This window comes from Hyperoodon ampullatus (genome assembly GCF_949752795.1).
Source record: "Hyperoodon ampullatus genome assembly, chromosome: 1".
NCBI classification, from domain to species: domain Eukaryota; kingdom Metazoa; phylum Chordata; class Mammalia; order Artiodactyla; family Ziphiidae; genus Hyperoodon; species Hyperoodon ampullatus.
Genome location: NC_136914.1, coordinates 63940653 through 64012741, shown reverse-complemented (window position 1 = coordinate 64012741; position 72089 = coordinate 63940653). Strand labels below are relative to the sequence as shown.

The window sequence follows — 72089 nt, the reverse complement described above, 5'->3', positions numbered from 1 at the left end:
GCATTGCCTGGAAACCTGTTAGAAATGAAAATTCTTCCCACCAATGGAATCAAACTCAGGAGGTAGGATCTAATGAATTTTAACAAGCCAGGTGATTCTGATACCCACACTATACTTTGTTCAAAACAGCAACTTCCGTAGTTCATTCTGTGCCTAAGTGACAAAGGCACACAGGCTGCTGGAAGTTTGTAGCACCCTCTGCTGGTGCCCATCTGCAAAGGTCGACCTCTAAACTAAAAACAAGACACTCATAACTCTAGTTTGACAGCCTGTGAATTTTTTATTCAAGTGAAGAAAAGAAAACTCCAGTTTCCTATTACATCCACTGCTGCTTCAATCCACTGTAGCTCATGGTGCATTCTGCTATGGCTCTGCTGCAGCTTTCATTTCCTTGTGCAACCTCATTCTTCCGGGCTCCTAATAAAGGACCCAAAAGAGCTTGTTGAAACTGCCTCCAAGGCCAGGCAAGTCGCCCCACACAGAAAGAGGTGGGTGAATGAGGCCTTCTCTTTCTTGGCCCAAGGGCAGTGTCACTTTGGCTACAATGGCGATGTGGTACGTGAGTCACTCCCCTACACAAAACCAAAATTTCTCAATGGCTTCCTATAACACTAGAAGCAAAATCTAGTCTTTACCAGGACCTTTGAAGCCTGCAGGATTAGAGCCCTGGCTAATTCTCTAAATTCATTTCCAATCACCCTTTCCCTTCTCACTCTTAAGCCAAATTGGCCTCATAATTGTTTGGAGAACATGCCAAGCCTGCTCCAGAGGCCAGCACAGTTGCTATTCCTTCCACCCCTAGATATCCACATGGGTCCTTCCTCATTTCATTCAGGCCTCTGCATAAAAGTCACCTCTGCAGGCCTTTTAGCGCTGTCAGGCAGCAAATGCTCCTGTCTCTTTCATCCTGTTTTCTAGTGTGCGTCTGTGTGTGTCTGTGTGTGTCTGTGTGTGTGTGTGTGTGCGTGTTACAAAGACAGCACTTTTGCTACCTAAAGAGTCAATTCCCACCAGCCAAAGATCACCAGGAACACACATTAGTCAAAGTTAGTTTTTAAAATTAAACTCCCTGTAGCAAGAGAGACTGAACACCACGGAGAAGAGTGGGGAATCTCAGAGGGTTTTAGGAGGGACTTGTACAGGATTTGGGCTTGTGTTAGGTGATGTTACAGAGTGTTCAAGAAAACAAGTGGGGTGCTATTCCAGATTGAGTGTTTTCAGAAAACTTGGGCAATTCAGTATCTTAGTTACTAGTATTTTTTTTCCTGGCTGTGCCACGCAGCATGCAGAATCTTAGTTCCCCCCACCAGGGACTGAACCCATGTACCCTACAGTGGGAGTGCGGACTCTTAACCAATGGACCACCAGGGAAGTCCCTCTTAGTTACCAGTATTAATCGGGGGGGTGTATTGTCATTTTTGTGTTGCATGGTGTTCATTCAGGCTTAATTATGACTGAAGATGGCCTTTCACAATCACGCAGAGTACTCATCTGCTGTTGATATTCGGTAACATTATGTTCAGTAGGGGAACACCACTGTAACTACACTAGTTGACAGCTATCAGGGATGCTTTTTTTCTTTCTCATATATTTGTTTATTGTCTAGAAAGTAAGCTTCCTGAGGGCAGGGACTTTGTCACCAGTGCTTGGCATATAGTAGGTGTTCAATAAATGTTTGATAATTATTTTTTCAAAACATCTTCTATACCTCAGGTCCTACACATCTACAATACAGCCCTGTATCTGGGACAGGTAAATTTGAGTCCTTGGAATGTCTCATAAGTGATGTCAGAGCCAATAGTAGCTGCTGGTAGGCAGACAGGTATTAACAGTTACATCTTATAGAACTTTAAAACAAGGAGAGCAACTAGGTCCTCTGGACGCTCCCTTAGACTAGATGGCACTTAGCTTTCATCAGTGTTCAGGGAAGATAATTATCATGAAAAAACACTACTCTCCAATGAAAAAAGATGGCCAAGTTGAAAGACTATGCTACAAATAAAATAGGAGAAACACTCCTCAATCTAATAATCATCTTCCTTTTCCCATTCAACATCTTATAGCCATATGGGTTTTTAACAAAATATACGACATAGTCTGTGATTCAGTTAGTCTTCCAGAAAGATTCGCATGCTAATAAAGTTGTCACCATTCCACCATTCCCTTACTGCAATTTAAAAATAATTCTGCAGCTTACTTATGCAGAAAAGGAATTAAGATACCATTTTTAAACCTATCAAGTTGGCAAAAATACAAAAGTTCAGTAATACCTTATTTTGGCAATGATGTGGATCAACAGGCAAACTCATACATTGCTAGTGGAAAAATAAATTGGTACAACTTCTATTGAAGTCCATCTGACAATATCTAATGAAATTTAAAATGCACAAGGCCTCTGACCCAACAACTTTCCTCTTAGCAATTTATTCTACAGATAAACTTGCACACAGGCAAAGTAACATATGTTATTTATTGCAGTACTGTTTGAATAGTAAACAATCTAAATGTCCATCTCTCTGGGAATGCGTAATAAATTAGGACATCTGTGCAGTGGAGACAACACTAACAGAAAAGCTCCCCTTGACACTGGGCAGATGGCCTGGTACCATCATCTAGAATTCGATGTTGCTAGAAGCTGGCCTGGCACTCACAGCTAGGCCTTATTGTTTTCCTGTTGAACATAAAAAATTTCCCGAAACACCCCAACATCAGACAAGGAGATCTGTGACCATGACAGATCAGGACAAAAACAAGAATATTTAGTAATGATGTCTGAACACAGATAAAAACATGAACATTACTGTAACTACAAACATGACCAAACATCCCTCTATCCTGTCTGATATGAGTGACTGCTGTAACAGCAGCACTTATGAATTGTAACATTAGCCTCAATTCATTCCTCCTGCCTTATTAAGATTTATTAAAATATGCAATCATAGAATTGCTCCAGCAACCTGAAAGCATCCAATCCACAGCAAATATGAGCTTCCTTAAAACATTCCCCCCCGCCAGGCTTCCCTGGTGGCGCAGTGGTTGAGGGTCCGCCTGCCCATGCAGGGGACGTGGGTTCGTGCCCCGGTCCAGGAAGATCCCACATGCTGCAGAGCGGCTGGGCCCATGAGCCATGGCCGCTGAGCCTGCGCATCCGGAGCCTGTGCTTCGCAACGGGAGAGGCCACAACAGTGAGAGGCCCGTGTACCGCAAAAAAAAAAAAAAAAAAAAACTTTCCCCCAAAACCAACTAATCCAAACCCCAATCCGGTAAGTCCTTTCCAACACACTGCAACTGAGATGCCCTATAATTCCCCATGGTGTGTGTTCTCCCTCACTGCAATGAGCAATAAACTCAACTCATTCAACTAAGGTGTGTCCCTAGAGGGGAAGGGATTGGCACGTTAAGCAAAATAATCAAGGTGCAAAACCATGTTTATATGTGCACATATGTGTATATGCTACAATTTGTGTAAAATAACGTAAAAATAAACTTTAAAAAATATATTTGTATATGCATAGAATAGCTCTGGAAAAACATACTCGTTAAAAATGGTTGTCTCACTTAGGCAGCTGTAACGACTCTAAACTGGAGTTTGGGACTTTCTGGGAGCTGACTGGAGAAGCAGCCAAGAGTGTGAAGCTGGAGAGCCCTGTCCGGGGGAGTTGAAAACCTTCCCCTGAATTCTGCAGTGGGGGGATATTGGGGAAAGGGGGCCTCCAGAGCCTGGGGGGCCTGGAAATAAAACTCCTCTCTCCACCACCCCCGCACTATTCCCCAGCCCCACCTGTCTCACCTCTGCAAGGTTCAGGTTCATAATGGCCCTTCCTGGGGCCTCTGTGTACTTCATCCCTGGGAGCTCCGTGGGGCTAATGGGTCCAGGGGTCCCCACCTGGGGGAGGCTCAGGGGGTGGCTGGGGCAGGGATGTATTGGAGGGCTGCTGGAGGGTTGAAGATGCTGTAAGGGCCAAGTCATTTAGTAGTGGGGGAAGGGCAGAGAGGAGCTGAGCTATGGGAACTGATTTGAAGGGGGTGGAAGTAGGAATGGATATTCGGTTCTAAAAAGGGTCTCTACGAGCCTACTCCTCCTAACCTCTTCCCCAACCCAAACTGTCTGTCCAGTGCTGTCCCTCCCTGCCCCCAGCTCTGCCCCAGCCTCCTCTCAGGACCCTGTCTCCCAGGCTTAGGGCAGGGGAAGAGAGAGCAGGGTGGGGGAGAGGCTGAGGAGGGTGAGTTTTGGGAGTGAGAGGACCAGGTGGGTGCTTGGGCATTTACAGAATGATGGTTGTTTTGTATCATTTGATTAATAAAGAAGATGGAAAAAATGAAAAAAAAAAAGGTTGTCTCTTGGAAGGAGAGCTAAAGGCTGGGGCACAGAGGTGGGAGAAGACTCTTCAGTATGTACAGTTTGTTACCATGTTCATGATTCATTTACTTGAAATTAGTAACTTTTAAAAAAGAGAGTAAGAATCACAGGCACCACTGTGGAATCAATAGTGAAGAAAGTTCAGAATCTTGCCTAGACAGTTAGGCTTATCACATTTCTACATGTCTACATGTGAGATTTCAACCATGTTGAAGTCCTCAAATTACATCCTTACTGCCAAAATGCTCTCCAGCTAAGTCTCCAAAATCAGTCTTTGTGGAAACATAGGATCAAATTTCATGTACTCTGACGTCTTATTAAAGGCAGCTGATTAGTCTGTATCAAAGAACCATTAGGTAGGCTCCCTGACTTCAGACTATACTACAAAGCTACAGTAATCAAAACAGTATGGTACTGGTGTAAGAACAGATATATAGATCAATGAAACAAGACAGAAAGCCCAGAAATAAACTCATGCACTTATGGTCAATTAATCTATGACAACGGAGGCAAGACTATACAATGGAGAAAAGACAGTCTCTTCAATAAGTGGTGCTGGGAAAACTGGACAGCTACATGTAAAAGAATGAAATTAGAACACTCCCTAACAACATACACAAAAATAAACTCAAAATGGATCAAAGACCTAAATGCAAGGCCAGACACCATAAAACTCTCTTAGACAAAAACATAGGCAGAACACTCTTTGACATAAATGAGAGCAATATCTTTTTGGATCCATCTCCTAGAGTAATGAAAATAAAAACAAAAATAAACAAATGGGACCTAATAAAACTTAAAAGCTTTTGCACAGCAAAGGAAACCATAAACAAAATGAAAAGACAACCCACAGAATGGGAGAAAATATTTGCAAATGACGTGACCAACAAGGGTTTAATCTCCAAAATATATATACAAACAGCTCAAGCAGCTCTATGCCACAATAACAAACAACCCAATCAAAAAATGGGCAGAAGATCTAAATAGACATTTCTCCAAAGAAAACACACAGGTGGCCAAAAAACACATGGAAAGATGCTCAACGTCACGAATTATTAGAGAAATGAAAATCAAAACCAAAATGAGGTACCACCTCACACTGGTCAAAATGGCCATCATCAAAAAGTCTACAAACAATAAATGCTGGAGAGGGTGGAGAAAAGGGAACCCTCTTGCACTGTTGGTGGGAATGTAAATTGATACAGCCACTATGGAGAACAGTATAGAGGTTCCTTAAAAAACTAAAAATAGGACTACCATATGACCCAGCAATCCCACTCCTGGGAATATACCCAGAGAAAACCATACTTAGAAAAGATACATGTACCCCAATGTTCACTGCAGCACTATTTACAGTAGCCAAGACATCGACACAACCTAAATGTCCACTGACAGAGGAATGGATAAAGAAGATGTGGTACATATATACAATGGAATATTAGCCATAAAAAAGAATGAAATAATGCCATTTGCAGCAACATGGATGGACCTACAGATTGTCATACTAAGTAAGACAGAGAAAGATAAATACCATATGATATCACTCATATGTGGAATCGAATTTAAAAAATGATACAAATTAACTTATTTAGAAAAGAGAAACAGACTCACAGATTTCGAAAACAAACTTATGGTTACCAAAGGGGAAACATCAGGGGGAGGGATGAACTGGGAGCTTGGGATTCACATACACACACTACTATATGTGGAATAGATAACCAACCAATATTCTGTAATAACATATATGGGTAAAGAATCTGAAAAAGAATGAATATATGTATACGTATAACTGACTCACTTTGCTGTACACCTGAAACTAAGACAATAGTATAAATCAACTATACTCCAATTAAAAAAAAACAAAAACATTACGTACAGGTATTCTCTTCATAGTGTGATCCAGGGCTCTTAAGGCTGGAATATGAACAGGTAGGTCATGGTGGTTTTGTATTTCTGGCTCTCATGGGGAGCTCTGTGAGGTGAGAACATACAGCATTTAAATATCATGCTACTCCAGCAGAGGTCTTAGAGCTGTCATCTGCCCTTTTTCTAAGTTACAGCTGAGGGTGATCACTGAGATCCTCTGAGGCATTCTCTTACCACAGCATCTCCTCACGTCTTCACCAGAGTCAGCTTCCATTCCACTTAATGCCTGGCAGGTCAGCATTTCAACAGGTTAGGTGCATGAGCACAACAGAGACAATTTTGGATACAAGGTATATCATAACCTAGATTAATATGGCACCAGCCAGTAGCAGTTGGCAGCTCATTTGTTTGGTGTCTTGATCTTCCTCGGCTGGGGACAAAGGCCTCCTACAAACTGTGCCCAGTCCTGGTGCCCTGACCTACTATCTTGGGGTCGCTAGCCTTCCTTTCATCTCCAGTGATCTTTTGTGTACTTTCCATCATCTTTCCTCTCTCTTTTAGACTTAAACTTCTGCCCTTTACCAATTCCTGTTATATAGAATTACTTATACCTGTCCCCACAATTTAGACCCTGGCAACAGGCATTCCCAATGCTTCCATTTAAAATAAAATCAAACACATACCCTGTCAACAGTTCCCTAACACATACACAAATAAACCCAATTTTTTCACATCACAGAGCTCTCTAAGCCTTTCATCACAGCCTAGTGAATTTATCCGTCAGGGAGGGCTAGGTTCAAGTTTCACATGCTTAGTGAATTCTTCTTGGACCCTCAGTCCCCAGTGAGCCCTTCCTCTCCCAAGCTACTATTAAATGAAGAGAGTGAATTTGTCTGTTGCCTCAGTGGTTTCCAAACATTTACTTCCCCTAACCTCAACCCAGTTTTCAAAGGGAAAGCCTACTAGGAAAGCCAAATATGTAAAACACCAACTCTGGATGAAAATGGTACAAGCTCCAACTCTCTTCCCCAACCCCACAAGATGTTCACCCAGGCGGCTTTAAAACTACTGCTCTATTCTGCCAATGAATGTTGTCATTTCCATTTTTAGGTCATCTTCCCTGCTAGATTATTAACTCCCTGGAAGTACAGGCCCTGTGTTACTGACCTAAATTCAACTAATATTTCAGGATTATATACCAGGTACTGAGCCATTAAGTCCACAGTACTTTCATAATCTGGCCCTTAACACAGCTTATGAGGTAGGCATTTACCCCTACATTTTACACATAAGGTTAAGTGGAGCTGGAAGAAAAGACCCAATTTAATCAGCAACAGAGCTGCAACCCATACCTAGGTCCTCAGAGTCTAAATCCACCACATTTTCTATTCCAACCAAGCAGCCTCAGTCTGTTTTGGACTATTCTTTCCGGGGTTGCTGAGACAGACCAGCTGGTGCCAGGACCAGAGAGGCTACAATTAGTAGTGATCATGAAGACAAATTCAGTTATGAATTAATAAACTCATAGGGCCCTGTGACAATACTTAGTGTTCTCACTATTTCATGGCTCTGGGCTGCTGGGCTACCCCTAACAACTGTTTTCTTTTCCTGTTTATCATTATCTCCAACGCTAACCTGACAGGATGATGGCATCTTTCTACAAAATTTACAATTAAAATAAACCCAAAACCAATAAACAAAAACTTTAATGTGCCCAGGAATAAGTAGCTATTTGCTTTGCTTCCCTTTCCTCCTTCTCGACTTCATCTATAATTATTCTTATACCATCATGAAGATTACTTTTCTCTCCTAGTTAACAGAAAAGAAAGGAGAAAAGACAAATCGCTTATCAATAGACAACCAAGAATTAGTAAATGCCAGGGACCAGGTATACATTAGGATTTAAAGTTGCAGGGCCCAATCATTTGCAAATGATAAAAATTCACTGCATAAAAAATAAACCAGCTGTATTAATAATGGAAAGGCATTTAAATAAGAGACTGCAATCCAACTTTCAAATGTTTTATTTTTAGTGTTTTTAAACATTTTAATACAACAAAGATATAAAATAATATATATTAGTTAAATCTGGATTTAATTTAGAATCAAGATATTTACTTATATACAACACTGTGCTTCAAGGTATGGCTACCACAGGAACTTTCACATCTTCAAGTAATACTAGTATCTCTGCAGATTGGGTGACATTTAGGTAGCATTCTTAAAACAAAACATGCCCACTTTAGCCCAAGCTAATTTTGCTTCCCCCATTAAGTACCAGTTTCCACTCCCTTTGTTTCATATCAGAAATACTTCAACTGTCTTAACAATCTATAGATTCTTTGAATAAAAAATTATTAAAATTAAGCATTTTAAAGATGATATTACTAACTGGTAACATTGCTTGGCTAGTTCAGACAACCCAGTAGTTCAGATTGAAACAGACCTGAAATAACAACAAAATTAACATAGTATTCCTTCTCCTTCCATATTAGGCACAAAGCTTCCTTATGCTTAAACATGGAGTACACTGAATAAAAGTCCTTTGATCAATTTAGGGTAGAACATACTCTAAAAAAACAACTTTTGGGGAGCTGGATTATAGATTTCACAGATGTTTTCATTGAACTTGATGCAAAATAATTGGCCATATTTTAGTTACTTGAAATTGGTGGCATTTGCTGGGGGTGAGGGATAGGTGAAAGGCGAAACAAAACCTACTTCCATACTAATTTCAGTCATTCAAAGCTACTCAAAGACAGAGAAAGAAAAACCCTCAACCTCTTTCCTTTCTCATTGCTCACCTGTAGCAGTCTGACTTTTGGTGTTATTAACAATTTTCCTCTACAGCAGTGTGGGGTAATTCAGATTAAAACATTTTACAAATGCAAACTGTCTTAACTGCCAAAGTAAAGATGGCATTAAAGCTGACATACTTTGTTGGCTCTGAAACTATCTGAATGAAACCAACACTGTTTAAGAAAGCCATGGGACTATTGTAAAAAAAGAGTTTTCCTGTCTCAAATGCCTGAATACCGTAAAGAACTGACAAATGACTATTACCATAATTACTTTTAGTAAGGGGTAACTTAAGTCTACAAGAAGACTATCACAGAATTAAATTTATTAGAGAGTTTAAAAAAAGAATATGGTTAATGTTCTCAAACATTATGAACAAGAATCCTTAAAAAAAGTTTACTATGAAACTGATGATGAAATTGCTTTTTACTAATACCATCAAAGCAGGTTAGTGTTATGATTATGACTTTGAGTATATAAATAACATTTTCCAAACAGGTTTCCTTAAAACACATGGTTTCATATCAGCTACAAAAGGATATGATGCCTCTGTCCTTATGATTTACAAAATTATAAGATTTTTAGAATTCTAAGTATCAACACTCAGGCAGGTACAGGGCAGGGAAGAATGCCACGTGCAGTGTCAGAGTTACACTATCAGCAGGTCTCTAGCATGGGGTTCTTCCTGTGAACAGTCCACACTTATTTAACTGACTGGTTCTGTTGCTAAGCTCATTGCTTTCTGATTTAAAGGGATACTAATAAATAGATCTAGCATATGGAAGTTGTATTTTTACTCTAGCAATTCTAGCCACAGAGAACTATGGAGAAAATAGGCATGTTGAGAATTCTGCAGCCAAAAAAGGTTTCTCCCAAATTATCTGGTGATAATAGCAAACTTGCCTTCTTCTAAACCTGATTAGAAACTTCAATTACCCTTCAGTAACGCTGCTCTTCATGGGATTAAAAAAAAAAAAAAGAAAGGAAAAAAAAAAAACCAGGTAACGCTGCCCCTAGGAAGACAGAAATTGCATGGAGGACTTTCAATATAACCTCCAGTTTGCATCCCCAAACAAAAAACCTTGGTTCCTTCTATACTGAAATCTCAGTGTTTAATGATGTAAGCCTCTCACACGTTTCCAACTGTAGACAAGGTAAAAAATATGTAGATCTAAGGCATGTAGCTTCTCTACCTAGCCATATTCACACCCAAAATGTATATCCTACCTTCACTATGGTTTTAACAAGAAAAAAAAGACAAAATCTGGAAATTTCTGGACAAAACAAAAAGCAACAAAACTATAGGTTTTGTATTAAAAAAGAAATGGAAAAGAATTTTGTCTCAAAGTTTTCCAAGGAAGAGACCTGGAGATGATTAATATATGTAAACAATGCCCTGTAATAGTTATAACAATAAATTATAAATCTAGCTTACCTTTTCCTCAAAACAGATATGATAAATGTGAGTGTGCGAAGTTATTTTACAATCCTCATTGCAGTCTGCTATTAGGCACTCTCAGTATCAATAGATCTGCAAAGTTAGTTGCAATTTTTTTTTCTATTTTGTTCTAGAATAAAATCCATACGAAGGAAAGAAGATCGATGTTAGGAAATTTACCATTAAGTAGCTATTCAACATTCTTGACTTAATGTTGCCATGGATTTTTTTTCAAACATTTTCCCAAAAGCCAATGCCAGTCCCTCCCTAGCTAAATTCAGTCCTCTTCTGTCATCTGGAAAAAAATGGGAGTTACATATCTTTTGACCTCAAGGGTCAAAGTACTCTAACTGCATAGGAAACATCCTTCACCCTTCATGATTATGCAATTTCCTTAGATGAAATGTTGGCATTTTCATTCCCAACATGTAACAGAATCAACAATTTAAGATGTTACCAGATTCTAAAGTATGAGATTTAAAAGCATAATAAAACTTAAATTGCCTCGTGCCATTTTCTCAAGTGAAAAATAATGTTCAGAGTACACCCAAATTGGGATCACTCAGCACTAGCTGCAACTTGTTTGCATTATATTTGTTTCCTGCCCAATCCATTCAGGCTCCTCTGTAGCTTATATGGGGTAGGAATATGACTCAAAGTGCAAAAATAAAATATTTCACCATTTAAGGAGCAGGTTTCTGCTAAGTGGCCTAATTTTAGACCTCAATATGCCAGCACCTTTTTAACTCCTTGTTTTAAAACAGAATGTAAAAGCTATACAGTTAATATTCCAAGTGGCTAAGCTCATCAGCTGCGGTTCAAAGTCTAATTCTAGAACCAAACTACTCTCAAAACTACTGTACAAAATCATTAAAAGTAAAGTGACAAATGTAATCACAGAGGTCAAATTACTTAAGGTACTAAATTTCTAGTGTTGTAAACAGCAACTAAGTTATATCACTCCTGACTGCCAAATTAAAACTAAATAGAAAGAATGTATGTACACAATTGTTTTAAAAATAAAAAACAACAAAACCTTTTCATATCCAAATATGTCTGAAATGGCTTAGTTGTGATGGCCAAGAATGAGAAATTTCAAAAACCAAAAAGTAATGCCTGCAACCTGTTATAAACTTCAGAAAGAGAAAAATTTGCATGCATACCTCCCTACTTAAGGACACAGAACTTTAACATCTGATAAAACACTCCATTATTTTGCTCATTAAATAACACCATTAAAAAGCATAAAATTGGGCTGTCATCTGTCTAGCTAATAGTCACAGTACAAAGTTATTCCAGGTACTTTCATCACTAAAATTAAGCAAATTTTATTTTTATGGATGCAGCCATTTTCCCCTCATGCATACTTACTGATGATCATACTGAACCCTCAGAACAAAATAGGAACTGCACCTTTTGTTGATTTTGGTGAAAAATACCAGCACTATATTTGCACTGTCACCTTATGTTGGCCCCTTTCATTCTCTTCTTGTTTCAGGGATCCTGGTATATTCAGTATACTTTTCTTAAGGATGGTTCAGAAGGCAAAAATTAATTTGCTAGTAAAAAGGATCACTTTCCAGAGTTGCGTTTTTTAGAAAGACACAGAGATTAGTTCAAAGAACAAGTACTGCTCACTTGGTAGGGGTTTTTCGTTTGAAGAAAGTAACGAGCTTAAAAAATTATTATTATTATTATTTCTTGACTAGAGTCCTACTGGAAATTAAAAAATAAAATCTTTCAACCAGCAAATTGCTTAAGCTGATTTGCTTAAGCTCAATAGGTAAAGGTAAGAGACTGACTTCAATCATAACATTAAGTCTGCCTAAAGAGAAGGGGCGGAAGACATCTACTTAAGCTTTCTGTTCAAACAGATACCTAAGGACTCTTAATTATTCCTTCTTGCTTGCTATAATCACAGCCTTGATCAGGACAGGGAAATTTACTTTGTCAACATACAGGCCAAAAAGCAAGACATCCAGGAACAACCTACGGGGAGAAAGCAAAGTTACTCACTTTCAACGACGACTGTATATTTAATCACGAACACATTACAAAGACAGTCTTCATCCAATTAGTCTTTTCATTATTGCTGGTTTTGAAAATGGCCAACAATATTCATTTGGGACTGTACCATTAACATTGCATTCAAAAAAAGAAAACATGGGAAACCAAATTCTTGCTCTCCTACTCTGCTGATATGCTCTGGTATTGGCTAGAGTATGGTAGTACAAAAAGAGTCTCGTTGTGATATAAAAGGCAATAAACACATCAATGGAATAATGTTCATGGGCAGCCAAAATGAAGAAGATTCCAAAGAGGTTGAGAACCCAGGATAAAGTGTGCAAGAAATTCCAGCTTCTTGGTGTATCTGGGAAAAGGACAGAAAGATCATTTTAAAACCACACTTCTTCCAGTGTTTCTCAGTCATATGTTTCTTACATCAGTCTGTTTCTCCCATTCTTCACAGAATTTGATGCCCTTCCCACAGCCTCCTCTGCAGCTAGTCAGCTGATATGCATAGAAGCACTAAAGATACTTACATTCAGTGACAAAGAAATTCAGCATAGTTAGGACGACTGTGTGGCCACTGAACATGTAATCTCCACAAGTGTGAACACCAGTTAGGGTCATACCAAAGCCACTCCAAATGGCAAAGGCCCGGTGTAATTTCTCCCATACGCTGCCATATACCTATAAAGAAAGCTAAGAATTAGTGCTTCAAATGCTTAGGGCAGTAGAGGCTCCTACCACTCCCATTCAAATTCAAAGGCTGAATGACTTAGAAATAAGATCTAAGCAAAAGCAACCAGACTCCCAGTCTAATTAATTCCAGACACCAAGAATGGGTGGTCAAAGCTTGGCTGTACTCAGAACTATTTTGGTAATTTAATGAAATCAATGCAATTCAAACTTCTCTACTTGGAGTTCCTTTATAATGAAAAGGTTACTACAACACAAAACTATTTCCATGTTTTATACTCTATAATACAGTAGTATTTGCTTGGCTGTTCTTGTCAATAAGAAACAGGCTATGACAGCAACAATGGCTACCATTCAATATCCACTCTCCCTTCTTCACTGGTAATAGGATCTAAAATTTATGTGAAGAGGCAATGAACTCAACTAAAACACTGCATTTCCGTGGGCTTCCCTGGTGGTGTAGTGGTTGAGAGTTTGCCTGCCGATGCAGGCAAGGGACACGGGTTCGTGCCCTGGTCCGGCAGGATCCCACATGCCGCGGAGAGGCTGGGCCTGTGAGCCATGGCCACTGAGCCTGCGCGTCCGGAGCCTGTGCTCCGCAACGGGAGAGGCTACAACAGTGAGAGGCCCGCGTACCACAAACAAAACAAAACAAACAAACAAAAAAAACATTGCATTTTCCACCCTCCCTTGCAGCTAGGTGTCGCTACGTGACTAAGTTCTGTACAGTAAGATGTAAGTGGAAGTGTAAAAGATTTCTGGGAATGCTACTTATAAACGAAAGAGACAACAGCTTGGAGGAAGTCTTTTCTGCCTCTCCTTCTTCTAGCCTACAACTCAGACATGATAGCTAAAGTTCTAGCAGTCATCTGGGACCACAAAGTGGCTTTGAGGATGCAAGCCAAGTGTTAGGACAGGAGAGCAGAAAGACAGAAGAATCATGGATTTTTGATGACTCCATAAATTTATCACACTTGACCTGGATGGAGTACCTACTTTCAGACTTATGAGAGAGAATAAATCATTGCTTGTTTATTAAACTATAGCCATCGCGAAGTTCCTGTTATTAGTAGCCAAACCTAATCCCAACTCCCACGCATAAACTTAAAAAAGCAATCCATTTTGAGGAAGAGTTTGAGCAATGGTCACTTTTTTTAAAAAGGCATTTAACACATAATAATATAAAAAACTGCTGCAATTTTATGTGCATTTACTATGTGCAGCATGTTGCTATATGCTTTTGTCATTGCATTTAATTTCCACAAAAATCCTATGAGCTGATTCAACTGTGCAGATGAGGGAACTGGCTTCAGAGAGGTCACACAGCTAGTAAGTAACGTAATAAGGATGTGAACACAGGGTGTCCAATTCCAAAGCCCTATGTCTTAAAGAACAAAAGAAACAATCTTATTAGAATCACCATTTCATTAGAAATCTCACCTGATTATACACTACCCAGGCTTTCCCTTTCTGCCTCAGTTGATGGTAGGGAGAGAAATTCATTATTAGAGAAAAGGAAAGGGAAGGTACTAAAATATACATGGTTTGGTTCTTTCCATGACCTCTAATGAGAATAGGGTTAGAGATGTTATGCTCGTGAAAGTAAAAAATCAGGCAGTGAAGAACAGAGATTGCTAGGAAAATATCTCAGCCAAGGACAGGAAACAAGTGATGCCATGCAAAAGAAAGCAATAATTACACAACACTGTAAATCAACTATACTCCAATAAAAAAATTTTTTAAAATACTGTATCACAAAAAAAGGAAAGCAATTATTGCCCAATTACTCAAGTCTCCCCATCCTTTCCAATCTTAAAATGTCCCAAATATCCTTCCAGAAAAATAAAAATAAAAACTGAAACACAGCACAACAGAATGAATTTAGACACTCTGATGAGAAATTTGCTTTAAATGTTTCTTTTCTTAAGGTGGTTCCATTGTCTAATTTCAAAAACAGGCATATTCTTGGTTCTGTCTCCAAACCTACTACTTCTGGGAGTGAGATTTCAAGCAATTACTTTATTACAATGAAAATGCCCTACGGAGTTCACTGTAAGGGATGTGATTGCTAGTTAATATCACCTTAACTATCTAATTTTAATGACTGCTGCAAATACAGGTCAGTAAGTAGGTTATATTATAATTCAAAGCAATTAACAGTATTTAGGGCAGATTTGAATAAATATGTCCACATAAAACTAACTGATAATAAAAAACCATCATTAGAGACAGAAAAAGGGCTGTCCATACTGTAGCGGGATGGTATCTAATTTATTTATTTATTTATTTTATATAAATTTGTTTATTTTATTTATTATTTTTGGCTGTGATGGGTCTTCGTTGCTGCGCGCGGGCTTTCTCTAGTTGCAGGGAGTGGGGGCTACTCTTCGTTGCGGTGCGCGGGCTTCTCATTGCAGTGGCTTCTCTTGTTGCGGAGCACGGGCTCTAGGCACGTGGGCTCAGTAGTTGCAGCACGCGGGCTCAGTAGTTGTGGCGCATGAACTTAGTTGCTCTGCAGCATGTGGGATCTTCCCAGATCAGGGCTCGAACCCATGTCCCCTGCATTGGCAGGCGGGTTCTTAACCACTGCACCACCAGGAAAGTCCCTAATTTATTTTTGTAGCACATGTTGCAGCCCTATGTACATATATTTTTCTCTTTAGTGGCTGATCCACAATCAAATCCCTCAGCTACAGGAAATTCTCTTTTCATTATAATAAGCTTACGTATTTCTTCTTTTAAATCTCTTCTAATCAATTAGCATACTACAATAATTGGGGGTAATAACTGTTCTATCCCTCCTTCACACCATGCACAGAAATTCAATAGATTTGCTAACTAAAGAATGTCACTTGCCACCTGGTTCTACAAGAATTAAGTCATTAGCCACTGCAGTCGCTGACCTTCAACATACTCTGAAAAGACTTCAGGACACAGTCAGGAATGAGGCACTCTATGCTCTGGGAAAACTGACAGAAAAGGCCTTCAGGATAGTTAGATTTTTTCAGGAGAAAATTTTATGAACCCAATTTCTTGCATCTTCCCATACTTAGAAAAGCACTAAAATCATTAACTAAGACATTTGTTCCTCATGACTAGCAGCAACCTTCTACCAAGATGTGTGGCTTGACTGCATGTACACCTTCCCCAAGATCACATATATGCTAACCTTCCCCCTTACATCTTCAGCGTACTTCCTCAGAGCTAACTGAGAAGCTGTCTCCTGGGCTATAGTCCTCAGTAAGTCTCGAAATAAACTCACAGCTCTCACATTGTGCATTTTAATTAAATTTAAAATATAAGACCATAAAAGTCTCAGATATCATCTTTCATTCATCAGAATGGCAATGACTCCAAAAATTGTGCTGGCATGGTGATGGGAAAACTGACATGCACATAGTGGTGATAGTAGTGAAAAACTAGTCTTTCCTAGTGAAAATGTGAGCAATATGTATCACAATTTTCAGTGTGTATGTTCTTTAATTTCCTAACTCCACTTCCAGGAATTTATCCTAAGACGATTAAATAAGTGAAAAACCATAAATGTACAAGGATGTTTATGACAGCATTGTTTATAAATAGTAAGATTTGAAAATAACTTAAATGTACATCATTTGGAGACTGGTAAATTGTACAATGGAATACTCTGCAGCTATTAAAAAGGATGAGGTATAGCTATATGTATCTCTTCAGAAGAAAGTAAACAACACACTATTAAATGAAATATAAGCTAAAGTACAATGTCTGCAATATAATCCTATCTTCTGTTTAAAAAGTATCTATCTATATAAACTTGTATGAATAGGTAAGCATGGTTAAAAATAGTCCATGTGGTATATACACAACTATTAACAGTATTATTTATGGGGTGGGGTGAAAGAAGTGGGAATTTTGTGAGATTTTACTTTTTTAATTTATATATTTCTATAAAATTTGAATTTTTACAATAAGTTTATATAACTTTGTAACTAGAAAGAAGTACTTTCCCTTTTTGGAAAAAAAAAGAAGAAGAAACAAAAACAGCTTTTATCTTAAAAATAAAACATTTCCTTTACACTAAATCCTAAATGTCATTAACCCTTCCTCCTTTCTTACTGGTCAGTCTCCTTATACCTGGAGAAAGTTTGGTCACTCTGCAGCTCAGGACTATATTTTTAGTTCCTGATCTCCTTTGGCTGCTTAATCTTCCCTTGAAGGTATTTCAGCTATTTATATTGCAGTAGAAGAACAGACACTTAATTTTGTTTTACACTTTACAAACAACATTAAAATAACAAAGGTGTTAATACATCATTTGAATATTTGGGAACACATAACTAAAGCATGGAGGCTTAGAAAAGTAGGCTAATAAATTCTCTTGTCCAAATTTAATGGGTCACAACAGCCAATTTTATATATAAAGCACAGGTGATCTTCAGGGTTTTTAAACATTTTCTTATTTTTTACAGTAATTCATTACCCTGTTTTTTTTGTTCCCATCTGCATAATCTATCTTCTCTCAATTTAACCAGAAGAGAAGGTATGTCTACAGTATACCAAAACAAGCAACAAAGTATAAAACAAAAACAAAAAAGGTTAGCCATTATTTAAATATATCTCAGAAAGAGTAAAGTTTAGAGTAGTGGGTACTACATTTTAAACGGAATATGGTCCAACTGCAACATTTTTTAAAGAGGAGTGATGAGGACAGTGAAGGGGCCAGAGTCACGTCATATGAGGAACTAAAGATGTTGAGGATGGTGAGAAAGGGAAAATGATAATCGAAAGTTACTTTTTTTCTATAGCTCTACAGCATTGAACTAGTTAGTATCAATGGATAGAAGTAACAGGAAGGTAGATTCTGGCTTAAGATTTTTACCAAATTATTTCTAGAGGTTTATTACAGATATTGAAAATGCTGAAAAGCACATTTTAATGTTAAAAGCAAAGCCTTAGCCTTAGTTCGTATATGGTGCCATCAACACCAGGAGTAAGAGGAAAGAATGATAAAGAAGACAGTAGGCTACCTTTCCAGTACACTGTAGGTGCTGTCCTGGCACGGAGAGGGAGGTCACAAACATGGTAAAGCAGCGAAGCAAGAATACAGTGCCCATCAGACTACAAAGCCTTCGGAGAAGTATTGACCTGTGAACAGTGACCAAAAAGGGAGAAAGATCAGAAGAAAACAAACCAAAATACCTCAGGCATCTAGTGTTTACTTAAAGGGAGGACAAGCAGGAAAACCATTAGATTCTTTGAAGAGGGCAGAAATCTTAAGAGACCATCTAAAGCACTGTCCAATAGGATGATGGAAATGGACTATAACTGCACTGTCCAATAAGCTATATACATGTGGCTCCTGAGCATTTGAAATGTACAAGTGAGGAACTGAATTTTAATTTTATTTCATTTTCACTAAATTAAATTTAAATAGCCACATGTGGCTAGCACCTGCCATGCTGGACAGTGCAGACCTAAGAGCATCATTTCACTGTTAAGAAAATATGGCTAAGAGAAAGTAAGAGTTATGCAAGAGAGAAGTAAGATAGTACCTAGACTGACTCTAGCTTAGTGTTAGTTTTATTACTCATATATTGTCATAACTTATTTAATGAGAAGATTCTAGGGATTTTTTTTGCTCATTAATGACACTGTAAATTGGTTGACAGTAATTATATAATAAACATTCTTTAATTTCTCTTAAATTTAAGCTATAAAATACTAAGGTTTTTTTTTAAAACTAAGTTTTACATTAAGTATATCTCTAACAATTTTTTTAATGTCTTCAACCAAAACAGACTATATGATTCTTAAGTACAGAGACTTTACTTAAACATTTTTGAAATGCTCCTCCCACCCTCAAAAAAAAGTACTCAACATAAGGTTAGGTAAGTTTCAAACTTCAGTGTGTACACCTGGGATGGAGCTCAGGAATCTGCATTTTATTTTTTAATTTTTTTCACTTCAAATATACTTCTGTTTTATTTTCTTTCTCCTCTCCTCAAGGAACTCTAATTATCTATATGGTAAACCTTCTTCAGGCTATCCCCTCAGTGTCCCCAAATATTTCATCTATTTTCTATCTTTAAAAAATTTTTTTCTTCAAATTATCTTCTGATTCATTAATTCTCTCTTCTGCTGGATTCAACCTGATGTCATACTCATTACTGAATTCTCAATTTCAGGGATTTAAAAAAATGTGTTTACTTCTAGAGTTTCCATTTCATTCTCTGTTAAAATTATCTTGAACACAGTCAGCAGAATTACTTTAAAATCTGTATCTGGTACCTCCATTTTCTGGATCCACAGTGGGTCTATTCCATTATTTATTGTTTCTCTTAAATTTTGATCATTTTCTCTTACATACTTATGTACCCCTTTATAAGTTATTTACTTGAGTGCCAGATATTGTATATAAAAAATTTTAGGAATAGGGCTTCCCTGGTGGCGCAGTGGTTGAGAGTCCGCCTGCCGATGCAGGGGGAGCGGGTTCATGCCCCGGTCTGGGAGGACCCCATGTGCCGCGGAGCGGCTGGGCCCGTGAGCCATGGCCGCTGAGCCTGCGCGTCCGGAGCCTGTGCTCCGCGACGGGAGAGGCCACAGCAGTGACAGGCCCCCGTACCGCAAAAAAAATAAAAAGAAAATTTTAGAATTAAATTTAGGCCTATATTATCTTCCCAAAGAGAGATTTGATATCTCTTTTGGCAAGTGGTTATGGGCTTTAACAATCTGGGGTCACCTTAATGCAATTTTTGAAACTGAAATTATTTCAAGCTAGGTTTCAGTCCCTGCAGGGTTTGCTTCATTTCTGGTTCACTACTACTTCTAGAGTGTAGCAGTGGTAATGTAAAAAAAGAAGAAAAGAAGGTAAGAAAGAGAAAAAGTAACACTGAATGGAGAGGGTACCAACTCAAAGCAGGAGGATTCTACCACTTCTCACCTTTCTTAATAGCCCTGCTCTCCAATATTTTGGGAAAACACAGGAGCCTAAATTGAATATACTGTCATCCAGAGAAGAATTAAATTCGTTTCTTCTGAGACCCAGTTAGCACTACTGACTTGAGAACACTCTAGCCCATTCCAAAATCCACAGCTTAATCTGGGAGTCTTGGTATCAGCCACTCAACTTTGTTACATACCTAAGGCTTAGTCTCCTTATCTTAGCTCTGGCATTACAACCAGTGGAATGCTTTTTCAGAGATGCTTACTCATTCCTCTGATTGTACACCACAGATTATTTTTTCTGTGTTTCCTTTTTCATGTGTTTGTGTGTTTGGGGCTCTTGGAGATTTTCCTTTCTTCCTGCAAGTTCAGTGATGCAATCCTTTCTTAACACAGGATTTATGGTGAATCTTCTTACTATATGGTGGAAAGTCCAGAGCAAAAGTCTCTGCCTTCTTTTTTCCACGCCATCATTTTATGAGCTTTTTGAGGAAGACAACATGGAATCTGAATTTTAACAAGAGCCCAGGTGATTCTAGAAAGTGCTACAAAGACCACGCTTTGAGAAACACTTTCTTTGACTAATTAAACATCAAAACTTGCATTTAGGGCTTCCCTGGTGGCACAGTGGTTGAGAGTCCGCCTGCTGATGCAGGGGACACGGGTTCATGCCTCGGTCCGGGAAGATCCCACATGCCGCGGAGCGGCTGGGCCCGTGAGCCATGGCCGCTGAGCCTGTGCGTCCGGAGCCTGTGCTCCACAATGGGAGAGGCCACAACAGTGAGAGGCCTGCGTATCGCAAAAAAAACAAAACAAAACAAAAAAAAAACTTGCATTTAGCTGGTCACTGCTACGCTTTGCTAAACCTACCAAGGTTTCCTATATAAGGTAAACTCTTTCTTGTTTTGAAGAGTGGATAAATTCAAATCTACAGGGTCTTGTGAGGCAAAGTTAAACCAGAAAGCAGCAGTGATACATGTGTTTTTTTTGTTTGTTTTTTGTTTTTATTTTTTTATTTTTTTGCGGTACACGGGCCTCTCAATGCTGTGGCCTCTCCCGTTGCGGAGCACAGGCTCCGGACGCGCAGGCTCAGCAGCCATGGCTCACGGGCCCAGCCGCTCCGTGGCATGAGGGATCTTCCCGGACTGGGGCACGAACCCGTGTCCCCTGCATCGGCAGGCGGACTCTCAACCACTGCACCACCAGGGAAGCCCCGATACATGTGTTTTTAAACCACCTCTGGTTTTAAGCATTCCAGTTATAAATATTGTTGCAAAGTGAGAGAGAATGAAGTGCAATATGGCCTAAAAGTGTGACAAGAATAGCAATCATCAACCCTTCTTTTCACCTTCAAAGCACTGAAATAACTGCTGCTTAGGACCTAAAGCTCATCACTGTAGTTTACCTCAAGCACTCCCTGGTGAGGAGAAAGAATAAAAAATTCACGAAAGTGTCCCTATTCCTCTTCAGTGTCCAGAGACAATGGATAGCAGACCCACAACTTTATCAGATCTATTTTTTCTTCACTATGCCTTTTTTTTTTAGTTGAAGAATGGCTGATTTACAATATTGTGTTAGTTTCAGGTGTACAGCAAAGTGATACAGTTATATACATATTTATATATATACATACATATATATTTCAGATTCTTTTTCAATATAGGTTATTATAAGATATTGAATATAGTTCCCTGTGCTATACAGTAAATCCTTGTTGTTTGTCTATTTTATATACAGTAGTATGTCTCTGTTAATCCCATACTCCTAATTTATCCCTCCCCCCTCCACTTCCCCTTTGGTAACCATAAGTTTGTTTTCTGTCTGTGAGTCTGCTTTTCTTTTGTAAATAAATTAATTTGTATTACTCTTTAGATTCCACACTATGCTTATGTTTTTACTTGAATAATTTCCCCTCATTAAAGTAGTAAAGTAGCCTCCTCTTATGCTTCTCTCCTTTTTTTTAATGCAAAAAACGTCTTCCCTTTCTATCTCTTGTGAAAGTACAAAAGAAGCACCTTCCCTATTCAGCAATTTTCTATACCATCTGAAGTAAACTACACTTGCTAGATGTGCACGGTGTGCAAAATGACCTCTTTTTTAATGCGCCTCCTCCAAGCAGAGAATAATTTCTTCCACCCAAACATCTGACCAAAGACTGTCCCTTGGAGGAGTTTCTAGCCTTCTATAGAAAGTGACATTTCCGATCTGTTTCCAAAGAAAGGCAAGGCTAGACTTAGATTGTCGTGGTTGGCCCATGGCTGAATACCGCCATCTCTAATCCTTCCCTGCAAAATACCTTCAGAATATTACTAAATATGTAGGTACTACCTCAGGCTGACTCTTTTGTTGATCAAACCCAAACATTTTCCTATGTCAGTAATTATAATGTCACAATGACTAGAGAAGGAAAGTAACAAGGAAACAGCAAAGGAAGAAACAAGGTTTGATGACCTTTGCATAAGACAGTCAAAACACTTTCAGTCTTTTAATGGAATAAGAGAGGTACCTGTGCTTGTGAAGAAGAAGAACCAGGAGCCAAATATAGCACAGAATCATGCCACATACTTCTGTCATGGCAAAGGCCCATGGAATTCTAGGAACGCTGGAACAGAAAAAAATTTAAATTTTGGACAAGAAGTATATGTATGTAAATGGCGCCACCCTGTCAGTAAGCTACTCTGCTAATAATGACCTTAAAATTGTTTTCTTTAACTTTTTTAAAAAATTAATTATTTATTTTTGGCTGTGTTGGGTCTTCGTTGCTGCATGCAGGCTTTCTCTAGTTGCGGCGAGTGGGGTCTACTCTGTTACGGTGCGCGGGCTTCTCATTGCGGTGGCTTCTCTTATTGCAGAGCACCGGCTCTAGGCATGCAGGCTTCAGTTGTTGTGGCACGCGGGCTCAGTAGTTGTGGCTCATGGGCTCTAGAGCGCAGGCTCAGTAGTTGTGGAGCACAGGCTTAGCTGCTCCACAGCATGTGGGATCTTCCTGGACCAGGGATCGAACCCATGTCCCCTGCACTGCCAGGCAGATTCTTAACCACTGCACCACCAGAGAAGTCCCTGTTTTCTTTAACTTCTACCTCTTTTAGAAGATGATATCTGGAGACCCTGGGGAAAAAAACTGTTTCATAAAGTACCTCATTTACCAGGACCTCTTTGTTGTTTGTGATTCCCAGCCATGGTTCTCTGTAAAGAAATAACTTTTTTCTCCTTTCCCATAGCATGGCAGACCTGTATACAGGACTGCCCCAAAAAGACAGGGGGAAAAAGGCTCACTTCTTAAATGGTGTGCTCATTTCAGAATCCAGACAGTCAGGGCTTGAACTCAACTACTCTTTTTTTTAGTATATTTTGTTTTCAAGCAAGTAAATAGAGTTTTTGTTTTGTTTTACTCCTCTCCTTCTCTCTCTGCCCTCCTTTGTTCTATATTTGTTTTCTTCTATCTTTTCCATTGTTGTCTTTCCTCACCAAATCCACAGCTCCTGTGATTACCGACTAGTAAAAGACATGTCACATTCTCAATTAAAAAGAAAGAAAGATGGGGGCAGGGAGAAGAAGATGATGAAGAAAAAGAAGAAGAAAGAGGAAGAAAGAAGAAGGAAGAAGGAAGGAAAAGGAGAAAAGGAGGAGGAGGAAGAAAAAAAGGAGGAGAGTGGTGGAAGGGAGGAGATGGAAATGAATTAGTCCAAATAGGTCATCTCTGGGTGGTAAGATTATTGATAGTTTTATTTTTATTCTTTGTAAATTTACACTAAAAATTTTTACACAATAGCATGTTAATTTTATAACTAAGGAAATAAAGGTATTTTTTAAAAAGAAGACATGAGGGCTTCCCTGGTGGCGCAGTGGTTAAGAGTCCGCCTGCCGATGCAGGGGACATGGGTTCGTGCCCCAGTCCGGGAAGATCCCACATGCCGCAGACCGGCTGGGCCCGTGAGTCATGGCCGCTGAGCCTGCGCGCCCGGAGCCTGTGCTCCGCAACGGGAGAGGCCACAACAGTGAGAGGCCCGCGTACCACAAAAAAAAAAAAAAAAAAAAAAAAAAGACATTAAGTCTGAAAGATATTAACAGTCTACTCCAAACCTTATTCAGAGTAACTGAAGAGAGTCAATTGTCTCCATTCAGGGACTCATCTTTTACCTATTACCTCAGAAAATAAAGACTCCTCTTGTGAATTTTTAATCTATTGCTGCCTTATTTATCTGGCATTATGGGGGAAAGGGTTATTTCACATAATAGAAATTTTCAGATAAAAGATCCCTTTAAATGACTTCTAAAAATTTAAACTTTTTTAATGAACATTAAAAAAACCTATATATGTATGTATGTGTACATGTGCATATGTATACATGTGTATATACATATGTATATATTTTATTTTATTTTATTATTATTTTTTTTTGCAGTACACGGGCCTCTCACTACTGTGGCCTCTCCCGTTGCGGAGCACAGGCTCTGGACGCGCAGGCTCAGCGGCCATGGCTCACGGGCTCAGCCGCTCCGCGGCATGTGCGATCCTTCCGGACCGGGGCACGAACCCGTGTCCCCTGCATTGGCAGGCGGACTCTCAACCACTGCACCACCAGGGAAGCCCTGTATATATTTTAAATAGTTTTAGAGTGTTTATGGTAAAAGTAAGTTTTCTGCCCCACCCCCAGCCTAAACCTAATTCTTGCTCTCCAGAGATAGTCACTTTCATTCTTCTGGTTTATTTGACGTTATATCTTCTAGTCACACACACAAAAACACATATACACACATACACACACTCTCTCTTTCTCTCCCATGCTCTCAATATTATTTCATCATTTTGTTTAAAATAATTTTTGGCTTTTACTTGATGGAAATGTTTAAGTATAGTTCATAGCTAAGACAATGGAACGCAAAGATTAAGTCCCTTTCTCGTACAACTCCTTACAATTCTCCAGAGCTAATAACTTAAAAAAAAAAAAAAGTTTGTTCTGTTTCTTGTATGCCTATCACCAATTCATCTTCAGACTATTCTATCAATTTCAATGTTTCCTTTGGAGAAATCTCTCCTAGAGCTCCTTCTTTAGAAAGGCTGCATTATCTAGTCCCTCCTGCATGGCTATTTCTTGGAATAAAACTTAACCCTCATCTTGGGAATTTCTCTTTTCTATATTGGATCCTCTGTTTCCTGAATCCCATGTCCTCCTCTTTCTCAGTTTACTCCTTAGTTTTTTTTGTTTTTGTTTTTTGGGTTTTTTTTGTGGTACATGGGCCTCTCACTGCTGTGGCCTCTCCCGTTGTGGAGCACAGGCTCCGGACGCACAGGTTCAGCGGCCATGGCTCACGGGCCCAGCCACTCCGCGGCATGTGGGATCCTCCCGGGCGGGGCACGAATCCGTGTCCCCTGCATTGGCAGGTGGACTCTCAACCACTTGCACCACCAGGGAAGCCCACTCCTTAGTTTTGATATAGTGTATCCTTGAATTATTTTCTCAGAGGAGGGATGGAGGATAAACTTGTTTTTTTTGTCAGATTTACTGAGGTTTAATTTACAAACAGAAAAATTCACCATTTTTAGCTATACAGTTCAAAGAGTTTTTTTTTTTTTTTTTTTTTTTTTTTTGTGGTACGCGGGCCTCTCACTGTTGTGGCCTCTCCCATTGCGGAGCACAGGCTCCGGACGCGCAGGCTCAGCGGCCATGGCTCACGGGCCCAGCCGCTCCGCGGCATGTGGGATCTTCCCAGACCGGGGCACGAACCCGCTTCCCCTGCATCGGCAGGCGGACTCTCAACCACTGCGCCACCAGGGAAGCCCAGTTCAAAGAGTTTTGACAAACACATTCAATCATGTAATCACCACCGCAATAAAGACAACATTTTCATCACTCCAAAAAGTTCCCTTGTGTCCCTTTGTAGTCAATTCCCTTTCTCACTTCCAGCTGTGGGGCTACCACTGATCTGATTTCTGATTCCTATAGGTTTGCCTTTTCTAGAATGGCATATAAATGCAATCACACAGTATTTGTCCAAATACCTTTTGTATCTGGCTATTTTCACTCAGCATAATATGTTTCAGATTCATCCATGTTATTGCATGTACAATTAATTCTTTATCTATTCTTTGTCTACAATTTCTGTATCCATTCACAGGTTGATGGGTATTCTGGGCTATTTCCAGGTTTGGGTGATTATGAATAAAGACCACATACAGGTCTTTGCATGGACGTATGTTTTCATTTTTCTTGGGTAAACACCTAGGAATGAAACTGTTGAGTCCTATGTTAAGTTTATGTTTAACTTCTTAAGAAACTATCAAACTGTTTTCAAAGCAGTTGTACCATTTTGCAATTCTACCAGCAAAGTATGAGAGCATCAGTTGCTCTGAATCCTCGTCAGGCCTTGTCATTAGCAATTTTTTTCATTTTAGCAATTCTAGTAGCTGTGGGATTGGAGAGTAAATTTTTTTTGAGACTTGCAAATTTTAAAATACCCTTGGGTCTAGCCTTATGTCTATTTGGTAGTTTGCCTAGGCAGAACATTTTAGGTTAGACATTATTTTGTCTCAGAATGTTAGAGGCATTTGTTTCATTGTCATCTCACTTCCACGGTTGCTAAGAAGTGTGATGCTATTTGGATATCTAATCTTTGTGTGTTACTTGTTTTGTCTCTTAAGAAGCTTTTAGGATCTTCTGTCTATACCTAGTGTTCTGAAATTTTTCATTTCTTGTACTGGGTGCTCTTTCAATCTAGGAAGTCACATTCTTTGATTCTGAGAAATTTCCTTTTATTATAGCTTAGATAATATCTTCCTCTTCATTTTCTCTACGTTCTTCCTAAAACCCCTATTTTTTCCACTGCTGGGCCAATGGGATTGATCTTACTTTTTCTCCTCTACTTCTTATCTCTGCTTTACATGCTGGGCAATTTCATCAAATCCATGTTCCAATTATCCTGCTGGGATTTTTTTTTTTTTTTTTTTTTGCTGTGTTGGGTCTTCGTTTCTGTGCGAGGGTTTTCTCTAGTTGCGGCGAGCGGGGGCCACTCCTCATCGCGCTGTGCGGGCCTCTCACTATCGCGGCCTCTCTTGTTGCGGAGCACAGGCTCCAGACGCGCAGGCTCAGTAGTTGTGGCTCACGGGGTCAGTTGCTCCGTGGCATGTGGGATCCTCCCAGACCAGGGCCTGAACCCGTGTCCCCTGCATTGGCAGGCAGATTCTCAACTACTGCGCCACCAGGGAAGCCCATCCTGCTGCATTTTAAATTTCTACTTTCATTTTTTATTTTTCAAAAGCTTTTTTTCTCTGAATTTTCCTTTTTCATCGTCTACTGTTACTGTCTCATAGAATGCAGTAGCTCTTACCTGTGAGTATATCAATGGTTATTTTTGTTGAAGTGTTCTGCTCCCTGTTTTGTGTTTCCCAGTTTGCTTTTTTTCTATTTGCACTGATCTGTTTTCCTCAAATGTCTGGTGATTCTTGACTGACAGTTCATATTTGACAGGGAAGTACTAAAAAAATAATAATAATGTGATGCTCTGTATGCATGGACTGAGGTTGTGAAGTATGGGTTTCACTGTGATAGAACAGAGGTCTAGTTGATGAGATATGGATATCTCTCCTACCACAGTATCTATAGTCCTTTTCTCTTGTGCAGGTTTTCCAAGGAGAGGAATCTGTTCTCCTGCTTGGAAGACTGGGGCTGGGAAGTTAAGTCTGGTTACTTAAGGAAGGGAGCTGGAAGTCTCTGTGATCTAGATTTACAGTTAATCAATTTAATTACATTAAATCAGTTAATTTACAGTTAATCACAGAAAATACAATGAAAACAGGCACCTTTGTTCTCATCTGGGCATGGTGTCCCCGAGTCCAGAGTCCCTCACACTCAACTACTCTGGAGAACAAACCACCTGTCTTCTGTTGCAGTAGAACAGGTCTTAAATTGATTTTCAACCAGTTCTCCCATATTTAGCTCCTATCTCTACCCAGTCTTGAGAGATGTTTGATGCCTCCTGTTTTGAGAGTTTTTCTGGAGTACTGCAGTACAAATAAACTCACCTCTTGGGCACCGCTAGTCCCCACTCCCAACCTCACAACAGACACTTAGCTTTCTACTTTCCAAATTTTCATTATTATCACTGCTTCTGCCTTCATGGGATTACTGGGGGCCCCCACCCCCACTTCTTCTTGTTTCTTTTTTAGTGAAGTGTTGTAAGGAAATTGTCAAATGTGTTTTCAATATCTCATATTTATTCTGATGCAATGCTTTCTAAAATGCATTATACATGTTATGCATTTTTTTTCTGGATAAAATTTAATTTTCTTTCATAATTCAGAGTCATCACTGTGAACACTGATTATTACACTGGACATGGTAATGATCTCAGAGACTACTGAGAAATGAAAGGCAGTGAAGCCCCAGATTAATGTGGCTTTTCCATTATTTATGTGTGCTTTTTATAGTGCTTCTGTTTTCTCTATTATGGCTATTAGCTATCCCTCCTCACATATAAGTGGGCCTGCCTCTAGAAGCATCTCTATCTCCTAATTTTTTGTTTATGATGTGCTGAAGCTCTTGGAACTGTGTCAAGTAAGCTTCAGAAGCAGACTCTGAAACAAAGATCACTGTGAAAGTTATTAGGAATGTTCCCAAGGGAAAATATAGGGTAGTGGGAAAATGAGATCAGGAAGGCAAGGAAGCAAGGCAAGAGTGAGACGTCAAGCAAAGCCCTGTGGTAAACTCAGGCAAGGGTAACTTTGGCTCAATCCTGCAAGGAATCTGGGAGACAGTGTAGGTCCAACCTAAAAGTTGTCCTAATTAGGTCAAAGAGAAATGAAATATTTATACCCCACCTCATCAGTTATTGGTTAAGGGCTGCTGCTGAAGGGATGTAAATTTCCAAGTATGTTTGGCTCTCTTTTTAAGCAGGCAAAGTGTATTCCAGCAGCCCAAGAGCAGTTCTCCAACAAAGACATACAATTGCCGGATGTTGGGAGTATAAGTGTGCAAGAAAATGGAAAAGAGATCTGAGGGGATACAGGAGGAATGCTGACAGCACCTGCTACCATTCTCCTGTGAATAAAGTTTAGATACTTAAGAGCATGGGGCTTTGTAGCTGGTGGAACTGTAGACTGTTAGGCAAAATTTGGTTTCAAACCCCCATTGCAAATTGAAAACATATGTCTATACAAAACTTTGTATGAATGTTCATAGCAGCATTATTAATAGTAGCCAAAAAGTGGATACAACTCAAACCTTCATCAACTAATGAATGGATAAGCTAAATGTAGTATATCCAAACAATGAAATAATATTCTGTAATAAAAAGGAATGAAGTACTAATACATACTACTTATATGGATGAATCTTAAAAACATTATGCTAAATGAAAGAAGCCAGACACAAAATAAGGCCTCATGTTGTAATGGCCATTGATATGAAATGTCCAGAATAGACAAATCCATAGAAATAGAAAGAGAAAGTAGATTGTGGTTGCCAGGGTCTGGAGGGAGGAGGGAAATGGGGTATGACTGATAATGGATATGAGTCTATTTGGGGTGTTGAAAACGTTCTGGAATTAGTGGTGATGGTTGCACAACTTTGTAAATATACTAAAAACCACTGAATTGTACACTTTAAAATAAAATCCTCATGATCAATCATTTCCCTCTTCTTTCCCATTATGCCTTTCATAGTCATCTATAGAACCTCAGCATCCATTCTCTGATTTCTTGAGATTTTAGTTTTTGGTTCACTGTCACTCTCCAAAACTTCTCCTGTTGTGGTATATATCCTTCTCACTCCTCTTTTTACTTCTCCTCCTATGACCTTGTCTTTTACTCTACTTCAGCGACCCACCATCCACGGTTATAAACTGGATCTTGTCATTATCAAGATTATTCTTCATAATCTCAATGTCAAGAACTCTATACTAACCAACACCTCTTGTCTTTCCATCTTATCTAGTACTCCAACTTCAATAATTCTGAGACCCCAAATCCACAGATCTTATAACACTTGCACAGTCCTTCACCTACCTCATATCCTCCTGTCCCTCCTTATCTACCTATGCCCATGGTTAGTCATTATAATCACTCCCTTTCCTCTTTTTCCTTCATTGCATTGCCTAGCAAAACTTAAAGCCCGGGCTTCCCTGGTGGCGCAGTGGTTGAGAGTCTGCCTGCCGATGCAGGGGACACGGGTTCGTGCCCCGGTCCGGGAAGATCCCACATGCTACGGAGCGGCTGGGCCCCTGAGCCATGGCTGCTGAGCCTGCGCGTCCGGAGCTTGTGCTCCGCAACGGGAGAGGCCACGACAGTGAGAGGCCCGTGTACCTCAAAAAAAAACAAACAAAAAAACTTAAAGCCCACTTAAATCCAATTATCTACCTATTCTATACCTGTATCTGTGCAGTTGAGTGAGGCTGATAAAAACACACAATATCAACATGACTATTAACCTCAAGGAGGTCTTTAGTGCTGCTACTACATCACACAAGTCTATTCACTCATAGATGACTATTTTACACTTCATCCTTTCTCCGCAAACCTCCGACCTTCTCTCTCTTCTAAATCTCTGTTTCCAGAGGAAATAAAAACAATCAGCAGAGGACTTCCTCATGCTTTACCATCACATCTAGCAACCTTATATCTGTTTCCATATTTTCTGTCTTCCCCTCTGTTATGAATTAATAGACCCTGTGCCTAAGACCAGCCTCTCCCACCCACTAGATCCTACCGCTTTTCATCTACTCAAGGATATTATTCCATCAATTATACCCTCTCTTTCCTCTAACAGTATCTCCTTCCCTCTAAATTGGGTCATTCCTATCATCAGTACAACAATCATGCTATATAATACAGCCCATCCAAAACAAAACCCTGGTGACTCCATATCTTTTCCTCCTTTCTCCAATACAACTCCATTTCTCTGTTGCCCTTATAGAAAAACTTTTAAGGGCTTGTAAGACTTGATTGTTTCCAATTTCTCTCTTCCCATTCTCTTCCTCTCTCTCATTTCTTTACCCAATTTTTTTACTCTGAAAAATTCTGATCATAACAAAAGCTGAAAGATAAACGAATCATCACTTAAGTCTATCAATTGTTTACAATAATTAACATTTTCCCATATTTGCTTTACTTCCCTCTTTCTGTACAAACCTAAATACACATACACACTCTTGGAGGAGACTAAACCCTTCCCAAAATAAGTTGCAGACATTATGACACTTCTCCCCTAAATACTTCAACATGTATCTCCTAAGAACAAGGATATCCTCTTCATAACCCAATACACTATTACACCCAGGAAACTGTAACACCAATTTAGTGTTAAACTGTATCATTTAATATGCCATCCATATTCAAATTTTCCTAACTGTTCTAAAATGTCCTTTATAGAAGTATTTTTTTTTTTCTTGATTGAGGATTCAATTGAAGTTCATGTACTGCGCTTGGTTATGGCTCTTCAACCTCCCTTATAATTCCCTTGAAGAACTTCCCCTCTCAGTCAACCATTTTTTGTTTGTTTTGTTTATCACTATGGGTTCATAGATTCTTTTTCTTACTCAGTATATTATAATCCATTACCATCATTATGCATTTTTTAAAATTTATTTATTTATTTTTGGCTGTGTTGGGTCTTCGTTTCTGTGCCAGGGCTTTCTCTACTTGTGGTAAGAGGGGGCCACTCTTCATCACGGTGCACGGGCCTCTCACTATCGCAGCCTCTCTTGTTGCGGAGCACAGGCTCCAGACACGCAGGCTCAGTAGTTGTGGCTCACGGGCCTAGTTGCTCCGTGGCATGTGGGATCTTCCCAGACCAGGGCTCGAACCCGTGTCCCCTGCATTAGCAGGCAGATTCTCAACCACTGAGCCACCAGGGAGGCCCTCATTATGCTTTTTGATGTTCCAATTGTCCTAATTTGATCAATGGGAGCCCCTTAAAACCAGCTCATATGTTCTTCTGATAGGTTTCTACTTCCTTGCTTTATGGCACAAAATCTATTTCAGGCTAATTTTATGCTTACCATTCCCCAGACTTAAAATTAGCCATTTCTCTAAGGAGCCCTGGTCTGTTCCTTTAGTACAGATTGGTATTTAGAAACCATGATCTGGATGCTCATGGTGCTTCACAACTACTGAGTTTTTCCTACAAACCATTTCACATCAGTTCATAGAAATCTTCCTCATTCTTTTCTATGATTAAATAGTACTCTATTGTGTAGGTGTACCACAGTATATTCAAGCAGTTTTCCATGGATAAGCATTTAGATTATTTCCAATATTTGTAATTATTACAATTAATGTCACAATGAATAACTCTGTCCATATGCTGTTTCATATTTGTGGAGATATACCTTTAGGTAAATTCCAGTCTCACATTCTCTCTTGAACTCATTATAATCAGGCTTTTGGCCTTATTAACTCTTGTCAAAGTCAACGGTCAATTATCCTCATCTTACTTGACCCCTCAGCAGCATTTGACACAGCTAATTATAATTTATTCCTGTCTTCTTAAAATACTTTTTTTTTTTTTAACTTGGCTTCCATAATACTCTCTCACTCTCTCTGCCCTGACCTCCTCAGTCTTCTTCTTTACTAGTTTTGCCTTACTTTTCTGACCTCTAAACATTATACCTGTTCTTGGGCTCAATCTTCAATCTTCTTTTCCCTTCTAAACTCACTTCCTAGTAGATATTATCTAATATCATGGCTTTACCTACACTTGTAACTCCCAAATTTCAGCCTAGATCTCTCTGAACACTAACTCATCTTTCCATCTCTTACTTGACTTCTGATTTGGTGTAAAAGATACTTCAAACTTGACATGTCTAAAACCAAACCCTTACTTTTCTCTTCAAGTCAGGTCTTTCCACAGTCTTCCCACCTCTATAAAGGACAACTCTATCCTTCCAGATGATCAAGTCAAAAATCTTGGAATAGGGCTTCCCTGGTGGCGCAGTGGTTGAGAATCTGCCTGCTAATGCAGGGGACACGGGTTCGAGTCCTGGTCTGGGAAGATCCCACATGCCGCGGAGCAACTAGGCCCAAGAGCCACAACTACTGAGCCTGCGCGTCTGGAGCCTGTGCTCCGCAACAAGAGAGGCTGCGATAGTGAGAGGCCTGTGCACCGCGATGAAGAGTGGCCCCGGCTTGCCACAACTAGAGAAAGCCTTCGCACAGAAACAAACACCCAACACAGCCCAGGATAAATAAATTAATTAATTAATTAATTTAAAAAAAATCTTGGAACAATCTTTGAATTCTTTCTCTTACACCTTACATGCAAATCCATAAGCAAATCTTGTTGCCTGTATGTACATACATACCCACACACATATATATACATACATATATGTATATCTACACACACACCCATATATATGTATGTACCACTACTCTTCTCATCCAATCCACCCCGTCTTTGTCTAGAGGAATTCAGTAATCTAACCTCTGCTTTCCCATCCCCACCACCGAGCTATTCTATTAGCAACAATTAGAGTGACCTTTTAAAATGGAAGTTAGATTGCTCTACTCTTCTCCTAAATGCTTTCCAATGGCTTCCCTTTTCACTTAGAATGAAAGCTAAAGTCCTTAAAATTGTCTACAAGTACCTACAAAATCTGGACTCCTGTCTCCTCTCAGATCTCATCTCCAACTGTTCTCTCCATCTCTCACTTGCTGTTCCTTAAACATGCTAAGCCTACTACCAATTCAGGATTCCTGCACCTTGCTGTTTCCTCTGCCTAGAGTACTGTTTCATCAGATATCCACATGCTGTCTTCCTTACTTCCTTAGGGTCTTCTGTTGGAAAAATTGTGCATGATAGAACAGGGTAGGAGATATAGGGATCTAACAGCTTCTTAAACAGCTTTCTTATTTTAGCACCACCCTTTCACCCACAGTATCCAGAGCTTTGAGAAATCTGCAAGATAGTTTGGGTTGGTTCTCAGTTTTCCCAACTGCTGCTTTAGAATTAGGTTACTTTAGCTCTGCTAGTTGCCACTCACCCATCTGCTTTTCTTTTCTTTTTTAATATTCATTTATTTATTTGGCTGCGCCGGGTCTTAGTTGCAGCATGCGGGATCTTTTATTTGTAGCATATGGGATCTAGTTCCCTGACCAGGGATCGAACCCAGGCCCCCTGCATTGCAGTGGGGAGTCTTAACCACTGGACCACCAGGGAAGACCCTCATCCACCTGCTTTCAAACTCCCAAAAATGTATGGCTGTTTTCTCCTCTCTTATCTACCCTTTCCTTGTAAGTTTACAACTTAAGACCAACAAACAAACACAACTTCTTTACTATACTTTTAGTCAGGGCTTGAGAGAGAATAAAATGTTATATATATGTCATTCTGCCATCTTAACATGGACATTTTAATTCATTTCATTTTTGAAAAACCCATATACTATAAGGAACTTTCAGAAGGGCACAACGTTTAGCTTTGTTTTCTTAAACATCTTTATTGGAGTATAATTGCTTTACAATGGTGTGTTAGTTTCTGCTTTATAACAAAGTGAATCAGTTATACATAAACATATGTTCCCATATCTCTTCCCTCTTGTGTCTCCCTCCCTCCCACCCTCCCTATCCCACCCCTCTAGGTGGTCACAAACCCACCCCTCTAGGTGGTCACAAACCACCTAGCTGATCTCCCTGTGCTATGCGGCTACTTCCCACTAGCTATCTATTTTACGTTTGGTAGTGTATATATATCCATGCCACTCTCTCACTTTGTCACAGCTTACCTTTCCCCCTCCCCATATCCTCAAGTCCATGCTCTAGGAGGTCTGTGTCTTTATTCCCGTCTTACCCCTAGGTTCTTCATGACTTTTTTTTTCTTAGATTCCATGTATGTGTTAGCATACGGTATTTGTTTTTCTCTTTCTGACTTACTTCACTCTGTATGACAGACTCTAGGTCCATCCACCTCACTACAAATGACTCAATTTCGTTTCTTTTTATGGCTGAGTAATATTCCATTGTATATATGTGCCACATCTTCTTTATCCACTCATCTGCTGATGGACACTTAGGTTGCTTCCATGTCCTGGCTATTGTAAATAGAGCTGCAATGAACATTTTGGTACATGACTCTTTTTGAATTATGGTTTTCTCAGGGTATATGCCCAGTAGTGGGAGTGCTGGGTTGTATGGTAGTTCTATTTGTAGTTTTTTAAGGAAACTCCATGCTGTTCTCCATAGTAGCTGTATCAATTTACATTCCCACCAACAGTGCAAGAGTGTTCCCTTTTTTCCACACCCTCTCCAGCATTCATTGTTTCTAGATTTTTTGATGATGGCCATTCTGACTGGTGTGAGATGATATCTCATTGTAGTTTTGATGTGCATTTCTCTAATGATTAGTGATGTTGAGCATTCTTTCATGTGTTTGTTGGCAATCTGTATATATCTTCTTTGGAGAGATGTCTATTTAGGTCTTCTGCCCATTTTTGGATTGGGTTGTTTTTTTGTTATTGAGCTGCATGAGCTGCTTGTAAATCTTGGAGATTAATCCTTTGTCAGTTGCTACATTTCAAAATATTTTCTCCCATTCTGAGGGTTCTCTTTTGGCCTTGTTTATGGTTTCCCTTGCTGTGCAAAAGCTTTTAAGTTTCATTAGGTCCCATTTGTTTATTTTTGCTTTTTATTTCCATTTCTCTAGGAGGTGGGTAAAAAGGATCTTGCTGTGATTTATGTCATAAAGCGTTCTGCCTATGTTTTCCTCTAAGAGTTTGATAGTGTCTGGCCTTACATTTAGGTCTTTAATCCATTTTGAGTTTATTTTTGTGTATGGTGTTAGGGAGTGTTCTAATTTCATACTTTTACATGTAGCTGTCCAGTTTTCCCAGCACCACTTATTGAAGAGGCTGTCTTTTCTCCACTGTATATTCTTGCCTCCTTTATCAAAGATAAGGTGCCCATATGTGCGTGCATTTGTCTCTGGGCTTTCTATCCTGTTCCATTGATCTATATTTCTGTTTTTGTGCCAGTATCATACTGTCTTGATTACTGTAGCTTTGTAGTATAGTCTTAAGTCAGGGAGCCTGATTCCTCCAGCTCCATTTTTCGTTCTCAAGATTGCTTTGGCTATTCAGGGTCTTTTGTGTTTCCATACAAATTGTGAAATTTTTTTGTTCTAGTTCTGTGAAAAATGCCAGTGGTAGTTTGACAGGGGTTGCACTGAATCTGTAGATTGCTTTGGGTAGTAGAGTCATTTTCACAATGTTGATTCTTCCAATCTAAGAACATGGTATATCTCTCCATCTATTTGTATCATCTTTAATTTCTTACATTAGTGTCTTATAATTTTCTGCATACAGGTCTTTTGTCTCCTTAGGTAGGTTTATTCCTAGATATTTTATTCTTTCTGTTGCAATGGTAAATGGGAGTGTTTTCTTAATTTCACTTTCAGATTTTTCATCACTAGTGTATAAAAATGCCAGAGATTTCTGTGCACTAATTTTGTATCCTGCTACTTTACCAAATTCATTGATTAGCTCTAGTAGTTTTCTGGTAGCATCTTTAGGATTCTCTATGTAGAGTATCATGTCATCTGCAAACAGTGACAGCTTTACTTCTTCTTTTCCAATTTGGATTCCTTTTCTTCTCTGATTGCTGTGGCTAGAACTTCCAAAACTATGTTGAATAAGAGTGGTGAGAGTGGGCAACCTTGTCTTTTTTTTTTTTTTTTTTTTTTGTGGTACACGGGCCTCACTGTTGTGGCCTCTCCCGTTGTGGACCACAGGCTCCAGACGCACAGGCTCAGCGGCCGTGGCTCACAGGCCCAGTTGCTCCGTGGCATGTGGGATCTTCCTGGACCGGGGCACAAACCCATGTCTCCTGCATCAGCAGGCGGACTCTCAACCACTGCGCCACCAGGGAAGCCCCAACCTTGTCTTGTTCCTGATCTTAGTGGGAATGGTTTCAGTTTTTCACCATTGAGGACGATGTTGGCTGTGGATTTGTCATATATGGCCTTTATTATGTTGAGGAAAGTTCCCTCTATGCCTACTTTCTGCAGGGTTTTTATCATAAATGGGTGTTGAATTTTGTCAAAAGCTTTCTCTGCATCTATTGAGATGATCATATGGTTTTTCTCCTTCAATTTCTTAGTATGGTGTATCACGTTGATTGATTTGCGTATATTGAAGAATCCTTGCATTCCTAGAATAAACCTCACTTAATCATGGTGTAGGATCCTTTTAATGTGCTGTTGGATTCTGTTTGCTAGTATTTTGTTGAGGATTTTTGCATCTATGTTCATCAGGGATATTGGCCTGTAGTTTTCTTTCTTTGTGACGTCTTTGTCTGGTTTTGGTATCAGGGTGATGGTGGCCTCACAGAATGAGTTTGGGAGTGTTCCTCCCTCTGCTATATTTTGGAAGAGTCTGAGAAGGATAGGTGTTAGCTCTTCTCTAAGTGTTTGATAGAATTCGCCTGTGAAGCCATCTGGTCCTGGGCTTTTGTTTGTTGGAAGATTTTTAATCACAGTTTCAATCTCAGGGGCACAACGTTTTATAAAAACAGGACAGCACTACAAACTTTCAAAAGATTTTTTAAAACCACAAATATAAAAACTAATAGTTTTGAGTTTTGTTCTATTCTTATTTTTCATATAATATACTATATTCTTTTTTATGCATTCAGTATTTATAAAAACAGAATACTATCCATGAATTAGTTTGTATTTGTGATAGTTCTAATTTATTTGATGATACATGAGACCTCCCCATATTTTTAAAAGAAGCAAAACCCTGTTCATCTTTTTTTTGAAAAAAGTAAACAAATTCCATTTATTACATATAACATTCCAGGAAACCCTTTTAAAATCTGAAGTGCCCAAGGAGCTATAGCATAGCTGTAGAAAAATAAATTAAGCAGTGGTTCTTCCTACTCATCTAGGCTTAAGGTCTAGTTTACTCTAAGGGAAAAAGGTAATTCTAAAGCATATCTTTATATAGTACCAGATAAAGCAAATGGGAAGTATATATCAACCAAAACAACAATAATAAACAACGTAATTATCATGAATATATCAATACTATTGTTAGTACAGCTATCTTCTACAAACTTGGCAACTAGAAACAAAACTTACCTGTCTAAGAATATATCCGGGAGTGGTGGATAGGTCTGCATGTCAGGCACTCGCTCGTGGACTATAACCATTATGAAAGATGTAAATCCGAACACTATAAAAACATATATACAACTCAATATGGTCTTCCAATACTCTGGGTCCAATCTTCGAATAGAATGTTTGTTTTTACCATTCACATACTGGTATTGATCAGAATTCAAATCAGTTATGGGTCCGTCACAGTCGTGTGAAGGTTCCCCATTACAGAGCCACTCTGCACTCTGAAGAGCACTGATGAAAGGGCTCATGGAACTCATGGGACTGTCACTGTTGTATCCCATCTCTTCTAAAACATCAATATGTATTTTCTGCAATTTTCGGACTGACAGCATTAACCTTTTAATGTCCCCTAAGACTTTGATTTCCAGAGGAGGAGACCGGAGATCATATTCAGTCAGCGTTAGCAATGTGATTCCATCAAGTCGGTGCTTATTGCATAAAATGTCCACATACTCAAAAAAGCCTTCATCCTTCAGCCAAACAGCTACATGCTTGGTAGTCCAGCGGCGAATGCAGAGCTGATTAGGAAAAGCCATTTCCTCTTCCACTGCCTGTCAAGGGAAAACAGGAAAATAAAACAAAAATTTCAGGGTGTCCTAACAACTCCTTTGAAGACAAAATACACGTAAACACATCAGAAACAGTAATTCATCTACACTGCCCTATTGGCTTCCAGACAAGGGTAAAAGAGACAAAAATTATTCATTAACGAGTAGTTTTCAACAGATTAACATTCTAATTATTATATGCATATAACCCCAATAGCAGAAGGAAAGCTAATGACCGAACATTTTTACAAAATGTTTTTTTGGTAATATTTTACAAATGGCTTTTCCACACCACAGCAAGCCATAACTTAATTACAAAAAGCCTACTGGTGAGAACAATTGAGAAAAATAACTCAACACTTTTCATAAAATGAGATATATAGAAAGATTTGTTATATGTAAAAATAAATCAAATTTCAGAAATCTTCATGTTCATGGAATAAGTATTCCCCCCACCCCGCCTCCAAAAACAACCACAACCCCACAAAGGCAGATAGATAACTAATTGCAGGAAACCCCTTAGATTAAGCATATTTCTATCTACTATACAAATAATTTCTACAACAGATATAAAGCCTTTACTAGATATAAGTATCTATAAATATCTTAACAGCTCATTTCTTTCTATACCTTGAATATTCCATTACAGAACTGAAAAAGGAAGTTTCTTCTTAAACTATCATTGAGATTTAGTGATAAAACATTTCAATGTACCATAAATTTGAGGGGCCATATTTTATACTGCAATTATAGTATTTCCTTTTTTTTTAATTTTAATTTTTGCCCTCACCACGTGGTTTGCGGGATCTTAGTTCCTTGACCAGGGATTGAACCCGGGACCTCAGCAGTGAAAGCACGGAGTCCTAACCACTGGACCCCTGGGAAATTCCCTATACTGCAATTATAAAAGGCCAATAATGTACTGTTTCAAAAAGTACTAATAATTTTTACTACTTTGATCCCACACAGTTCTGTTTATATTATTTTTCCATTTTAAAATGTTCAGTAGCTTGGGCCTATATCAGGTTTATAAACTTTATCAGATATACAGGAGACAAAGGCCTACATGGAGAAAAAACCTAGTTCCCTAAAGTACTTTCTCAACTACTAAAGCCTGTGGGCTTTCTGACATTTTCCAGATCTCTGAAGACCATATTTCCTTCTGAGATGATTTTTAAAAAACACAGTAAGGGGACTTCCCTGGTAGCACAGTGGATAGGACTCTGCGCTCCCAATGCAGGGGGTCCGGATTTGATCCCTAGTCAGAGAACTAGATCCCACATACATGACACAACTAAGGAGCCGCAACTAAGACCCGGTGCAACCAAAATAAATAAATAAATATTATATTTTTTTTAAAAAAACCCACAGTAGGTAAACTTTAAAGCATTAAAAAAGAAGAAGAAGGAGAAAGAATGATACAAAAACACCTATGTGCCCACTACCCAGCTTGAAAGAAAAAAAAAAAAAAAACCAAACAGTTCCAATACATATGTTCTGTTTCTTAATCTGGGTATTAGTTATACAGGTGAAAATTCATCAATCTGTATACATATGATCTACACTTTACATATGTTGAACTTGATTTTCAAAGTTTGCTTTAAAAGCAAAACAAAACATCAATACAAGTGAATGTCCTTCCCTGATAGCAACCCCTTCCTCTCCTCTCAGATGTAGTAATTCCTAATTTTAGTGCTTATCATTCCCTTACAACATGCATTTTTTGGCTATGAAAAACTTTCTATGCTTCCTTATGCTAAGGAAAGTAAAAAGCTGCTACTTCTGCATTCTTCTATCCACACAAACTCTTGCCACGAATACTTATACTCATCTGAAAAAGGCAGATACTCAACTACCTAAGTACCTCTTATACCATCAAAAGTATTCAGCCAACAAGAAACATGCCCATTAAATATGTTTCTTAATTACTAAAAAGCAATCCTAGTTTTTGGAAACCTTAAATCACAGTGTTTCAAAACAGAGCTTTTAATAGTATTAATCCACAATAGCTTTTCAGTCTTAAAAAATTAACAGTACATGCATCTGTAAGGACATGTTTTATATACTGCAGAGCTACAAAAAATCATACTCAACTTTTAAATTTTTACCTACAGTATATCAGTGTCATCCCAAAGGCCAAGGAATTATGATTTATTCACTTTCAACTCATGGAATTTATACACATTGATATATATAATTTTATATCATGTATTACATATATATAGTTCCATTTTAAATGATTTTGCTATGTTTTAGTCTATATAGATAGCCAGATGGCTTCATCCTACACACTACATACATATCTCTTCCCCAAGGTATTCTCTGAATAAATTATTTCATCCCTGAATATCCAACAAACACATGCTACAAACTCTGCAACAATTACGATGTAATAAGTATGAGAAGCTCTTCTCATACAAAATAAGGCCAGATTCCTTCTGTCATTTTACTTCTGTTCTGCTACCTTTCTCCTTTTTCTAACAGCTTACCACCAACGGGCTCCAAGTCACCCCCATCCTTTTAGCCTTATTCTTCAGTAGTTTCATCTCACACACTGCTCAAAATGATCTCTTTCATGGTTATTTTTTTTTCTGTCTTATAGCACCTTCAATCTGGCTAACAATCTGTTCTTTACACCCTCAATCTGTCTAACAAACAGGCTTTGATGCTGGCGTTTTAGCTGCTAGAAAATATGAGTTATCATACAAGAAAGCCTCCTGGAAGTCTTTGAGCCTGCTGTGGCAATGCCCTAAAAGCATGACACACTGCACTGTTGTGCTTCATCAGGTCAGGGCACACCCGTTAATTGTATGCTACTACATACAGTCAGAGGCCCATATTTAGATAACACTATGAAAACCTGCATTAAAGAGGTATATTAACAGATGATAAAAGGCTTCAAGGCAATTTAATATTTACATTGTACCACAGGAACTACAGGGGACAGGAGACTTTTAACGAAGAATATGACAGCTATAAGTTTCATACAAATATACATAATGAAGAAATTTAGGTAAGTAAATGTTTCAGAATACTTTCAGCTTTAACCAATAATTAATATGAATCAACTATCAGTTAAAGGGACTTCTGCTTCTGACCAAGATGCAATAAGAGAAACCAAATTTACTTTTCCACCTGAAACAGCCAGAAAATAGATAAAATATATGGGGAGAAAACCAGTTTCAAGACAGTGGGCACCAGAAAACAAAGGAGATCCTTGAGAGTAGGAAACAAGGTGAGCCCTACTGCCCCAGCCATGAGTGGTACAGGATATAAACTGGGTGAGGCCCAGCAGGCTTAGTGAGTTGAAATGGAACGGAGAATCTAGGGAAATCAAGGTGGCTAGTGTACCTGGGATAGAATACTAGAGAGGAGAAAGATACACAAAGAACTTGTTATGGACTGAATGTTTATATTCCCCCCAAATTCATATGTTGAAATTCTATGCCCCAATAGGATAGTATTAGGAGGTGATTAGGTCATGAAGGCAGAACCCTCGTGAATGGAATTAATGCCTTTGTAAGAGACACCCCAGAGAGTTCTCTCTTCCCTCTGTCATGTAAAGACACAACTAGAAGATGACCATCTATGAACTAGAAGCAGGTCCTCACAGACACCAAAGCTGCTGGCACTCTGATCTTGGACTCCTCAGCCTCCAGAACTGTGAGAAATAGATTTGTTGTTTAAGCCGCCCAGCCTATGGTATTTTTGTTATAACAGCCCAAGCAGACTAAGACGGAACTCCAGAGATTTGCAAAGGATCTCCCTTGAATAGGCAGCTGAATGCTGATCAGCACATATATGTGAGGAAGCCAAACAAGACTGAAAAAAGAACCACCCAGAAAGATTAGAGGCAATAACACCCAGTATTCACACAAGACCACTAAAAGTGCCTACTATAAACAACCAGACTGGAAAAAAATGAAAAATCTCATGATTCATGGGGCACTGGGTAGAGTACACAATAAGATCTTTCCATAGTAGTAAGGCAAAATTAACCCTAAAAACAGTAGTTCTCAACTGAGGGCAATTTGCCCCCCCCAAAATATTTGGCAATTTCTGGAGACATTTTTGGTTGTTGCAACTAGGGGATCATCTAAAGACTAGAGGCTACGGATGCTGTTAAACACTCTACAATGCACAGGACAGCCCCTCACAACAAAGAATTATCTGACCCAAAGTGTTATAGTGCTGATATTGAGAAATCCTGCCCTAAACCTAGACATGTCTCTGGTCCAGCCAAACAAATCTTAAAAGCAGAACCAAAAGGATCAAACTGTTTTTAAGTAATTTAACTACATCCCACAACAAAGCGGAAGAATATTAATAGGAATAAGTATTCAGCACCCAACAGATAAAGTCACAATGTCTGGCAACCAACCAAAGATTACCAGGCATGCAAAGAAGTAGAAAAATTCATCTATAATGAGTAGAAAATCAACTGAAATTGACCCAGAACTAACATAGATAATAAAATTATCAGACAAGGAAATTAACATAGTTATGATAACTGTATTACATATGTTCAAAGAGTTAAATAGAGATATAGACACATAAAAAAGATCCAACTCAAACTTCTAGAGATGAAATTACAAGATATGTAATAAAAAAAACACACTGGATGGGATTAACAGCTGATCAGATATTGCATAAGTTTAGTAAACTTGGAGACATAATAGGAATTATTCAAAATGAAACACAGGAAAAACAGAATTTTTTAAAATGAAGAGAATATTATTCAGCCTTTAAAAGGAATCTTGAAGACATTGTGCTAAGTGAAATAAGCCAGACACAAAAGGACAAATATTGTATGATTCACTTGGATGAGGCAGTCAAATTCATAGAGACAGAAAGTAGATGTTGGTTTCCAGGGGCTGTGCAGTAGGAGACAAATACCCATTATTGTTTAATGGGTACAAAGTTTCCATCTGGGATAATGAAACAGTTCTGGAAATGGATGGTGGTGATGGTTGCACAACAATGTAAATGTACTTAATGCCACTAAACTGTGCACTTAAAAATGGTTAAAATATAAGTTTGTTATGTATATTTTACCATGATTAAAAAAAAATGAAGGGCTTCCCTGGTGGCGCAGTGGTTGAGAGTCCGCCTGCCGATGCAGGGGACACGGGTTCGTGCCCCGGTCTGGGAAGATCCCACATGCCGCGGAGCGGCTGGGCCCGTGAGCCATGGCCACTGAGCCTGCGCGTCCGGAGCCTGTGCTCCGCAAGGGGAGAGGCCACAGCAGTGAGAGGCCCACCTACAGCAAAAAAAAAAAAAAAAAAAAAAAAAAAAAAAAAATGAAAATGAAAAGAATATCAGTGAGAGGTGGGACAACTTCAAACATCTTAATAGATGCATAATTGTAGTCCCCAAACAACAAGAGAGAGAGGAGAGGACAGAAAAAAATATCTGAAGTAACAATGGCTAACATTTTTCAAAATTTGATAAAAACTATAAACACAAATCAAAAAGCTCAATAAACTCCAAACATTAGAACCACACAAAAAACTATACCACACCAGGCCTTCCCTGGCGGCGCAGTGGTTAAGAATCCTCTTGCCAATGCAGGGGATATGGGTTCGAGCCCTGGTCCGGGAAGGTCCCACATGCCGCGGAGCAACTGGGCCCGTGCACCACAACTATTGAGACTGCGCTCTACAGCCCATGAGCTATAACTACTGAGTCCACGAGCCGCGACTGCTGAAACCCACACGCTTAGAGCCCGTGCTCTGCAACAAGAGAAGCCACCACAGTGAAAAGCACGTGGACCACAACAAAGAGTGGCCCCCGCTCCCACAGCTAGAGAGGGCCCGCGCACAGCAACAAAGACCCAACGCAGCCGAAAATAAATAAAAAACAAACAAACAAACAAAAACAACTATACCACACCATATCATAATCAAATTACTCAAAAATCAATGACAATGAGAAAATCTTAAAAGTAAAAAGAGAGGATACACACATTATACACATAGGAACAAAGATAAGAATGATAGCAGATTCCTCACTGGAAACGTTGCAAGCTAGAAGACAGTGAAACAATGTCTTTAAAACACTGAAAGAAAAAAAATGATCAACCTATAATTCTATGACCGGTAAAATGTCGATCAAAAACAAAGGTAAAACAAATACTTTTTCAGACACACAAAAGCTGAATAATTTCATCTCGAGCAGACCTGAGCTACCAGAAATGTGAAAAGGAAGTCCTTCAGGCAGAACAAAAATGCCATCATTTGAAAATATGAATACCAGAAATGGTAGATATATGGGTAAATATGTAAGTAAAATATGTCAACAATAGCACAAAAGTTGGGAGAAATGGACTACTAAAATAAAACTCTTCCAGAAGAGGAGGGAATATTTCTGAATTCATTCCACGAGGCCAGTAGTACCCTGATACCAAAACCAGACAAAGACATTACAAGAAAATAAAACTACAGCCTGATAGCCCTTACGAACATGAAAGCAAAAAATTTAAACATATCTTAGCAAATCAAATCCAACAATATTTTAAAAGGATAATACAACATAACCAAGTGATGTTTATCTCAGGAGTGCAAAGTTAGTTTAACACTTGAAAATAAAAATAATTCACCATAGGCTAAAACAGGGAAACCACACAATAACTCAAAAGACACAAAAAAGCATTTGGCAAAATCCAATATTCATTCCCGATGAAAAACTCTCAGCAAATGAGAAATAAAGAGAAACTTCATCAAGTTGATAAAGGACATCTTTGAAAAACCTATGGTTAACATCATACTTAATGATGAAAGGCTAAAGGCTTTCCCCTTAATATCAGGAACAAGGCAAGACTGTCTACTCCCACCATTTCGGTAAAACACTGAGCAATCTAGCCAGTAGAATAAGGCAAGAAGAAGAAATAAAGGGCATACGATTGGAAAGGAAGGAACAAAACTGTATTTGCAGACAATATGATAATCTATGTAGAAAATTCAATGGAATCTACACATACACACAAACACAAGTTACTAGAACTAATCATTTAGTTTAGCAAGATTGCTTAATATCAACATACAAAAATCAATTGTATTTCTATATACTAGAAATAAACAATAAAAAAATTGAAATTTACAAAATAATACCATTTACAATAGCACCAAAAAATATAAAATGCCCAAGGATAAATCTGACCAAACATGGGAAAGATCTGTACACTAACTATAAAACATTGCTAAGAGAAATTAAAGATCTAAATAAATAGTGACATGGGTGGGTCAAAATATTCAAATTTTTAAGAAAATAAAAATGCTGTGAAATAAAATTCATATTTTATGTCCAGACAAGGAGAATTCAAACATAAAATTTTTTTCTCTGCCCTTTGGCCTCCTCTCTCCCCACTACTGAGAACTGTGTATCTGTATTACGCATCAACCAAACCTCCCCCGTTGGCAATAATTACCTGCTCAGCCATAAAGAGCAACATTCTCCTAGTACCAGCAAGACAACTCCTTAAAAGATAACATTCCTTCTTGGGACTTCCCTGGTGGCGCAGTTGTTTAAGAATCCACCTTTGAACTTGGTAAATTGAATCATCCTTGTCCCCTCTCTTTCTCTTATCCAACAATCAGCCTATCAAAAATATATCCAGGGGCTTCCCTGGTGGCGCAGTGGTTGAGAATCTGCCTGCTAATGCAGGGGACATGGGTTCGAGCCCTGGTCTGGGAGGATCCCACATGCTGCGGAGCAGCTGGGCCCGTGACCACAACTACTGAGCCTGCACGTCTGGAGCCTGCGCTCCGCAACAAGAGAGGCCGCAACAGTGAGAGGCCCGCGCACCGCGATGAAGAGTGGCCCCTACTTGCCACAACTAGAGAAAGCCCTCGCACAGAAACGAAGACTCGGCACAGTCAAAAATAAATAAATCAATTAATAAACTCCTACCCCCAACATCTAAAAATATATATATATATATATATATATCTCCAGGACTTCCCTGGTGGTGCAGTGGTTAAGAATCTGCCTGCTAATGCAGGGGACACGGGTTTGAGCCCTGGTCCGGGAAGATCTCACATGCCGCGGAGCAACTAAGCCAGTGCTGAGCCTGCGCTCTAGAGCCCGCGAGCCACAACTACTGAGCCCATGTGCCACAACTACTGAAGCCCATGCGCCTAGAGCCCGTGCTCTGCAACAAAAGAAGCCACTGCAATGAGAAGCCCACGCATTGCAACGAAGACGAGCCCCGCCACAACTAAAGAAAGCCCGCGTGCAGCAATGAAGACCCAATGCAGCCATAAATAAATAAATAAATAAATAAATAAATGTATAAAAAAAAGAAAGATAACATTCCTTCTTGATCTTGTAAGGGGCCACACGACTTTTAGATCCAGAGTGTGTAACTGTCAATAAAACATCATTTAATGTACAGCCCTCTGTCTCAAAAAAACTTATCTAACTATGCCTACACTTCTTATTGGTGGAACAACTCTGAGAGCTTTCTGATGTGCTGTTCTTGGGTTACAGTGCTCAATTTGGCTCAGATAAAATTTTCCGTTTCTTTCTTAGATCGACTGGTTAATTTTTCATTGACATCCGTCAATTCTTTCAAAATTTGATCTATATATTTATGGAATCCCAATCAAAATCCCAACAGACTTTTTTATAGATACTGATAAACTTATTTCAGTAGTTGATATGGAAATGCAAAGGACACAGAACAACCAAAACAACCTTGAAAAAGAATAGGATTAGATAGCTAATTACAAGACTTACTATATACAGTGCTTGTTTTCTACTGCTGTGTAACAAATTACTGTAAATTTAGTGGCCAATGGCATTCAGGGCCTCCTCCTATTCAGAAAACCAGCAGCTTTTTCTTTGTTGAATGCCCCTTGTACTTAGAATCTCTTTCTCCAGGAAAAGCCCAGTCCTTTGCTCACTGATTAGGTCAGGTCCACTAAGATAATTTCCCTTTCTTAGTCAACTGTGCCATATAACATAATCAGAGTGATAATCAGACTCACAGGTCCTTCCCACTATACAAAGGTCACTGGAGGTCATTTTAGAATTCTATCATACTACCCTAATTAAGACAAAGTAGTACTGGCATAAAGATAAACAAATCAATGGAACAGAATACAGAATCCAGAAATAGACCTACGTACATATGGATATCTGATTTTCTACAGAAGTGCAAAGGCAATTCAGTGGAGAAAGGATAGCCTTTCCATCAAATCGTATTAGAACAAGTGAATATCCATATGCAAAAAAAAAATTAATCCATACCTCTCACCACATATAAAAAATTAACTTGAAATGGATCACAGGCCTAATGTAAAATCTAAAACTAGAAAACTTCTAAAAGAAAACACAGGAGAAAAAAAAAAAAAAGGAAAACACAGGAGAAAATCTTTCTGACCTTAGGTTAGGTAAAGATTTCTTAGATATGACAACAAAAGCAAAATCCATAAAAGAACAAGTTGATAAACTGGACTTCATTTGCCTAGGTAGGTGACTGAAGGACTTTTATAGTTTGTAGTCTACAAATTTCTGCATTGTTTGGATCTTTTAAAGTAATGCACTTCTACAATAAAAAGACAGAAAAATATATAGAAGCGATACATATTTGTTGAAGAACATTTAAAATATAATTTCAAAATTACCCCCCAGAGAACTAATGCTTGTAATTTTTTATTTATCCTTCATCCACAGAATTTTCTATAGAGAAAATTTCTATAGGGAAATCATACCATTGGTAATTCTGTATCATTTTTACTTAACATTATTGCATGAGTCCTGTCTAATGTTATCAAACTATCCTTTGAAAAGGATATTCCATTGTATGGCTATACAATAATTTGTCCATTTCCCCACTGTCAGCAACTGTTCACAATTTTATTACTATTACAAATAGTACTGCAGTGCCTTGGGTTAGATTTATAGAAGTAGAATAATAGAATAAAAAAATCTGACATATTATTTAGACACTCACTCCTAGCTACGTCATTAAAGTTTGATCCACAACAAAAAGCACTGCATGCAAAGCATGGTACTTGTCCAAAATGTTAACTGCTACGTAAAGGAAACATTTCAATTTGAGATAAAATTTAAAAGAAGTTTATTCTGAAATCATGAGCAATTACGAAATTAGTTATCAAAGGTCAATATGTTATTATCAAGGCACTGAGAGAATAGTCCACTCATGCAGAATCTTACCATCAAGAGGCATTGCTCAAACTTAGTTCCAACTCATAGATAACAGATAAACTAAAGTAGCTGACTGTTCTGTACAGAGTGGAACAAAACATTTCTTATCTTTTGGATGGACTCCGGTGAGAAATTTTTGAAAACTATTTTTTTAATATTTATTTTTATTTATTTATTTATTTGCTTGCACCAGGCCTTAGTTGCAGCAGGAGGGCTCCTTAGTTATAGCATGCCTGTGGGATCGAGCTCCCTGACCAGGGATCAAACCCAGGCCCCCTGCATTGGGAGCGCAGAGTCCTAACCACTACGCCACCAGGGAAGTCCCTTGAAAACTATTAAAAAATGCAATTTTCAGCACATCAACTTGTTCATTTACTAGAAAATTTCTTTTCTCTCCAAATTTAATTCATACTAATTAAAGATGTCAGCAGCTTGACAGCAAAAGAGCTCAGCATATTTCCCATGATCTTATCTCCATACTTAATACAATGAAAACAGCTTATCTGGTATTTCTTAACAGTAGCATGGCTGTTCTTTAATCAATGAGCCTTTAATGCATACCAATGGAGTGATATGCATTAAATTATCTTCATGATAATATAAATAACTCATTTACTTATTAAAACTCAGTTACCATAATAAAACTGCAAATACTGTATATTAGGTTTAACAAACTAAGCACAATCAGCCCAGAACTGCAAAAGGAGACAATAACTATCAACAAACTTTTTCCCTATTCTGCCTCACTGAAGCTATTTGTTTTGTCCTATCCTATCTTTGTGACTGACCAGCTGCAGGACAATCTGGCCAACTACTGGAAATGATGACTTGACTACAAGGAGCATCACCATCTATGAATCACCATTGACTCAGTGCCTGTGACAAATATGATGAATTGGCACTTGGGATCCTTTCCAATCTCCCTCTAGTTGTCTTTTGTACTACAGAGGTTAAAAAGGTAAAAATTATTCCCCAGGATCCCTTGCAACTAGGGTTCTAAACGTGAATTAGGTTCAGCCAACTAGATGCTCTGACATGAGAGGAAAGCAGAAAGTGAAGTAGGGGCCATTTTCCTGAAGTTTTGGGTATCCACAAGAAAGACTATTGAAATGTTGGTTGTATGTGAGTGTACAAGTAATTCTCCAGTTTCTAGTCACTGACTTTGTGTCAGGAAGCAGCTGCAGTTGTAGAGTGGCAGTACTGGCTTTCTAATGCCTGCATCACAGATATGATTATGTGTTCTTTGTGTGTGTGTGTGTGTGCATGTGTGTGTGTTAAACTATACATAACTGAATATTTACTATTTTAACCATTGTTAAGTGTACAGTTCAGTGGAATTAAGTACATTTACATTGTGCAATCATCACCACCATCCATTTTTAGAACTTTTTCATCATTCCAAATGGAAACTCCATATTCATTGAACAATAACTCCCCATTGTCTCCTCCCCTGTGCTCCTGTCAACCACCATTCTACCTTCTGTCTCTATGAATTTGACTATTCTAGATACAATAGTGGAATCCTACAATATTTGTCCTTTTGTGTCTGCCTTATTTTCCTTTGCATAATATCTTCAAGCTTCATCCATGTTGTAGCATATATCAGAACCTCCCTCCTTTTTAAGGCTAAATAATATTCCATTCTATGTATATATCACATTTTGTTTATTCATTCATCCATCAGTAGGCACTTGGGTTGCTTCTAACTAACTCTTAGTTATTGTGAATAATGCTGCTATAAACATAGGTGTATACAAATATCTTTTCAAGTCCTGCTTTCATTTTTTAAAATTATCTATCTATCTATCTATCTATCTATCTGGCTGCGCCTGGTCTTAGTTGTGGCATTCGGGCTCTTAGTTGCAGCATGTGGGATCTAGTTCCCTGTCCAGAGATCAAACCCGGGCCCACGGCATTGGGAGTGCAGAGTCTCAACCGCTGGACCACAAGGGAAGTCCCTGCTTTCACTTCTTTTGCGTATATATCCAGAGGTGGAATTGCTGGGTCATTTGGTAATTCTGTTTAATTTTCTCAGGAATCACCATACCATTTTCAAAGCAGCCGCATCATTTTACATTCCCACGAGCAACACACAAGTGTTCTAATTTTCCACATCCTTACCAACACTTGTTATTTATTTTTTTTAACTAATTAATTATTTCTTTTTGGCTGCAATGCGTCTTGATTGCTGTGCTCACAGGCCTTCTCCAGTTGTGGCGAGTGGGGGCTACTCTTCATTGTGGAGCGTGGGCGTCTCATTGTGGTGGCTTCTCTTGTTGCGGAGGATGGGCTCTAGGTGCGTGGGATTCAGTAGTTGTGGCGCTCGGGCTCAGTAGTTGTTGCTCATGGGCTCTAGAGTGCAGGCTCAGTAGTTGTGGCACACAGGCTTAGTTGCTCCGTGGCATGTAGGATCTTCCCAGGCCAGGGCTCGAACCCATGTTCCCTGCACTGGCAGGTGGATTCTTAACCACTGTGCCACCAGGGAAGTCCCTATTCAGCTTTAAAAAAATCCCATCAAAAATTTTTAATCCTAAATTAAAATCTTTTCATTGAGCAAACAAAAACTATTATATTCCCTTTATAGTTATCAAAAGGTAGTTTACTTTTTCTTAGTAAGCAATGTTTCCAAGTATCTGTGAATCTGCTATAATTACAAAACAGTTTCAAAGACCCAGAACCAGTTCCTACCAGTTTTGAAACTCTAGCAGTGATCTTCTACCATTTTACTATGTCCCACTGAGCAGCAGGATTTGGGGTAGCACATTTGAAATAAATTAAAGTGTTTCTTCAGTTACATTATCATTCTATTGGCTGCACTTTAGCCTTGGGACATTTTTTTTTGCTGCACAAACCATGCACTCTTATATACCATTATAAAAAAGGTTGTCATGTATACCAAAGAACACAAACCTTTTCTGACTCCAACTTGCCTTTAAACTAAGATTTCCACTATCTGGTTGTACCTAATTCTCTACCACATTCAGAACTGTCTCAGTTCAATGAATAAGAATCTAACAGGCAACACTGTGCAGGTTATATCCTCAGTTGCAGTAAAAGTTTTTACACAATGGTCAAAATTTAGTGGTAAGTTTGATGAAAAATCCTTAACCTGGCAAAATGCCAGAGCACACCAGTAAAGAAGCCAAGTATATAAAATTCAAATTTTTATTCTAATCATTAAAATAATATTTGGGCAGGCTAGTAGTGGTCTGACAGATTGACTGGTAAAAATCTTCATTTTTAAATATGCTACACCCCCAAATCAAATCAACATAATAGAAAATGAGAAACTTTCTCAAGACTTCAAACTCCATTACAATATTGTGCAAATATACTGGATTTGGCCCCAAAATTTAATGTATGGTCTGGCAATCTCTGACTTTCATACCAATGTTGTATTGATGAAACTGACATAGATTTAATTTAGTCTCAAAGTTCCACACTAAAGCCAATTTGTAGGCATTTCCAATAACTCAGTGACACAGTTTAACTTACAGGAAGACCCTAAATTAGCAGAATTCATGGTTCTCACCTCCTACTAGAACTTACCTGTCAAGAACTTTAAGAGAACAGAAAAAAGGGTCAAGATAATAGATATAGGGCTTCCCTGGTGGTACAGTGGTTAAGAATCTGCCTGCCAATGCAGGGGACACGGGTTAGAGCCCTAGTCCGGGAAGATCCCGTATGCCGCGGAGCAACTAAGCCCATGTGCCACAACTACTGAAGCCTGTGCACCTAGAGCCCGTGCTCCACAACAAGTGCAGCCACTGCAATGAGAAGCCCTCACACCGCAACAAAGAGTAGCCCCCTCTCACCACAACTAGAGGAAGCCTGCGCGCAGCAACGAAGACCCAATGCAGCCAAAAATAAAATAAATAAATAAAAATTCCTTGCCCCCAGTGCCAAATCTAAGAGCATTAAATAAATAAATAAATAAATAAATAAATCTCTTGTCCTCAGCCACAATTCAAAAGCTACACTAAGCCCACAATAAATATTCAAGACAAATACAAACATAGGTCTCTGCCTCCACAACATTCTTCTAAGGTACATATCATAAAACACTGTTTAACGGTGAAACACCGTGCTGAAACTATTATGACGAAGATTTCCTAGTTTCTACCATCCTAAACAAAAGCCAAGATAGACTCATATTATGTTACATTCTGCAGTGAGGTGATTTTATTACTAGTAGGGCCCAGCATTTAGTAAAGTAACAAAATATTTCAAATATGGAAGCCTGAAGTCTAGACTCAGCTAGGTTAAGATCCACTTATGATGGTGCTATGTGTATGGGAGGAGGGGGTACAGGTCTGTCACAAATCCATATGCACATATTCAAATGACAAATTACCAGTGACAAAGGCAGCATGTAAACACTGAATTGCTCTCAAAGGGTGCCTGGCCCATGCTCCTCTAATTTTTAGTTAACCTCCTGATTTCTCAAAGCCAAGAGAATCATAAGACCTAAAGTAAGAATCACTATTATGATTAATGGCTGTGCTAGGTACATCCTACTATTAACACCATAGTATTACATCAGGCCTGGAGGTAAGCATTTTGAAAGAATAACTAGTTAATATGGCCATTCTTATAAGACAAAATAATAATGATGATATTCATTAGAACATCTGTGATTCAACATTTTCCCAAAAACAATGTTCAAATTTCATTTCTCAGAAAAGTCATGAAAATGTCTCTAAGTCAGCTACGGCAAAGTTCTGAAAAAGCACTGAAGATCTTAGTGATTAACAAAATAAAAATGTTTACAAGTAGTTGTGCAAAGTAAAGAGTCTTTGCAGAATGGCGATGATGCTACTGAAATCAAAAGTGATTATCTAAATATATCTGCATGTTCTGCCACAGCAGTCATAATGGCTTCTTCTGGAGTAATATACATTTTCTTGCCTTAGAGAAACTGCTCTACCATAAAACTGATTTTATTTACAACTAAGTGGCTGTGAAAACTGTCAAGGCAAAACAAAGACTAACTATTAGGGACGCTAATGTATTAACTGTACAAATTCATGTAACAGTTTCTTTAATCTTGCAGTAACATTAAGATATAACCTTAATAGAGAGTTCTTATATTTTGGTTCAGTTCAGCAAATTTTTACATGCCAAGACTTTTATTTAGAGCTAAGTATGAAGACAAGGTCTCTAGAGAATCTCAGTCTAGTGAGGGTAAATAAACATAAATAAACAATAGTAATACTATATATACTTCTTCAACTAAAGACTGTACTAATTTAAAGAAAAAGGAGTTAATCTTTTAACAATAGCTAAAAGCAAAGTTAAGAATTCACCTCTCCTTTGAAGAAATAATTATTAGTCTACTGAGCATTTGAAGATATGACATATAGTCAATATACATAAATTAATTTAACAGCTTGCTGCAATCAGTAAATAATCATCTCATGAAGATTAAACCGTTGGATACCCATTTAGACTAGAAATACTTGATTAAAAGTTTGTTTTGAAATGCCAACAACTTTGCAAACCTATAATAGGATAAAAGGTTGTAAAAGTAAAACAACATATGAGACATGGCTAAAGTCAACACTTCACAAAGACATGTTATAATTTAACAATTACAAAAGAAAATTAACCTATTTCAACTAAAGAGAGTATAAATACTGCAATCATTATTTTTCTGGCATAATTATGGTTTTGGTACGATGTCTTCTATAAAAGGCATCTGTGTACCCACCTATCCCAGTTCTGTTAACTGACAACTACAAGCATCGTCTATTCTTATTCTTCTAGATAACTCTACTAAAAGTATTATTCATACAACATCTGCAAAGCATTGGTCCTGCAAATCTGTCAAGGTACCCTCCTTCCAATTTTCAAGACACAACTCCAATTCTGGAGTTACAGGTGAGAGGAACATCTGGTAGCCTCCTGGACTGTGGTGATTTCACATACCGTTTTATGTACCTTTTTAACCCAGACACTTGTATTGACCGCATCTTTACCCTGTGGCCAATATGTGTCAACTCAAGCTACCAAAGTGAAATCAGTTGATACTGAGTATCTGTAAAAACTAAGTGTCCAAATTCTTGTTTCCAGTTTAGTTTTTTTAATTTAAAGGTAATGTATTAAATCTTTTTTTTGAAAAAAGATAGTCTAAACTTGTCTGGTACTTAAGATAAACTTAAATTTAAGAAAAATACAAAGAAAAAAAAAGAAACGCACTATTACTGTTAGAAGAAAGCCAAATGATTATCTTTATTTACAGAATCACTCCTTTCACTATCTTTTCCAAACATCACTTCCTTTTCACTACTCCCCCTAGTCCTCTGGGCAAATCAGTGTTTAACATCAACCCTCCCACCCCAGATTCTTAAAAGTATTCACTGTCCACAAATGAGAAAGCCCCATAACCCAAATACATTACCCTAGTGATCTTCCATACTTTGAAAGACACCTGTGAAAATGCCAAAGCCCTAAATCTGAGCCTCCAAGGGCTCCTTTTCTTTCTTGACCCTATTTCTCTTTTTCTGGCCTTTAAAGCCAGACGACTTGCCACCCAATAGCCCTTTCCTATTCAAGCCTAAATCCTTCCCCTAATTACCACCATCCACTCTGGTCAGAGATCTCGTCAGTCCCACCCCGGTTCCCTCTCTCTGACCCGGTGGTAACATTGACCCTGGTCCGGCTCCTCTGATTCCGCGCCCCCAGTGCCAAATCTCAGAGCATCTCTTCCCCCGGTCCCATATTCCCGCGGTACCCCTTCGGTCTTTTTGCCTCACTACCCGGCTTTCCAAAACCTTCAAGCCCCTGCCTCTTCAAGGCCACATTTCCCTCAGCCTCCCACTCCCTCTCGCTCTCCCCTCGACCTCTCCTTACCCCTCTGTCTCGGGCCATCGTCACGCCCCTCAGGCCCTCGGCTCAACAACCTCCATTTCCATGCTAAAGGGGACTCTCCACGTTCCCTCAGCGGTCTCCCGGGGCCCCTCCGGATCCCTGTCCGTGGCAGCCCCCGGCTCCATCCCCGACTCTCCACTCACCCTTGGCTGCAGGCGCCTCCCAAACCCCTCTTCCCCGCCTCAGCTCCTGCTCACCTCCGCGGTCCGAGTCGGGCTCCCCAGACCCACCTCCGAGTCGGCGTCTGAGCAGCTGTCGGAACCCAGCGCCCTCCGAGCCTCGCCGGAGTGAGACGCCTCAAGAAGCGGCGGTGGAGCCCGGGTAGGAGAGCCGAAGTGGACCCTGGGGCGGTGGCGGCTGCGTGCAGGCATTGCTCCGGCCGGCCCTGGTCTCAACCGCGCCGACAGCCGCTCGAATCCGAACCGGAACTGCTTCGGGAGGCGGGGCCCTACCGGCGGGAGGTGGAGCCCTAGGGCGGGGGCGGGGCCGAAACCGGAAGGGACGCGGGGCTCAAGATGGGCGCGAGGGGAGAACGGAGACTAGAAACCGCAGCAAGGAAACCCGAGAGCGCATGCGTCAGACCCAAAGCCGAAGTGTGAGAAGATGAGGGGCTAGCAGAGATGGGGCGGGGCTTATGGGAGTAGCAAAGAGTGTTTGGGGGCCAGAGGAGGTTATCCTAATTCCTTTGGAGGGAGCCAGCTCCTCTCCAACTGCCAACCTCCAATCATTGTTACCATTTATTACCCCTTTATTCTCTGATACTCCCTATGCCAAATGCCATATAAATATCTCACTTAATCCTTGTGCCACCTCTACAGAGTATTACAACACAGAAGGGCCAAGAAACTTGCCTGAGGTTGGGCAGTTAATATGTGCCAAAGCCAGTATTCCTACTCAAATCTGCCTGACTTCAGAACCTTTGCTCTTCTCACCTTACTATACTGCCCCATCCTGAGGGAAGCCCCCAGCCCCCAGCCCAGGCCTAGCATTGGCGTAAACCAAGTCCAAAACCACCTGCGACCTGGGCTCCAGCCCCTTCTTGGCCTTGGTTTCCCAGGCGGTGCAAGGCAAGACTTCAGTGGCTCTGATGGGGGTGGGGACAGGTTCTGGGGTGGACATGAGTGCAAACTGCTACCATGGAATGCCCTGGTGTGGCCTTTACCCTCGAGCCAGACTCAAAGCCAGGGGCAGCTGGGAGCCTCCCCACTGCAGCTCATGCCCCGGATCAAGCCTTCATGAAGTAATCTGAGAGCTGGCAAGACATCTCACTTCTTCATCCCATAACTAGCTCTGGCAGAAGGACAGATACAGACCTTTCTGTTTCTGTTGTGAAGACCAAAGTCCTTATAGGCAGAGGACTCTCCCTCCCCCCCGCCAAATATTTCTGATGACAGCCCTTTGGTTCTTCAGAAAGACTAGGGGAACTTTCATCTCCCTTCTCCCCGCTTTGAAATATGTGGCCCATTTTAGCCTTCTCTTTTGAGAAATCAGCCATTTTCATAACAGAACCACTGTTCAAACCTTCCCCCATAAACCCTGTGGGCACCCTTTAGATGAGGTCCTCCATGCCTCCTCGCCACTTTTCTCCGACTCTATAACGCAGGAACCCTCCCCTGAGCCCCATAATCCAGAAGCTCATCCAATAGCCATACAATTCCCACTTAGTTTGTGACCCAGGCCTGAAGAACTTTTCCTATCACGAATCCTTGGAGGCAACCACCTCCTCTGCACCCCAGATCTCTACTTTAACTCAGTCCTCAGAACCAAATAGCCTTACACAGGAGTCTAAATCTATTAAACATTTATTATGTGTCAGATGCAGAATATCCTTTGTTTCATTTAATCCTCACAATTATCCTTACGTTAGAGGTGAAGAAACTGAGGCTGAGAGGTGACTTGCAGAGGTATGTCTGATTCCATGTTGTCATGGAATTTGGGGTTAGGGGGTGGCTTGGGGAGGAAAATGTCCTGTTCTCTCTAGAGGCCCCTGTGACTTGCTGAGTCACTTGCTGCTGTCTCACCTGTCCCTGCCAATCTCTAGGAAAGGAATGACACTGGAGAGGCAGAGAGGAGTGACCGCAGAGACAGAGGGGCAGGTGGGCTGGCCCATGGCGGAGGCCTCGCTCCCACAGTTGAGGGGAGATGCCGAAGCCACGCCTTGCCCCAGTGTCCTGGAACTAGAGGAGCTCCTGAGGGCAGGGAAGTTTTCTTCCAGCCGCGTGGATGAAGTTTGGCCCAACCTTTACATAGGAGATGCGTGAGTGGTAGCTGACTGAAGGGATAAGGGGGTGGAGACAAGGAGAGACAGTTCCTGGGGTCTTCACCAGAGATGGGGGTGGTGTGGGTACAAGGGCAATAGTTCTCTGAGCTTCCCAGGCCAGGGACTTTCTCCAGTACCCCTCTGTACTGGGGACAGTGCAGTGAGCAGGTTCAGCCACCAGGGGGAGCAGAGACTTTGCCTGCCTGAAAGAAGGGAGCTCCCAGAGGTTCCCGGAGTCTTCTGGCACATCCAGAACAACTGGAGGGTCCGGGGGCGGGGGGCAAAGGACTGGGGAATGGTGATTTGGGGTATGAGATGAGGTGGAGAGCTCGCCTTTCCGATTCCAGCCTCCCTCCTCTGGACACAGAGTGGGTGAGGAAGGCTGACTGAAGGTGAATCAGGGGAGGTGTCACCTTTAAATATTTGCAGATTAGAAGCAGGTATGGGGCTTTCCTGGTGGCGCAGTGGTTGAGGGTCCGCCTGCCGATGCAGGGGACACGGGTTCGTGCCCCGGTCCGGGAAGATCCCACATGCCACAGAGCGGCTGGGCCCATGAGCCAGGGCCGCTGGACCTGTGTGTCCGCAGCCTGTGCTCCGAGACGGGAGAGGCCACAGCGGTGAGGGGCCCGCATACTGCAAAAAAAAAAAAAAGCAGGTATGAGGTAGTGGCCAGGAGAGGCCAGATGTGCATGGTAGGGCATGGGGCAAGAAGGGAGGTGCAGCTGGGTCCCAGGGCCGAAGCAATCCTTTTCCTTCCTGTCCTGGCCAAGGCAGGGGTGGATTGCCTCAGGAAGCAAAGAGAGGCTAAAGCTAAATCCCTTTACCACCAGCTCCCCTACCAGAAAGCTCCTAGGGTGGGGCTGTGAGCCACAGACCCCATGGGTTCCTTCTGGCTCCTTTTGGACCCTAATGGATTCATCGCTCAGAAGCGGGGGTCCAGACAAAGCCTTCCCGGACCTCATTGCTCCCCTTCCTCCCCTCCCCAGGGCCACGGCAAATAACCGCTTTGAGCTATGGAAGCTGGGCATCACCCACGTGCTGAATGCTGCCCATGGGGGCCTCTACTGTCAGGGCAGCCCTGACTTCTATGGCAGCACTGTGAGCTACCTGGGGGTGCCAGCCCACGACCTCCCTGAGTTCGACATCAGTGCCTACTTCTCCTCTGCAGCTGACTTCATCCATCGTGCCCTCAGCACACCTGGGGGTAAGACTTGGGGTCTGAACCCATATCCCATCCTGCTCAGTCATGGGGGGATGTCCAGTTTCCCCTTAAACATCAGTGTCCTCACACCCCTAGTTTTTAAAGGGCCATCCATCAGCTTTTTAAAACTCTCTGCTCAGTGTTCCAGCACTTTATCCAACAGCATTGCTTCACAGATAGGGAAACTGAGGCCTAGAATATAAGGTCATGCCACGAGTTAGGAGCAGCCCTGGGGCTAGAAGCCAGGTCTCCCAAACAACAAAACAGTTCTTTCTGTATCACTCAGCCTTGGGACATTGCCATCTGGTACCTAGATGTCTGGCTTCTGCCCCAAAGTACTTTCGAATGGAAAAAATCTTCTAATACCAGGGGTACAACAAAGGAGCCTGGGGAAGCTGCTTTATGTTCATCCTGGGTGAGAGCCATGCCCCTTGCCACCTGACCCCGGGTGAGCGTCTTCTCTGGACTTCAGTTTCTCCTCTGTGTCGTGGGAAAGACAAGACTATGGCTCATAGCACTGTTCAATCCAAGGCACTCTGACATTCATTTTCCGTCACCATTCATTCACCAACTATTATCTTCTCTGTGCCAGCCACGGAGCTAGATACTGGGAATCCACACTTAGGCAAGGCAGGGCCCCTGGTGGAAAGACAGTCAAACTGTGAATTATTACGAGCGCTACTCAGATGAGTGAGCAAATGTGAAGAGCAAAGGGAGGTGAGGGGGGGACTTCCCTCTACAGCAGTATTCACTGGGCCACATGCAAAAAGGATGAGCTGCTCTGATTCAAGTGATACCGTGAGTGGTCAGGAAGCCATGTCTCAGCCAAAACCTGACAAATGAGTAGTAGATGTTCGTCAGACCAAGAGAAGGGGAAAACTTTTACAGGTAGTTGAAATAGCATGTGGTAAGGCTGGAGGCCAGGGACCATGAGAGCTTCAAGGAACTGAAAGTTACCCAGTGTTCCTAGAGCTGAGGGTTGGTGGGGGACAGCCTGAGGTGAGGCTGCAGGGTCAGCAGGGGCCAGTTCACAGAGGGTCCTGTGAGCCACGTTGGGGAGTGTGGACCCCATCCCAAGGGAAGGCATAATAGGTGCTGGTGTGCCCATTTGACAGAGCAGGAAATGGAGGCCCATACATGCTGAATGATTTACTCAGGGTCACAGAACATACCCAGGGCAGAGGAGGGAAAGGAACTTGGGTCCCCACCTCAGCCCCTGGGTGGGCCGGTGGGTGGGAAAGGGTCTTTCAGCAGGATGTCTTCCTCAGCCAGGGTCCTGGTGCACTGCGTGGTAGGGGTGAGCCGCTCTGCCACGCTGGTCCTGGCCTACCTCATGCTGCGCCAGCAGCTGTCCCTGCGCCAGGCAGTGATCACCGTGAGGCAGCACCGATGGGTCTTCCCCAACCGAGGCTTCCTCCACCAGCTCTGCCGGCTGGACCAGCAGCTGCGGGGTGCAGGCCGGAGCTGAGGGGCCAGGTGAGGGTCGGGCAGGGTGTGAGGGGCCGGGGCTGGGTGCAGTTAGCAGTGAGAGGTCAGGTGAGGGCTGGGCAGAGGGCGAGGGTACAATTGGAAGTAAGGGGTTGGGTGAGGGCTGGCAGGGGACATGGATGGGACCAGTTCAGAGGTTGGAGATCAAGGCTGTGTGTGGCTGGAAGAGAGGGTTGAAGGGGACCTGGCCCGTTCCCCAAGCTGCTGGGCTCCCTTCACCAATCCAAGGTCTCACCTGGGACTGGCTGAGGCACCCCTCTCGTAGGACCCTCTTCTCCAGCCCACCCAGATTCTTCAGATCCAGAGAAGATGGAAAGGCTAGGAAAGAAAGGGGTGGAAAGCATAAAATGGAAGAAGTGAGGCCTTCCAACCCGGTCCTAATGCTGATCTGTCCTGCCTCCTTGGCTGAAAGCCTGTGGGGCTCACCTGAACCCCACCGAGGCAGCAGCACAGCCAGTCCTGCACCTGAGGGCTGTCTGGCCCTTCCCACGCCTCTGCACACCCTCCTCTCAGGTCTGGAACCCAGCTCTAGGGGAAAGGTGTCCTGCAGCTATTGCTCCAAGCTTAGTTAATTCTGTCAGCCCTGCGCATCCATTCCCACCATGGGGAAGGAGAACAGGTGCTCCTGCCACCAGCCATGACCTCCTCGCACAAGCCCTGCTTGATATAAAGTTCTTCTGTTGCCATGCCGTTCAGTTCTCTGCCTTGGACCCAGCACCCCACTCTCTACCTTCACCCCACCCAATGTGATCTCAGAGACCTACAGAAGGACCCTCCCTAACCTCCCTCCCTCTCTGGTCCTGGGGACCCCTTTAGGACATAAAGGTTTTCCTGAAGTCTGTCCATTTACCTTCTGCCTTCCTCCTGTTCCATGTTCAATGCATTTGGAGCAATAGCGCCCGGTCTTTAAGCTGCCTAAGGGGAACAGATCCCCAATACCTCCTCTTCCCAAGCCACCTCCCTCCCGCTGGAGGCCCCAGCGTCCCCAGCTGCCCAGTAGAAGGAGTTGGGCTCCCCTAGCAGCAACAATGCTTCTCAGGCTCCCAGCCCACAAATGGTTACCAAGGTGCTGCTGCAATTTCTTTGGCGTCAGCTCTGTGTTTTCCTCCAGCTCCACGGAGAGGCAGGGGTGCCTCTTTCTGGGGTCAGTGGCTGTGAGGGTACCAGATTGTGAAGGAGCTGCAGAATTCCTACTGCCCATCTTCTCCCATCATGTCCAGGCTGGGACTGTCCCCAACAGCCATCTTCCTCACACTCACATCCCCACCGAGGGCCATCGGTGGAAGGTTAAGCCTCCAGAGCTGCTCTCCACTCCCCCTATCCGGCCTCCAGCTCCTGCTACCCATACTGCTCCTTCCTTCATCTCTCCTCAACCCTGACTTTGGCTGTGCCCCACCACCCGCTGGCTCAGAAGGGCTGCCAGGTGGGAGTGGGGCACTGGCCTAGGCTCTCCTGGGAGTTAGAAGAGCAGCAGCTTCCTCCTCCTGGCAAGAGCTTCCCTGGGGCATGGACTGAATCTCCCCCTGCCCCCACCCATAAGAGGTGCTTTCGTCTCCGAATGCACAGCCAGCCCAACCAAGGGGAGCGTTTGAGCAATATCGACCCCTTCCCACATGCTGTCAGGACGATGAGCATCTTGGGGTCGGAGATTAGGGCAGGATGGAGGGCGAGGTTTAGAGTTTGGGGCTGAGTGTAAAGGAAGAAAATGAGAGTTGTAGCTGGCGTTGGGATTAGACCTGGGGTGAAGCTGGGCAGGAAACTGTCGTGGGGAGCTCTGCAGGTGTGGGAGCCAAGAGGCGGCCAGGAATGGCATGTTCCCATCCTGCTCTCTTTCCTCTAAACAAGGTTTGGGAACCTGGGAGAACAGCAACTCTCTGATCATGCCCAATCATCCCACTTCCTCGGCCTGGGGCCCTTAAATACTCTAACCTCAGCCCTCAGCATCTCTCCCTTCGGGCAGCTAGCTTTGGGAGAATCATCTGGACTACAGCATTGCACAATTACTGGGAGTGCATCCAACAGCTGGAGCCCCAGGAGTTGTGCAGTGAGCAACCTGTGTGAGTGTACACAGCAGCCCTGGGGCTGGGGACTCTGAGGGATGAGGGGGCTTTGGGATGGTCATCTCTCTCCATGAGCCCTGGGCCCCAAACTTGCCTCATCTCTCCCGGCACCCGTACCCACTTGACCTTACACAGAGGCTCAAGGCAGAAGCAGGCTTAGCTGGCAGCTCTTGTCCCTGCCCTGATGAGTCCCGGCCAATCTGAACCGTGGTTTACCTGCCTGTAACATGGAGCTCATCTCTCCCCCAGAACTGGTCCTTACTCCCTGCCACAGGGCTCTGCCACTTTGCCACCCTGGCGCTGGCCCTGCTGGTGCTGCTGGAGGCTCTGGCCCAGGTGGGTACCCAGAAGATGGTAAGAGACCAGTGTGCGGTCCGCCCTAGAGCCTGCAACTCCATGCGCTTCCTCCTGCTGCCTGCACCCCCTCTCAGCCACTGTCTCCAGTTCTCACAGGTGGGAAGGGGCTGCCCTCTCAGCCAGGCCCTGAGGCGCCTCAACCAGGAGGCCCAAGTTCCCTCAGGAGTGGGGGAACACGGGAGGGGGGATTCTAAGCGTTTATGATGGCCCCTGGCCACGGCCGTCTCCACCAGCTCTCCCCAGGGCTCAGGGAGCTCCAGCAGGGGCCAAGCCCTAGCTCCCTGGAGCTCGGGCTTCAGAGACCTCGTGGAGGCGTGGCTACGGGTATGCATACGTCTGTGTGTGTGTCAGTCATCTGGGAGTATGAGTGGGGAAGGGTATTAAAGTATGAAGAGGGTCTCTGGAGAGCAGGGAGTGTTCTTAATAGGCCCAAATCCAAGGTCCCTCACTGAGCCGTTAGCCTTGGAAGGAACTTTAAAGACCATCTCACTGGCCTCAAGGAGCAGTGAGGCCTGTGCAGGAATGTCTTCTGGGGGAGGGAGGAGCTTGGCAGAGGGCAGAGTGGTTTGCGGACACACAGCTTCTGACTGAAGGCCGGGCCTGCTCCAAAGACCTGCTCTGAACTCCACTTATATCTCTGTCTGCCCCCACTTCCCTCAGCCTGAGTCTTCTGGATCTTTATCCTGGGCCAGTCCTGTAATCCTCGGCTCCCAACTGAGGGCCCCTGGACCTGGGTTCTGATGTTGGCAATGCTGCCAGTGTGCGTGTGATCTGGCTGTTCTCTTCCCTGTCCTCCTCCATGGAAGATCCTTGTAGCTTTAACTTTCTGCCCACGCTCCACATCACCCTTGAAGGCCAACTGACCTTTCAAAATGGCTTATTCAGTCTTCCTTCTTCCTGCCTCACAAGCAACATCCACATCCACACATACCACAGGCAGACCCCTGCCAGACTGCCTCTGCTCCCAGCAGGGCCAGATGCCTGGCTGGGCTTGGCACTGACCATGCCAGGGGACCAGTGGGTGAGTTGGGAGTGGCAGGGGGAGGCCAGAGGAGGGGAGCAGCACATCATGCTTTATAATTAAACTCCAATCAAAAAATAGAAACAGCATCAAGCGTGCAGAGACAGGCGGCTGGAAGCCGGGAGCAAAAAGTGCCCGTCAGAGAAGACCTCAGCCTGGGCCAGATACCCCCACAGGTGGGTGAGTGCCCCTATTTCAGGGGGGCTGCAGAGCATGCTGGGTAATGAGGGCCAGGACACCTGTGCCTGTGTGTGTGTGTGGGGGGGGTTAGATTTGGGGAGGGACTGGGTCAGAGATAGAGGCACAGACAAAGCAGAGTAGTCAGAATGACCTGGGCTTGAATCCTGGCTCCCACGCCTATTGGCTGTGTGACCTACGGCATATTGTTTAATCTTTCCGAGCCTCGGTTTCCTCATCTGTAAAATGGGAATGATAATATCATCTGCCTCATAAGGGTACTGTGCGGATTCAGTGAAAAAAAACGTAAGCATTTAGCTCTGATACATAGTACGTTCTTAGTTAGTGGTGAATATAATAATTATTGCTGGACAGAGAAAGAAAAATCAAGAAATAAAAAGAGTTAGAGACCAAGCCTCATTGGCCCATGGGATATGGCTGAGGCTTGAAAGGGAAAGAGTAATAATGGCGATGATAATAATAGTAAGATGCACCATTTATGGGGCACCTACCAGGAGGAAGACCCCGTGGGAGGTGCCTTGAACATTTCTTTTTTTTTTTTTTTTTTGCGGTACGCGGGCCTCTCACTGTTGTGGCCTCTCGCGTTGCGGAGCACAGACTCCGGACACGCAGGCTCAGCGGCCATGGCTAATGGGCCCAGCTGCTCCGCGGCATGTGGGATCTTCCCAGACCGGGGTACGAACCCGTGTCCCATGCATTGGCAGGCGGACTCTCAACCACTGTGCCACCAGGGAAGCCCTTGAACATTTCTTATCTCATGGAATTCTCACAGCAGCCCCACTGAGAAAACTAGCTCAGAGAAGACTACACAGAAACAAGTTCCAGACTTGAGAACTCGGCTCAGGTCTGCCCTCTTCCAAGGCGTGCACACAGAGTGCAGAGTCCCAGGCAGCTCACCACAGGCCACCCCTGCCAGCCACCTTCCCCAAGGCTTCCTTCACCAGACTCCTCACTTGTCCTGCCCTGAGATGTCCAGCCCCAGCTGTCCTGTGGCCACAGTCCCTGTGGTCTGCCTTGGGGGGAGGAGGAGGAAGCAGGGAGAGTGAACAGGAGGGACGACCAGGGGGAGCACATCTGGACCTTCAGGGAGAAGGTGGATGGCAGACAGAGGCCCCCTGCCCTGCGGAGGCCTGGACCTTGGCCTGAGGCTACGGGCGTGCTGGGTGGTGTGTTGAGAGGCTGTTGGAGGAGCACAAGCTCCTGTGAGAGGCGGGGAGACAGAGGCAACCGGGGAGAGTGACACAGAGGGGAGGAGAGGCACCGACAAAGGCAGAACACAGGTGTCTGAGCTTGTAAACAGCAGCGACTCAGGAAAACCGTTGCCCTCGGAGGCAGCTGCTCAGCTTAGGGAGGAGACACAGGAAGGTCACAGGAGGAGTACCAGAGGGAGTGGGGAGAAGAGCCAGGTCGGCCCTGTCCCTGCTGGATGCTGGGCCCAGGCTTCACCCTGCGGTGGCTGAGGAGATGCGGAAGGAGGTGTCAGGCCGGGCACTCGGCATTTAGGTCTGGGGATGGCAGAAACCAGGGGGCTGCTGCAGCCACCAACTCCCCTTCTTTGGGTGTGCCCGGAGCTTGAAGGATGAGTCGCTGGGTGGGGGCTAGGTCTGACTTGACTGAAAAGGTGGGCTGGACCCTTGTGGGATAGAGCAGACAGGTAGGGGGTACATCCATGAGCGTCAGGTGTGAGGTCCAACGTGAGGCCTAGCAAGGGGTACCCCTAAGTCCGAGGAAAAAGCCCCCTTCTCCAGACCTGGGCCTAGGCCCCGAAGAGGCTGAGGCGTGAGCCAGTAGAAGAGGCTGGGCCAGTAGAGGGGTCAGCCCTCATCCCTGACCCCTCTACTGGCTCCTTCTCCTCCCAGGAGCCTCCAGGAGGAGCAGGGACAAGTTCTGTCTCAGCTGGAGCCTAGCTATCCGCGCCCAGGCACCGCTGGGCTGCAAGGCACCCATTAGCCACTGGGTGGCAGCCTTACCCCACACCAAGCTCAGAGGCCTGCAGCGGCACCTGCCAGACTTCCCAAAGCCCCATCGCACCCGACCTGGGGCTCCTGCAGGCCCAGCTGGTAGCTCCAGACCAGTGTGGCTGTTGGACTCTCCCCACCCCAACACGATACACTGTGCTGTACCCTGCAGTTTTTGCAAACCCAGCCACTCCTCTCTCATTCTCAGGTCAGACCCTCCAGAGATTCCTTAAAGTCAGGCAAGGCCAGCATCTTTAAGTTGAGAAAGAGAAACCGCGGCCCAGATAGGAGCAAAGACTTGCTCTTGACCTCAAAATTAGCTGTGGCCAGGCTCTCCACCCTCCCTCTAAAGTTCTCTTCCCACCAGTTCACATAGCCTCCCATCTCCATGGGGAGTTCCAGGGCCAAGAGCCTTTAATCGCAAAGAGACACCAAGCAGAGAGGGGTCTGGGCGTTTGGTAGGTCTGCACTTCAGTCAGCAGTGGCCTAGGTCTGCTCTCAGGCCCCACCCCCACGGGCTCCAAGGGGAGGACCTGGAATTCTAGCTGCTTCATAGTGTTTGTGTTCCGGGCGGAACCTGCCGCAGCCCTGTTCCGCTCATGTGCTGAGTCCTGTCCATCCACACCTCAACTCCCAGCCCCAGACCATGCCCTAGGTAGGAGGCAGGCAGCTCAGCCTGCCCTGAGAGGTCACAGTGGGGGATGAAAGGGAAAGCCGGGTCTTCGCTTCCGCCCTGCCCTCCCACTGCTCGCTGGGTGAACTTGGCCAAACCGGTGGCCTTCTGGGTTCCCATTTCTCTTCCTGCTCCTGGCACCGCCTACCAAAGACCAAAGAAGTTCTTCCCAGTTTGTACCTTCCCTAGTTACTGGTTGAGGGGACCAGGGACAGTTAGCCAAGAGAGACACTCCTTCCAAGCCCAGCACAAGACCCAGGTTCTGGTGCCACTGACATCCCAGCTCTGCAGGGTCTCGGACCCCCTCAGCCAGCTGACTCCTGACACAAGCCAACCCACGTGGGTGAGGCCTGACCTGCAGCACTGGCCTGAGTCATGGGGGTAAGGAGGGAAATCCTAGGGCCTATAGGAGATATGGAACAGCTACACTAGGATTCCCTGTAGACACAGATGAGTTAGTGACCACCCTCTGGAGTCCCTGAAGGTGGTAACTCGAAGGCTTGGGGATGGAACTGAAGGAGCACAGAACTGGACTGAAACCCAGGCCTTGCTCCTTAACAGCCATAAGACTTGGAGCATTACTTAAAAATTATTCTCTGTGACCTTCATGTTCCTGCTTCAGCTTCCTCCTATGTATGACAGGGACCTACCATGCGTGAGGCACCAGGCCCCTAAGAGGCATTAGCTCATTCAGTACTGAAGTGCTAACAAATGTCAGTTCATAGCCCAGGCCCCTCCCTCCAGAGATGGGCTCTGACCTTCAAGCACCTGAAGATGGGAAGGGATGGGAGTCTGAGGACCAGCCCTGGAAGTAGCAGAGAAGGGGGCTTGAGATGAGCTGCCCAGTTGGCGGGGGTCTTCCTAGGTGCCCTCTGAGGGCCACAGCCATCTGGAGTCCCCACCCCTACGAAGTCCCAAGTAACCAGAGACTTAAGGGGTGGGGTCTGCACTGGCTAGTTGTTACAACAGGGAACTCCAAGAGCCCCTTGAAAAAAGCTTCCAACATCAGGGGCCTCTGGAGAGGGCAGGAGAGAGGGCTTACCAGCTCCACAGCGGTGACGAGGGGTTGATTCCCTTGTTCCCTGGGGAAAGGCCTCAGCCCCAGCTGAGCGGGTTAATAGCCTCATGTGAAATAACTGAGGCCCTTCTGAAGCATCCTAGTGGCACCTGGGCACTGCACCATGCCTGGGCCTCCGTGTCAGCTGGACCCACCTGTGGGGAGCCTGCCCCTCGCCACCACAGTTTCCACTCTGTTCCAGGATGGACTCACTGCAGAAACAGGACCTCCAGAGGCCCAAGATCCACGGGGCAGTCCGGGTGCCCCCCTACCAGCCACCCACGCTGGCCTCACTGCAGCGCTTGCTGTGGGTCCGTCGGGCTGCTGTGCTGAGCCACATCAACGAAGTCTGGCCCAACCTCTTCCTGGGAGATGTGTAAGTACGATCCACAGTGGGTGTTGGGGAAAACAGAAGGGGAGCCCCTTCCAGAGCCAAGGGGCAGAGTTGGCACCCTCTTTGCCTCCAACCATCTCTTTCCACCCGTTTACTTCCTTTTACATTATTATTACTTTGTGGAAATAGAACACACCTAAGAAAAGTGCACAGAGCATAAACGAACAGTTTCACCCCCCAGGTCAAGAAATAGGACATTAGCTGTGCCCCAGAAGCGGAACCCTTCTCATCATAACCCTTTTCCCTGTAGATAATCACTGAGTACTGAAACAATAATTTCCTTGCTTTTTTCTTTTTAGTTTTGCCATTTGTGTTAGTTTTGCCTATGTTTTAAAGTGATAGGAATAGAATCATATTGTGTATTTTGTGCCTGGCATCATTTGCTCAAAACTGGGAGATTCGCCGACATTACGTGTAGCTATAGTTCATTCATTTTTGGTTGCTATATATTATTCGTTTGTATGAATACACCATAGTTTATTTATTCTATCTGAGTTGTTTCCACTTTGGGGCTATTATAAACAGTGATTCTAGAAGCTAGTACATGTGCCCTGGGAACACACACACGTTTCTCTAGGATGTATATATAGAGTGGAATGTGAGTCATTTTCCCCAAAAGTTTTCTTAAAATTTAGAACATATGGATGAATATATGTGGATTTTATGTTTTCCTTAATATTTAGAAAATATAGATCAATATCCTATTAACAATATGGCAAATATTATCCCCCCTACACACACAGATAACCAATAATAAAATCCTTGTTGACTTTTTAAAAATGCATACAAAAATGGTATCGCTTTATAATCCCATCTTGTAATCTGCTTTATATAGAAAACTTTTTTAATGGAATTGCACAACATACTTTTAAAACACTTTCAAACAATGTTCTGTTTTGTTATCCTCCATTTTTCTCAATATAGCACCAACACCTTTCTTGGTTCACCAGCATCTATCTACCACATTTTAGTGGTTGTGTAGTATTTCTTTATCTATACCATAGTCAATCTTCTCTTATAGGCTATTTAGTGATTTTTTTCCCCACTTTTTCTCTATCTTAAACATTAGATCCAGTTTACATTTGTCTGTGAGCACATTTGGGATTCTTTAAGTCCCTAGGAGACCTGCTGGGGCACAAAGTAAGTGTACATTTTTGAGGCTTCTGATGCCATGTGGCCGACCTGCCTTCCAGAAAAGTTGGGCTGAGTGAAAGGGAGTCTTGAACTCTTACTAGAGGAGCCCCTTCACCCGAGCCAGTTCACTGGTTCCAGTCTACCCTTGGAGGAGGATGGCAGAGGAGGCAAGGGGGCAAGTTCCAGGCCAGCCAGAGCTGACCCAGTGAGCTCTATCCCACCTCCCAACTCCCCCCGTGCCCCCCGCCTCCAGGTACGCAGCCCGGGACAAGAACAACCTGACCCAGCTGGGCATCACCCACATCGTGAATGTCGCTGCAGGCAAGTTTCAGGTGGACACGGGTGCCAAGTTCTACCGTGGAATGCCCTTGGAGTACTACGGCATTGAGGCTGATGACAACCCCTTCTTCGACCTCAGTGTCTACTTTCTGCCTGTTGCTCGATACATCCAGAGTGCCCTCAGCATTCCCCAAGGTCAGCTGCTGGGGAAGGCACTGGGGTGGAGGTGGGGTGCAGGCAGGATCTGGGGCTATCTACTTTTCCAGTAGCATGGATGGTGGGGTCCTTCAGCAACCCTCCCACCTCATGGGGCTCACTACTACCATTTAGTGAGCATCCCCTTCAGGGACACCCTGGAAACCAACAATCATAGATATAACTAAGGTCCAGTGTGGTCGTCAGGGTAACCATATCGCTTGGTAAGAGGCCAGGTGTTGGGCAGAAGGTACAGGACCTAGAGAAAACTGCTCAAGAGCCTTTGCTAAGGTGAGGCCTCAGTGTAGAGCTGCAGGGGCTGGGGAGAAAGCAGAACTGAGGGGAAAGGGAGGGAGGTGGACACCCCCTGTAATCTGATGCAAACCCAGGGGACTCCAGGAGTACTGACCCCCCAACATGCTAGAGTGGCAAGGGATGCCAGAGGAGGCACCTTGCACCAGGAGAAGGGAGTCCCAGCTGCTAACCTTCGCCCTGCCACTAACTTGTTTTGTGACCTTGAGCGAGTCCCTTTCCTCTCTGGGCCTCAGTTGCCCCATATGACAGTGAGGACAGTGTCAGTATTCCAGGATGCTGTGATAGGTGGGCAGAAGCATCCCTGATTCCCTAAGAGGCAGGAGGTGTGTGAGAACAGGTAGCTGATGCTAGGTTGGGTCTCCCCGCAGGCCGCGTGCTGGTACACTGTGCTATGGGGGTGAGCCGCTCTGCCACGGTTGTCCTGGCCTTCCTCATGATCTGCGAGAACATGACGCTGGTGGAGGCCATCCAGACAGTGCAGGCGCACCGGGATATCTGCCCCAACTCAGGCTTCCTCCGGCAGCTCCAGGTTCTGGACAACCGACTGGGGCAGGAGACGGGGCGGCTGTGACCTGGTGGGCAACCAGGAACCCTGACCCTCCAGCCAGCATGGCCCACCCAACCAGCCTGGCCCTGGGAACCTTGCTTCCAGTGACCTTGAGATGTAAATAGTAAGTGGGGGCTTAGCTGAGGCAGAGGCAGGGAGAGCTGGGTGGTGACCTTTAGCAGGTGGATCCCCCTGACCCAATCCAAAGATTCTTTATGCAGAAAAGAGTTCAGTCTGTCTCTATAATAAAAGGTTCATCATAATAAAGACAGGAGACCTTCTGGTGGTTTGTGGGGCAGTGGTCACGAGGTTCCAGAAGGCTTGCCAGCCCATGATGGCAGCCTAGAGGTGCAGTCTGAGTCAATTGTCTGAGTAAAGACCAAAGTTCAATGCATCACCATCCTTTCCATGCCCACCCTGTATCAAACACCGACTATCAAAACTCACTGTGCACAAACAGCGCCTCCTGAATCCGGTCAGTCTTTTCATTTTCGTTCTTCTTTCAAAAAGGACTGACTAAAGTCACAGAAACCTAATAGAAGCATTAAACGAGAGCACAGGGGTTGGGGAGGAGACATGCCAGAATTCCTGGTGAAGGACGGTTATATGATGGGGCAACATTTGGCTCTGAGTTTCTTACTGATTGTACCCTAATAAAACAAAACAATGTCAAAAGCCCATAGGTTCCTCACCTGTACGTGAGGTATTTATGAGGATCAGATGGGCTGGCATTCCTTCTCCCTCTCTGGCTGTTTCCATGTAGCCCTGGCCTCCTCCGCTGACCCTTAAACATCAGGGTGTCCGAGGACGCTGGCCTCTGCCTCTTCTCTCCTTCAGTGTTCTCGCTCTCCTGGGGGTCCTCTTGTTCCCACAGCCTCAGTTCACACCTCTAGGCTGATGGCTCTCAGACCCCTATGGTGGCCCAATTCTCTCTTCTGAGTTCAGAATCTCTGTATCCTACTGGCCACCTTCACTTGAATATTGAACCTGAGCTTGAAACTGAACTTTTCATCACCTCCCACCCAGACCCACTCCTTTTCCTAGTTCCCATTTTAGTGAAGGGTTCTGATAGGCCTTGTCATCCAAGTCAGTGGTGGACTTCTGCCACTCTTCCACTTGGCCTACCAACTCTACCTCCTAAACAGGGCTCATACCTGCTCACTTAGC

General features: G+C 42.4%; 2 protein-coding genes across 5 annotated transcripts; one reads left to right on the top strand and one right to left on the bottom strand.

Annotated features, from left to right (window-relative positions):
* Positions 1–12529: 12529 nt before the first annotated feature.
* On the bottom strand, positions 12530–65347 carry SAMD8 (sterile alpha motif domain containing 8; the record flags this gene model as incomplete). 2 transcript variants are annotated; one of them, XM_079709454.1, is made up of 6 exons in its annotated part: positions 12530–12834; positions 13007–13157; positions 18173–18290; positions 22594–22689; positions 38156–38748; positions 65324–65347. In XM_079709454.1, the coding sequence occupies 5 exons, from the start codon at positions 38731–38733 to the stop codon at positions 12530–12532; spliced, it is 1248 nt and encodes a 415-aa protein (XP_079565580.1). The 2 variants fall into 2 exon arrangements, with proteins under 2 accessions (XP_079565580.1, XP_079565579.1); XM_079709453.1 differs by lacking the exons at positions 12530–12834; positions 65324–65347 and having other exon boundaries at positions 12993–13157; positions 38156–38733.
* On the top strand, positions 57894–70946 carry DUSP13A (dual specificity phosphatase 13A; the record flags this gene model as incomplete). 3 transcript variants are annotated; one of them, XM_079709472.1, is made up of 4 exons in its annotated part: positions 57894–58042; positions 68261–68434; positions 69840–70060; positions 70744–70946. In XM_079709472.1, 4 exons carry the CDS (start codon positions 57894–57896, stop codon positions 70944–70946), a joined length of 747 nt encoding a protein of 248 aa, XP_079565598.1. The 3 variants fall into 3 exon arrangements, with proteins under 3 accessions (XP_079565598.1, XP_079565599.1, XP_079565600.1); XM_079709474.1 differs by lacking the exon at positions 57894–58042 and adding an exon at positions 67018–67382; XM_079709473.1 differs by lacking the exons at positions 68261–68434; positions 69840–70060; positions 70744–70946 and adding exons at positions 59032–59249; positions 60515–60714.
* Positions 70947–72089: the final 1143 nt, after the last annotated feature.